Genomic DNA, 72089 nt, shown 5'->3' with positions numbered 1-72089 from the left:
AAGTTATTCAGCTGCACCATCGAGAGCAACCTGACTGGTTGCATCTCCACCTGGTATCGCAAATGCAAAGCCTCTGACCGCAAGGCGCTACAGAGGGTAATGCGTGCGGCTAGGTACATCACTGGGGCCAAGTTTCCTGCCATCCAGGACCTCTATACCAGATGGTGTTAGTAGAAGGCCCTAAAAATTGTCAAAGACTAGCCACCCTAGTCATAGCCTGTTCTCTCTGCTACTGCACAGCAAGTGGTACTGGAGAGCCATGTGTAGGTCAGAAAGGCTTCTTAACAGCTTCTAACCCCAAGCCATAAGACTGCTGAACACCTGATCAAATGGCTACCCAAACTATTTGCATTGCCCCTCTCCACCTTTTTTTTTACATTGCTGCTACTCGCTGTATATTATCTATTATCCATGCATAATCACTTTATCCTTACCTACATGTACATATTACCTCAATTTGTAACAGTTTTCTTGAGTCGAAGGAGAGGAGGACCAAAATGCAGCGTGGCTATTTAGATTCATGTTTAATGAAAAAAGACCACGAACAGTACAAAACCAATAAACATAACAAGAAAACCTAAACAGAACACCCACAAAACCCAACACCAAACAGGCTACCTAAATATGGTTCCCAATCAGAGACAATGCCTCTGATTGAGAACCATATCAGGCCAGACATAGAAATAGACAAACAAGACATCCAACATAGAATGCCCACTCATATCACACCCTGACCAAACAAAACATAGAAACATACAAAGCAAACTATGGTCAGGGTGTGATACAATTGCCTCGACAAACCTGTACCCCTGCACATTATATAGCCTCGTTATTGTTGCTCTTTTATTTTTTACTTTTGTTTATTTAGTAAATATTTTTCTTAACTCTTATTTTTCATAATTGCATTGTTGGTTAAGTCCTTGTAAGTAAGCATTTGACTATAACCTGTTCTATTCGGCCCATGTGACAAATAACATTTGATTTGTTTTGAGAACCTAATGAGAGAGCTGCTGAAGGAGCACCACACTGCTCGGTGCCCATACACAGGGGACTGTCCTGCTGCAGACAATCCCTTACGCCTCACTGCACGGCATTTTCTCTGCGAAGTTCCACACACCTCTGCTCAAGTCAGTCGCACACCGAGGCACTGCAAACTCTGCCTTTCTGGCACCAGGAAGCAGAGGAGGTTGACAATGTACTGTACATGTGTTTAGTTTGTGACACATCTCTGTGTTTCACCATGCTTTTGGGAGTACCATATGCACAAGCACTATTGAGCACATCTGCAGAAATTACTGACGGACTTGACAGGTGACGTACCATCATACTATACCTTTAGAGGTGGGGAGTGAAGATGCAGTTGTTGTTCAATCACTGCATGAATATGAAATATGGGTTATGCTGTTTCTTATTGCAGTTTTTTTCCTCTAGTATAACTAGTTTTTGTTGTTGTTTTTCAACCACCATCAATACTTCAATAAAATAGTTGGCTAGTACATATAGGCCTGTTTTCTTGCTGTGTTTTTATCCACTAAAACTTTTAACAAGGGTACGTTCAAACAGTATGTTGCTTTCATACCAAAGCTTGCCTCAATCTTCAGCTCGAAAGATGTCCAGTTCCAGTTATGATATTTGCAAATAATGTTCAATACAGGTTTCGGAAAGTACAGAAGAAAAGAGGAATTATTAGTAATTAGAATACAATATCAGGATATATGTCACACCCTAACCATAGTTTGCTTTGTATGTTTCTATGTTTTGTTTGGTCAGGGTGTGATATGAGTGGGCATTCTATGTTGGATGTCTTGTTTGTCTATTTCTATGTCTGGCCTGATATGGTTCCCAAACAGAGGCAGGTGTGAGTCATTGTCTCTGATTGGGAACCATATTTAGGTAGCCTGTTTGGTGTTGGGTTTTGTGGGTGATTGTTCCTGTTCCTGTCTTGTGTTAGTTTGCACCAGTTTAGGCTGGTTCGGTTTTCACGTTACATTTATTGTTTTTGTATTGATTCATGTTTCCTTTGTTTCATTAAACATGAATCTCAATAGCCACACCGCATTTTGGTCCGACTCTCCTTCACATGAAGAAAGCCGTTACAATATAGCAAAAAAAAAACAATATTACAAAGAAGTAACCATTTTTAAAAATTGCATTAAGAAAATCACACATGAGTTATATAACAGTAAGAAAGCTCCACAAGGGGGCAGGGCAGGGCAGAACAGAGCTATGCTAAATAGGCCAAATGAAAACAAACCATGGTCATAAGGCCAGAGTAGCTTCAAAAAACAACAAAAGCTAATATTTATCTGATGCAATTAGTATTGTTTTACAGAGCTAATAGAAGAATGTATCTAGCTACATAAGCACAATTGAGTGTAACACCATAAAGGTTATAAAATTAGTACCTTGCGTGTCAGCTGTTATAAGGAATATACACAAATATATTATGATCCATACATACAGTGCGCTACAGTAGAAATGACAGCACGAAAACAATTTATAATGTAATATGGGACTTGCTTTGATAGAAACACACACATTATTTACACGCAAAGTTATTATCATGTAGTATGGAAAACATCAATGAAGGCAATGCGGGCACCAGCCGGAAAATTGGAAAAAGTTTGTGCAGGTCCTGTTCTCACCTGTCTTTGTGCTTGCTCCACCCCCCTCCAGGTGTTGCCCACCTTCCCCATTATCCCTAGTGTATCTATACCTGTGTTCTCTGTTTGTCTGTTGCCAGTTTGTTTTGTTCGTCAAGCCTACCAGTGGTTTTCCCCTTGCTCCTGACTTTTTCTAGTTCTGATTTCCCAGTTATGACCATTCTGCTTGCCCTGACCATGAGCCTGCCTGCCGTTCTGTACGTTAGGGACTCTCATCTGGATTACTGACCTCTGCCTGCTTCCTGTTCTAGTAATAAACTTCGACTCTGTCTGCATCTGGGTCTTCTCCTGAAACTTGATAGTAAAAGCCTAAAAAATAAAATGCCTGTAAAATGAAATGGGCTACTTTTGTCATTTAATGAGGCGGAACACACCTCAATTCTAACTGTTGTTAGAAAATAAAACCTGTAAGAAAATCTTTTGAATTTGGCAAGTTGAAACAGCCTATAAATAAAAGCAGGAAGCGTGTCCTGGTTTGAGGGCAGCGAAGATTAACTGTCCTGTTGCGTAACAATCACATTTTGGAACAGTGAGTTCATTCTGACATCACGTGCACAAAAAACTCATGCTGGGGCGACCGTTAGAGATATTTAGAACTCACATGTGAAAAGGTTAATGAAATAGAACAGAGAGCTTTCTAAAGAGCAGCGTGATGCAAATCTCCCTAATCCAGATTACTGTGGATTTGCTAATCCTTCAAAAATAAACATGAAAAAAATATGTAGAGTATATATTTTTTATGTAGGGTACCAATCAAACGTTTGGACACACCTACTCATTCAAAGGTATTTCTATATTTTCACTATTTTCTACATTTTAGAATAATAGTGATGACATCAAAACTATGAAATAACACATATGGAATCATGTAGTAACCAAAAATGTGTGAAACAAGTGAAAATATATTATATATGAGATTCTTCAAAGTAGCAAGCCTTTGCCTTGATGACAGCTTCAAACACTTTTGACATTCTCTCAACCAGCTTCATGAGATAGTCACCTGGAATGCATTTCAATTAATTTCTTATGGGTAGGTAGCGTCCCACCTGGCCAATACCGGTGAAATTCTAGAGCGTGAAATTCAAACTACAGAATTACAAATATTAACTTTCATAAAATCACAAGTGTATAATACATCAAAATAAAGCTTAACTTATACTTAACTTATATCCGTTTTGTTTGCGCATTTTGTTCAGTAATCCAACGGCTCAAAGGCAGTCACAACAGGCAGACGAAAAATCTAAATACTATCATTAAATTCGTAGAAACATGACAAACAATGTTTATAATCAATATATCAATTTATAATCCAGATACATCACAAATGGTCATTTTGTTCAATATTGAAACCCAGTTTGCCTCCATCAAAATGCATACAAAATGAATCGAAAATGTTACCAATAAACTTTTCCAAACAAGTCAAGCAACGGTTATAATCAAACCTTAGGTACCCTAATATGTAAATAAATGATCAAATTTAAGGCGGAGAATCGTTATTGTCTTTACCGGAGAAAAATACGAAAGAACGCGCTTAGAAACACTACAGCCAAAATGGGAGCCACCTAGAAAAACTCAATTTCTGGCACATTTTTCCAAAACCCAGCATGAAACTCTTTCTAAAGACTGTTGACACCTAGTGGAAGCCCTAGGAACTGCAATCTGGGAGGACTTTGCCCATAATAAACATGAGGGCCATTGGAAAAAGTGGTAGGCTGACATTTTTTTTTTAGATGGATGGTTTGTCGTCGGGTTTTTGCCTGCCATATCAGTTCTATTATACTCACAGACATTATTTTAACAGTTTTAGAAACTTGAGTGTTTCCCATCCAAATTTACCAATTATATGCATAATATAGATTCTGAGCCTGAGTAACAGGCAGTTTACTTTGGGCATGCTTTTCATCCGGACGTGAAAATAAGAGAGGTTAACAGATTAATGTACTTATTAAAATTACATTTGTGGAATTTCTTTCCTTCTTGATGCGTCTGAGCCAATCAGTTTTGTTGTGACAAGGTAGGGGTGGTATACAGAAGATAGCCCTATTTGGCAAAAGACCAAGTCCATATTATGGCAAGAACAGCTCAAATAAGCAAAGAGAAATGACAGTCCGTCATTACTTTAAGACATGAAAGTCAGTCATACTGGGAACTGAAAGTTTCTTCAAGTGCAGTGCACCATCAAGCACTTTGATGAAACTAACTCTCACGAGGACCACTACAGAAAAGGAAGACCCAGAGTTACCTCTGCTGCCAAGGATACATTCATTAGTGTGAAGAGCACCTCAGATTTCAGCCCAAATAAATGCTTCACAGAGTTCAAGTAACAGACACATCTCAACATCAGCTGTTCAGAGGAGACTGCGAGAATCAGCCCTTCGTGGCCGAATTGCTGCAAAGAAACCACTACTAAAGGACACAAATAAGAAGATGAGAATTCCTTGGGCCAAGAAACACGAGCAATGGACTTTAGACCGATGGAAAACTGTCCGTTAAAAATGTAGAGATTTTTTGGGTCCAACCGCCGTGTCCTTGAGAGACGCGGAGTAGGTGAACAGATGATCTTCGCATGTGTGGTTCCCACCATAAAGCATGGAGGAGGAGGTATGATGGTGATTTACTGGGGACACTGTCAGTGATTTATTTAGAATTCAAGGCACACTTAAACAGCATGACTACCGCAACGTACTGCTGCGAAATCCCATCTGGTTTGCGCTTAGTGGGACTATCATTTGTTTTTCAACAGGACCCAACACACCTCCAGGCTGTATAAGAGCTATTTGACCAAGGAGAGGTGCTGAATCAGTGCTGAATCAGATGACCTGGCCTCCACAATCACCTGACCTTAACCCAATTGAGATGTTTTTTGATGGGTTGGACAGCAGAGCGAAGGAATAGCAGCCAACAAGTGCTCAGCATATGTGGGAACTCCTTGAGTTCTGGTTGAGATCATGTCAAGAGTGTGCAAAGCTGTCATTAACTATTAGTTATGGCTGGGGGCAGTATTGATTAGCTTGGATGAATGCGGTGCCCAGAGTACATTGCCTGCTACTCAGACCCAGTTGCTAATATATGCATATTATATTAGGATAGAAAACACCCCGAAGGTTCTAAAACTGTTTGAATGATGTCTGTGAGTATAACAGAACTCATATGGCAGGCAAAAACCTGAGAAAAAAAATCCAACCAGGAAGTGGGAAATCTGAGGTTGGTCGTTTTTCAACTCATTGCACTTCCTAAGGCTTCCACTAGATGCCAACCGTCTTTAGAAACTTGTTTGAGGCTTCCCCTTTGAATGGGAGCTGAATGATAGAGGGGAATGAGTCAGAAGTCTGCCAGCAGCCCCAAGCTGGTCACGCGCATTCACATGAGAGGTAGCTCCCGTTCCATTGCTTTTCTGAAGACAACGGAATTCTCCGGTTGGAACATTAAAGATTTATGTTAAAAACATTCTAAAGATTGATTCTATACATCGTTTGACATGTTTCTACGGACTGTAACGGAACTTTTTGACATTTCTTCTGCTCCTAGTGAACGCGCTTCGTGACTTTGGATTTGTTTACAAAACGCACTAACAAAGTAGCTATTTGGACATAAATGATGGACATTATCGAACAAATCAAACATTTATTGTGGAACTGGGTGTAACGGTTTTCTTGAGTTGAAGGAAAGGCGGACCAAAATGCAGCGTGGTTTCTATTCATGGTTCTTTAATAAAGACTGAACAAACTAACAAAACAAGAACCGTGAAAACTCAAAACAGCCCTATCTTGTGCAAACACAGAGTCAGGAGCAATCACCCACAAAACTCAACACCAAACAGGCTACCTAAATATGGTTCCCAATCAAAGACAATGACTAACACCTGCCTCTGATTGAGAACCATAATCAGGCCAAACATAGAAATAGACAAACTAGACATGTAACATAGAATGCCCACTCAGATCACACCCTGACCAAACAAAACATAGAAACATACAAAGCAAACTATGGTCAGGGTGTGACACTGGGAATCCTGAGTGTGCATTCTGATGAAGATCATCAAAGGTAAGTGAATATTTATAATGATATTTCTGACTTCTGTTGACTCCAACATGGCGGATATATGTATTTGTTGTCTGAGCGCCGTACTTAGATTATTGCATGGTTTGCTTTTTCCGTAAAGCTTTTTTGAAATCTGACACAGCAGTTGCATTAATAAGGAGACGTTTATCTATATTTCCATGTATAACACTTGTATTTTCATCAACATTTATAATGAGTATTTCTGTAAATTTGATGTGGCTCTCTGCAAAATCACCGAATGTTTTTGGAACTACTGAACATATGCGCCAATGTATGCTGAGAATTTTGATATAAATATGAACTTTATTGAACAAAACATACATGTACTGTGTAACATGAAATCCTATGAATGTCATCTGATGAAGATCAAAGGTTAGTGATTCATTCTCTATTTCTGATTTTTGTGACTCCACTCTTTGGCTGGAAAAATGGCTATGTGTGTTTTTGTGACTTGGCTCTGACCTAACAATCGTTTGTGGTGCTTTCGCTGTAAAGCCTATTTGAAATCGGACACGGTGGTGGGATTAACAACAAGATTAACTTTTTAATGGTATAAGATACTTGTATGTTTGAGGAATTTTAATTATGAGATTTGTTGTTTTGAATTTGGCGCCGTGCACTTTCACTGGCTATTGTCATATCAATCCCGTTAACGGGATTTCAGCCCTAAAACGTTTTACCAGATACATAAACATATGAAGACAATGGTCCCTCCTGTCCTCTTCCCTTTCTGATATTCAAAGTGGATACTTCAAAGTGGATACTCGCGATGGGTTATAGGTCTATGTTCCTGATCATTTGGCTCTGCGATGAAGTTGACAGTGTGTTGGGGATTATAAGACAATTTGAAAGAATAGTTTCAATAGAATGTGTTGTTATTCTATTTGACATATGTTTAGACATTTGTATTAAGAATAATTGGTAAAAGTAATAATTTATCATATAGTTAATGAACTGAACTAAACTGTTGTTCTGATCTGTTCTTTCGAGAACGTATCTTAATGCATGGAAGAGATAATTGGACCGAACAGTGTGTGTACCTCAACCCCCCCTCTAACTGGCTGAAGAAGAGTGACAAAGGTGTTGAATACGGCCCTGTCCACACCACTTCTACCGAGATTAACCGGTGTACAGTATCCGATCTAAGATATCAACTGCTTTTTCTCTCATGTTTCTCTCAGGAGTGTGAGAGGAGTATGTTGCTGGTATACTGGTTGACGAATGGACAAGACATAATGGTTGGTAAAGGTGATGACGTCTAAGGTGAGACATTGAAATTGGGACATTATCACGGCTATCCACTTTGAACTGCAAAGCTATCTGAAGAAGATGAAAAGGACACCAGAAGAATCAGTGCCCAAAACTACTATCAAAACCTGATGATAATGATAATTCCACTGTACTCCCTCAAATCATTAATTTTAATCTACATCAATGTATATGTATACTTAATTGAACATGCGCTACCCTTAGACACAATTATCCTGGTATCGTTACTTTCTAAATGTAATAATTTGTCCTCTGTTGCAAATGTAGTAAATATTACTAGTGTAGTGATATTTAATCCCAGGCATTTAATACAAATGTATTACGTGTTCTCCTATGTCTCAAAAAACATACATTCTTTAGGTGACCCATCCGTCCCGGAAGAAAGTATCCTACTCAAACACATCAGATAATACAATGTTTTTTTCAACACCTAAAATAAACAATAAACAGTAAACAATAAACAAACCCAGAACCCCTTTCCAGCAATCTAATCATTTCAACCTGTTGCATAAATTTAGTAAAACAAACCTGTTTTTTAACAAATCTAAAACCTTTAAAAAGGTGGTTCTCTCTCATCAGTGAAATAGTCAAAAGTAACTTTTCTCCACTCAAAGCTACAATGTTTGCATGCCCCAAAGGTCAATACTGTTCAGCTCGTACATTAATGATCTTCTTTCTGTCTGTACAGGGTCTGAAGTTTCCATGTATGCAGATGATAGTGATAAATGCATTCAAATAACAAGCTACCCAAGAACTCACTACTGTAATGGTTCAGATGACAAAGTTGCTCAGGGACTCATGTTTCAATAAAAAAAAAACACAGTCTGCAAAAATACAATCAAACTCCAACTGTAATCCACTGTCACGCCCTGGTTTTAGTATTTTGTGTTTTCTTTATTATTTTGGTCAGGCCAGGATGTGACATGGGTTATTTATTGTGGTGTGTCAGATAAGTTTTTTTTGTAGGTTATAGGATTGTGGTTAGTGGGGTTGTCTAGAAAAGTCTATGGTTGCCTGGAGTGGTTCTCAATCAGAGGCAGGTGTTTATCGTTGTCTCTGATTGGGAACCATATTTAGGCAGCCATATTCTTTGAGTGTTTCTTGGGTGATTGTTCCTGTCTTTGTGTTTGTTTGCACCAGATAGGGCTGTTTAGGTTTTTCACATTACGTTTATTGTTTTGTATTGTTCGTGTTTATCTTTTATTAAAGATGTATCGAAATAACCACGCTGCATTTTGGTCCTCCTCTCCTTCGACGGAAGAAAACCTTAACATCCACTTTAATGACCTGACATTGTTCTACGTAACGGGAACAGGTTATAATGTTAGAATACATTAACTTCCTGCTCAAATTTACTAGTTACTTAAACATTAAACCAAGCAACAATCGTCAGAAACTTATCACAAAACTTTCTTATTCACACCTGAATCCTTACAGCCCAACATAGCCCAGTGCGCATAACCAACTCTCCTATTCTTAACAGTAGTCAAAAATATGACCCCTACTCAAACAACATTCTGCCTTCCCTCTATCGTAAGATTAAAAACAAACTTTACAACTTTGTCTTCTCTTTCGGCTTCACACTTATGAAATGTCCAAGACTTAAAAAATAACATGTAAAGCGCCAAATGTCACGCCTGCTTCCGCTCTCCCTTACTGGTGCTCGATGGCGCCAGACTGCCTATCATTATGCACAACTTTCCCCTTCATTACGCACACCTGTGCCTCATTGGGACCCACCTGAACTCCATTATTTGATTGCCTCATCCCTGTGTCAGCATTGATGTCGTTACTTTGTCCGTAGTTTATTAAATGCTCTCTCTGTACCTGCTTCCTGTCTCCAGCGTCGATCCTCACACATCACAAAAGAAAGACAACATTAGTTTTCTATAGCTCATCACTGACCATTCTCCACATTTTTATGTTAGAAATATTGTTCCAGTTTTCAATTTTTGAATGTGTGGGTGAAAGGGGGTCTGGTTGAATTATTCATTACAAACCTGATCTGACCCATTTGGATCCTCACAGGACAGTCTTGACACTAAACACTGCCTATTTCTAACCTTCACCCTAACCACACTGCTGACATTATGCCTAACCTAATAATAAACCAAACAATAATGGACAATTGAAAAATGTATAAACATAAATCATAATCAAGATTATCAACCTAAAAAAAATCGCTGTTCAAATAAACCTACCATTAAAATTATAGATCATTTCTTTGTCAGTGGGCAAATATACAAAATCAGCAGGGGATCAAATAATCTTTTCCCACACTGTACTTAGTTGATACTATAGATACTCCAACTATCAACAAACTATCAACTGCGAGTCAAACAAGGCAGCATCATGTACACTTTATAAACAACACTCTCGCGGTAGCTTTCTGAAAATGAAGTGCATTCCAACCAAACCACAAAATGGTCTACAAATCAAATTGTATTTGTCACATGCTTCGTAAACAACAGGTTTAGACTAACAGTGAAATAATAATCTGCACAAATTGATCTGTAAAACGCAACTCACAAATATCTGAGACCACTCACAAATATGTGGAGCAACTCACAAATATGTGGAGCAACTCACAAATCTGAGGCAAGTCAAAAATGTAATGCAAGTCAGAAATATGTAAAATGCAGGTCACAAATGTAATGTGTAGTCACAAATGTGGTCACATTCAGAAAAACATATTTGCCAATTTGTGTTTGCAAAGCAATAAATATATTTGTAAATTATGCAGTGTAAATGAGCAAAAAACGAGTCTTGCATTTATTTGCCAATCATTTGTTTTTGTTAATGATGGCTCATTTGCTTTTGGATAATGAGATACATTTATGAAACTGTGTGGGCATATCGGCAGACTCTGTATTCTGTATTCACACAATACCTCTTCTGTTTGTGACTTACTACTTAGATTTATATCAAAATATTGTAAATACATATCTCCATATCTCAATAATTTGTTGAGCATGCAAATCCTAGAATCTCCACGTATGCCAGAATTTAGAGAGAAATGTATGCACGGTTGATAAGTGAGGCCCCTGGACATAGAACTGTTGAACAAGACTCCAGATACCATAATTATAGGCCTACACCCAACATTTTTACAATTGCAAAACAGATCATCTTAGTTTCTCCTGATTCAGTTATAACGCATTATACAACAGGTGGGTATAATCCTGGATGATGACTGGTTAAAACCACGTTCCAGCCGGTGTCCATTCCAGAAGTTATCACCGGCTATGAGGTTGAAATGCCTATTTGCTGTTCCATTTTTATTGCGGAATCCACTGTCTCATTAGCCCAACCAAGGAATTTATAAACTTGATTTCCTGTGTAGAAAAGCATCTAGACATTATTTTCCCTTTCTTTTAGACTAGCATCTGATTTTCAGCAGCAGAGATTCCTATAAACATTGCTGTGTGTCTCTCCGACCTTTGTTTCAGTATTGAAATGTTATGTTAAAATCTCCACGGTTGAGGAATAACGTGTCAGGACAAGACTGACAACTTTTCACAGCCAGTCAAAAAAATGAATCAGCATAATTTTTATGGATATACAATATACAAAGAAAAGTTGATAGACAAATTATTATAATGAAACCAAATGCAGCTACTTTGCTGTCTTTCCAGATTCAGTTTTAAATGATTATGTTAGCTCTGTAGTTGGCTCGCTCCTCTGAACAATGTCGTGCCGAGTGACCACAGTTGGTAGGGCATGGCGCTTGCAACGCCAGTGTCATGACTTGCGCCGATGTCGGTCCCTCTCGGGCAGTGTTCGGCGGTCAACGTCACCGACCTTCTAGCCATCACTGATCCATTTTTCATTTTCCATAGGTTTTGTCTCGTCTTCCTTCACACCTGCTCCAATCCCATCAATTACATGTTGTGTATTTAACCCTCTGTTTCCCCTGATTTGAAACAGTTATTTGGAAACACAGTTATTTCTCTCCTGCATCTGACTTTTCTGCCGCCAGTTGAATAACCCTTACAGACACTCCGACCTTGCTATGGAGTCAGCAGGAGACGGTACACCGGCCATAGGAGTGGAGGAGCACGTCCATGAGCATGCAGCAATACTACACCAACTTGGCACCACCATGGACCGCATTGTCCAGACAATGGACCGCTGGGAGAGACAGGGAGTTCTTCCAGCGCCTCCACCAGCACAGCCGGGGTCTACCCTGAGCCCCTCTTTCCCGCCTGAACCCAGTGGGATTCGTCTCTCCTTGCTCCAGGATTACGACGAGAGGGCTGCGAACTGCCAGGGGTTCCTGTTACAAGTAGACCTCTACCTGGAAACCGTCCACCCAGGTCCATCGGGTTGTGAGAGGGTGTCCGCCTTCGACTCGTGCCTCACGGGGAAAGCTCTGGAGTGGGCCAACGGCATGTGGAGAGAGAGAGATGCGGTTTTGGACCAGTTTGAGGAGTTCACATGCCGTTTCCGGGAAGTCTTCGTCCACCCGCCCGAGGTACGGTGAGTGAACGCCTCTTCCATCTGAGGCAGGAGACGAGGAGTGTCCAGGAGTTCGCCCTGGAGTTTAGGACCCTGGCTGCCGGCCCGGGTTGGAACAACAGGGCCCTGATCGACCATTACTGTTGAAGTTTGTGCGAGGATGTCCGTTGGGAGCTGGCCTGCAGAGACACCACCCTCACGTTCAACCAGCTGGTGGACCTGTCCATCCGGCTGGACAACCTGCTGCCTACTCGCGGACGTCCAGATCAGGGTCTGGTGGTCCCATCCTCCCGCACCCCCTCTGATACCCATGGAGCTGGGAGGGGCGGCGCGCAGGGAGACCGGAGGGGATTCCCACTCGTGCACCATCTGTGGCCGCAGAGGTCAGACTGCCGGTCGGTGCCCGGTTGGTTCCTCTGGGAATCGAGGCAGCAGGCAGGGCGTCTGGTGTCACCCCAGGTGAGCCGGCACCATACTCACCCAGAGCCCTCTGTTGCACATATGTTTGTGTCTGTCACTTTTCCTGAGATTTCCCTGCATTCCCAGCATAAGACACTCGTAGTTTCATGTGCGGCTGGGATTGTCATTGATAGAGCATTAGCTCATTGTTTAGTGACCCCCATTGATCCCATGGATGTGCCCTTCCCTGTTCACGCCTTAGATAGTCGACCATTAGGGTCAGGGTTGATTAGGGAGGTCACCGCGCCTTTGGGCATGGTGATGCAGCGGGGTCATACGGAGAGAATTAGTCTCTTCCTTATTGACTCTCCTGCATTTCCTGTGGCGCTGGGCCTACCCTGGTTAACTTGTCATAACCCCACTGTTTCTTGGCCACAGATGGCTCTCACAGGGTGGTCGCGAGGGTGCTCACGTAGGTGTTTAGGGGTTTCCATTGGTGCTACAACGGTGGAGAGTCCAGACCAGGTCTCCACCGTGCGCATTCACCCTGAATATGTCGATTTGGCTCTCGCCTTCTCCAAAAAGAAGTCGACTCAATTAGCACCTCATCGACGGGGCGATTGTGCGATAGACCTCCTGGTAGACGCTGCACTTCCCAGGAGTCATGTGCATTCCCTCTCACAGGCGTTTGTCTCCGAATCTCCGAAACATTTGTCTCCGAATCCCTACTAATCCCCACTTCACCCGCCTCCTCAAGTTTATTTTTTGTGAAGAAGAAGGAGGGTGTCTGTGCCCATGTATTGACTATCGAGGTCTGAATCAGATCATTGTGTGGTATAGTTAACCGGTGAGCATGTGTCCCTGGTGCGTGCTTGGTCGCCTGTTGGAGCATGACCTGTACGTCAAGGCTGAGAAATGGCTGTTCTTCCAACAGTCCGTCTCCATCCTAGGGTATCGCATTTCCACTTCAGGGGTGGAGATGGAGAGTGACCGCATTACAGCCGTGAATAATTGGCCGACTCCCACCACGGTAAACAAGGTGCAGCGGTTCTTAGGGTTTGCCAACTACTACCAGAGGTTTATCTGAGGTTTTGGTCAGGTTGCGGCTCCCATTACCTCACTGTTGAAGGGGGGCCCGGTACGCTTGCAGTGGTCAGCTGAGGCGGACAGGGCTTTTAGTCACCTGAGGGCTCTGTTTACCTCGGCTCCCGTGTTGGCCCACCCAGATCCCTCTTTGGCATTCATCGTGGGGGTGGACGCGTCCAAGGCTGGGATAGGACCGGTGCTCTCTCAGCGCTCGGGTATGCCACCAAAGTACATCCGGGCGGCGAGGAGACTGAACCCGCCCCTGTGCCTTCTTCTTGAAGAAGCTCAGCCCAGCAGAGTAAAACTATGATGTGGGGGACCGGGGGCTGTTGGCTGTAAGCTGTCGTCAATGCCTTGAAGGCTTGAGGGGGCTAATCACCCTTTTCTCATCTGGACTGACCACCGCAATCTGGAGAACATCCGGGCGGCGAGGAGACTGAACCCTCGCCAGGCAAGGCGAGCCATGTTTTTCACCCATTTTGTATTTACCCTTTCCTACAGACCAGGCTCTCAGAACGTTAAGTCGGATGCAATTTCCTGGCTGTATGACACAGAGGAGCGGCCCATGGATCCCACTCCCATACTCCTGGCCTCTTGCCTGGTGGCACTGGTGGTGTTGGAGCTGGACGCGGACATTGAGCAGGCATTGTGTACAGAGCCCGCTCCCCTTCAGTTTCCGGCTGGACGTCTGTACGTACCGTCTGCTGTCCGCGATCGGCTAATCTATTAGGCCCATACGTCACCCTCCTCTGGTCATCCTGGTATCGGTTGGATGGTGCGCTTTCTTAGTGGGAAGTACTGGTGGCCCACTTTAGCTAAGAATGTGAGGGTTTATGTTACCTCCTGCTCGGTGTGCGCCCAGTGCAAGGCTCCTAGACACCTGCCCAGAGGTAAGTTACAACCCTTACCCGTTCCACAACGGCTATGGTCGTACCTGTCGGTGGATTTCCTGACTGATCTTCCTCCTTCACAGGGTAACACCACAATGCTGGTCATTGTGGATCGTTTTTCTAAGCCCTGTCGTCTCCTCCCTTTGCCCGGTCTCCCTACAGACCTACAGACTGCAGAGGCTCTATTTACACACGTCTTCCGGCACTACAGGGTGCCTGAGGATATAGTGTCTGATCTGGGTTTCCAGTTCACGTCGAGGGTCTGGAGGGCATACTTGGAACGTCTGGGGTCTCGGTCAGCCTTACCTCAGGTTTTCACCCCGAGAGTAACGGGCAGGTGGGGAGAGTTAACCAGGGTGTGAGTAGGTTTCTGAGGTCTTATTGCCAGGACCCGCCGGGGAGTGGGTAGCGTTCGTGCCCTGGGCTCCGCCACTCCTCCACTAACCTTTCTCCCTTCCAGTGTGTATTGGGGCATCAGAGTCAGACCGAGGCTCCTGCGGTGGACGACTGTTCCGGCACGTGGAGGAGACATGGGACGCCGCCCATGTCCATCTTCAGCAGTGAGGCCCCGGTGTTCGCAGGGGGACAGGGTCTGGCTCTCGACCCGAAACCTGCACCTCCGCCTGCCCTGTCGGAAGCTGGGTCCGTGGTTTGTGGGGCCATTTAAAGTCTTGAGGAGAGTGAACGAGGTAGGTTACAGCTTCCCCCCGATTACCGCATTAACCCCTCGTTCCATGTGTCTCTCCTCAGGCCGGTGGTGGCTGGCCCACTCTAGGAGTCTGAGGTGCGGGAGGTTCCTTCGCCCCCTCTGGACACCGAGGGGGCCCCGGTGTACTCTGTTCGTTCCATACTGCATTTGAGACGTCGGGCGAGGGGCCTTCAGTACTTCATGGACAGGGAGGGGTATGGTTCGGTGGAGAGATGCTGGGTTCCGGTGGAGGACTTGTTGGATCCTTCTATGCTGTGAGATTTTCAGTCTCCAACCGGATTGCCCTGCGCCTCGCCCTCCGGGTCGTCCCCGAGGTCGGTGCCGACACTCAGCTAGAGCCGCGCGTCAGGGTGGGGTACTGTCATGACTTGCGCCGAAGTCAGTCCCTCTCCTTGTTCGGGTGGTGTTCGACGTCACTGACCTTCTAGCCATCACTGATCCATTTTTCATTTTCCATTGGTTTTGTCTTCCATCACACCTGGTTCCAATCCCATCAATTATATGTTGTGTATTTAACCCTCTGTTTCCCCGCATGTCCTTGTTGGAGATTGTTTATTGTAAGTGTTTGTGTACGTCTGTACTGGTGTGCGTCGGGTTATGTTAACCCATTGATTTTTAATATTATGTTTTCCGGTGTTTTTGTTTTTATAAACTGCTCTGTTGGAAACCCAGTTATTTCTCTCCTGCGTCTGACTTTTCTGCCGCCAGTTGAACACCCCTTACAGTCAGATTAGAGGCTTGACTCCCACTGGTGACCAGCATGAAAAATGTATGAACTCTGTTGTAAGTTGCTCTGGATAAGAGCTGCCGTTAAATGATGGAAATATCTATGCCAGGCAAAATCGCACATCACTAGTTCATTGTTATGGATGTAGGCTTATCAAAATAAATGTCACGTGCAAATGCAGCTACTTTTCTATTATTCTGGCTGTTTGACGTGACTGTGCCGAAAGCAAGCAAGGAATAAGAACTTTGGCAGCCAGCATGGTAAAGATACATTTTGAGCGAACGTTTGTAGATATAGAACAAAAACACTTCACGACAGGTTCACCTCTAGCAGCCTAACTGATATAATGAACGACCAGGCAGCTTGGGTAACAACGCTAGACTTGTATCGGGACTATATCTTGTGAAAGGATGAAATATGTTCCAATTTAAAATATGTCAAATATTATTTGACTTTGTTGGAAACCAGTTGTTTAAAAGTGATAATGCCCTCGAGGCCAGTGTTTGGAGGATATATTGGAACAACTTTATCTTAGGCTTAACAACACCTGTGGCAATATATCCTCCAAAAAACAGCTTAGAGGGCATTATCAATTAATTGTATTTTTTTAAATTTTATTTCACCTTTATTTAACCAGGTAGGCAAGTTGAGAACAAGTTCTCATTTACAATTGCGACCTGGCCAAGATAAAGCTAAGCAGTTCGACACATACAACGACACAGAGTTACACATGGAGTAAAACAAACATACAGTCAATAATACAGTATCAACAAGTCTATATACGATGTGAGCAAATGAGGTGAGATAGGGGAGGTAAAGGCAAAAAAAGGCCATGGTGGCAAAGTAAATACAATATAGCAAGTAAAACACTGGAATGGTAGATTTGCAATGGAAGAATGTGCAAAGTAGAAATAAAAATAATGGGGTGCAAAGGAGCAAAATAAATAAATAAAATTAAATACAGTAGGGAAAGAGGTAGTTGTTTGGGCCAAAATATAGGTGGGCTATGTACAGGTGCAGTAATCTGTGAGCTATTCTGACAGTTGGTGCTTAAAGCTAGTGAGGGAGATAAGTGTTTCCAGTTTCAGAGATTTTTGTAGTTCGTTCCAGTCATTGGCAGCAGAGAACTGGAAGGAGAGGCGGCCAAAGAAATAATTGGTTTTGGGGGTGACTAGAGAGATATACCTGCTGGAGCGTGTGCTACAGGTGGGAGATGCTATGGTGACCAGCGAGCTGAGATAAGGCGGGACTTTACCTAGCAGGGTCTTGTAGATGATATGGAGCCAGTGGGTTTGGCGACGAGTATGAAGCGAGGGCCAGCCAACGAGAGCGTACAGGTCGCAATGGTGGGTAGTATATGGGGCTTTGGTGACAAAACGGATTGCACTGTGATAGACTGCATCCAATTTGTTGAGTAGGGTATTGGAGGCTATTTTGTAAATGACATCGCCAAAGTCGAAGATTAGAAGGATTGTCAGTTTTACAAGGGTATGTTTGGCAGCATGAGTGAAGGATGCTTTGTTGCGAAATAGGAAGCCAATTCTAGATTTGACTTTGGATTGGAGATGTTTGATATGGGTCTGGAAGGAGAGTTTACAGTCTAACCAGACACCTAAGTATTTGTAGTTGTCCACGTATTCTAAGTCAGAGCCGTCCAGAGTAGTGATGTTGGACAGGCGGGCAGGTGCGGGTAGCGATCGGTTGAAGAGCATGCATTTAGTTTTACTTGTATTGGAGGCCACGGAAGGAGAGTTGTATGGCATTGAAGCTTGCCTGGAGGGTTGTTAACACAGTGTCCAAAGAAGGGCCAGAAGTATACAGAATGGTGTCGTCTGCATAGAGGTGGATCAGAGACTCACCAGCAGCAAGAGCGACCTCATTGATGTATATAGAGAAGAGAGTAGGTCCAAGACTTGAACCATGTGGCACCCCCATAGAGACAGCCAGAGGTCCGGACAGCAGACCCTCCAATTTGACACACTGAACTCTATCAGAGAAGTAGTTGGTGAACCAGGCGAGGCAATCATTTGAGAAACCAAGGCTGTCAAGTCTGCCGATGAGGATGTGGTGATTGACAGAGTCGAAAGCCTTGGCCAGATCAATGAACACGGCTGCACAGTAATGTTTCTTATCGATGGCGGTTATGATATCGTTTAGGACCTTGAGCGTGGCTGAGGTGCACCCATGACCAGCTCTGAAACCAGATTGCATAGCAGAGAAGGTATGGTGAGATTCGAAATGGTTGGTAATCTGTTTGTTGACTTGGCTTTCGAAGACCTTAGAAAGGCATGGTAGGATAGATATAGGTCTGTAGCAGTTTGGGTCAAGAGTGTCCCCCCCTTTGAAGAGGGGGATGACCGCAGCTGCTTTCCAATCTTTGGGAATCTCAGACGACACGAAAGAGAGGTTGAACAGGCTAGTAATAGGGGTGGCAACAATTTCGCAAGATAATTTTAGAAAGAAAGGGTCCAGATTGTCTAGCCCGGCTGATTTGTAGGGGTCCAGATTTTGCAACTCTTTCAGAACATCAGCTGAACGGATTTGGGGGAAGGAGAAATGGGGAAGGCTTGGGCGAGTTGCTGTGGGGGGTGCAGTGCTGTTGACCGGGGTAGGAGTAGCCAGGTGGAAAGCATGGCCAGCCATAGAAAAATGCTTATTGAAATTCTCAATTATGGTGGATTTATCAGTGGTGACAGAGTTTCCTATCTTCAGTGCAGTGGGCAGCTGGGAGGAGGTGTTCTTATTCTCCATGGACTTTACAGTGTCCCAGAACTTTTTGGAGTTAGTGTTGCAGGAAGCAAATTTCTGCTTGAAAAAGCTAGCCTTGGCTTTTCTAACTGCCTGTGTGATGGTTTCTAGCTTCCCTGAACAGCTGCATATCACGGGGGCTGTTCGATGCTAATGCAGAACGCCATAGGATGTTTTTGTGTTGGTTAAGGGCAGTCAGGTCTGGGGAGAACCAAGGGCTATATCTGTTCCTGGTTCTAAATTTCTTGAATGGGGCATGGACCTGTCATAAACACGTATAACCACCACGTATAAACACCATATAATGTCATCAAATAATAATCTTAACTAGAAAACACATTTTTTATCAGTTGAAACCCTGATAAAAAGATCATATTATAAGAAATTAGAAATGCTTATACATGCTTATAGTATGTTATAAAGCAGGCTTTAAGAAAAGTGTTACCACTGTATCAATAGAATCAACCTCATGATTTTTATTCTTTATTGTCGCTATTTGATCTCCCATACTATTTTATCTTTCCCATGAAAGTATTGTGTGCATTCTTACTTTTCCGAGCATCAACCATCATTAACGGTATATTGAATATATGATAATCAGTTTTGTTATACGTTTCTTAGACCTATTGTCCAACATGATCTTACATTGACACCTAAGTAACACTGAAAACTACTGTGCCATTTTACTACAGTATTCAGGTAATCATGTTGAAGAGGCAACACATATTAGAATTTTTTCTTAACTGACTTGCCTGGTTAAATAAAGGTTAAAAAAAAATCATGACACAAGGCGAGACCCAGATGCATACACAAGAGGCAGACTGTTGGAGTCCTACAATATTTAATAATCCAATAGGATAAGGCAAGAGAATGGTCGTGGACAGGCAAAAGGGTCAAAAACATTTCAGAGTTCAAAAAGTACCGAAGGGCAGGCAGGATGATCAGGCAGGTGGGAAAGTAGTCCAGTCAGGCAGGGGTCAAAACCCGGAAGACTATCAAAAGAGAATAGCAAATGGAGAATGGGAAAAATACACTGTTTGACTTGACAAAACATACAAGACGAACTGGCACAGAGAGACAGGAAACAAAGGGATAAATACACTGGAGAAAATAAGTGACACCTGGAGGGGGTGGAGACAATCACAAGGACAGGTGGAACAGATCAGGGCATGACAATGTGAACATAAAATACATCCCAATGTCACTCCACGTTAACCCCTGACTAAAATGTCACTTGCTTCTACACCTGCATTGCTTGCTGTTTGGGGTTTTAGGCTGAGTTTCTGTACAGCACTTTGAGATATCAGTTGATGTACGAAGGGCTATATAAATAAATTTGATTTGATTTGACTTGCACACAAACACACACAAATGCCATAAGGTGAAGTCCAGGTCCATTGACATGAATGAATCCACGACAACGTTCGTACCTGTTAGAAAACCACAAGGACAGTTTGTTTGGGGTGGTAGGTAGCCTAGTGGTTAGAGCGTTGGGCCAGCAACCGAAACGGTGCTAGATCAACTCCTCTGCCTGAACAAGGCAGTTAACCCACTGTTCCTAGGCCATCGTTGTAAATATGAATTTGTTCTTAACTGACTTGCCTAGTTAAATTAAAAAACATGTTTATGTGATTGTCGCATGCTTAGTTTATTTGGTCTTGTTGTCAATTTGAGGCTCTTCAATCTTTTCCCCAGTAAGGAACTGCCAGATGCCTCCTCTGTAGTTTTCATTGCCCAGGGCATATAGGAAAACGTTGAAGGTGGGAGAAGTCTTCGCCAGAATAGGAGCCAGCTACAAACACAAAGCCAAACAGAGCAATGTCAATGACTCAGTACTAGCAAGTTCAAAAAGGTGGTACACATTTGTGTCAAAGTACTGTACAGCAAGTTTGATAATATACAGATATATATAGAGGGCTTGATTGACTCAGTTGGTTGGAGTATGATATTTGGCACACCAGAGTTGTGAGCTTGATTCCTGCATGGGCCATTGCACTACACAAGTAGTGTAATGGCCCCTTTGGGGACCAAAGGACCATTAGTTAGATCATCAAGCAGTGCAATTAATGTTACACAGAAACCAAAAGTATTGTATTTGCTTTAGGGTGTTTGTGTATTTGGTAAATGGTGTCAAAGACTTTTGTCATAGACAAAGTAATATGACCTTGAGAAATCTATATGCGGTTTATTGTTAGATTAGATGTGTGTGTGTGGTGTGGGTGTGTACGCACACATGTGTGTGTGCACATGTGTGTGTGCACGCACATGTGTATTGTCCTCACCATCCTTATCTTGGGAGAGACCAGGTTGGCATTCTCAACAGCAGCGTAAAAGGCCAGAACTCCATAGGGTCCCCAGCAGAACAAAAATGTCTTCAGGGGTGTGGCAGTGTTGAACTGTAGAGAGAGGGGCAGTGTTATTACTTATTTTCATCACCATTGATTTAATATGTTTGCTTTGGTAATGTATGTGGTTACACTCTCCATTCAAATAATGCCATTTCAATTAATTAGAGAGAGAGAGAGGAGAGAGAGAACAGCATAAGGGGAGTAGAAGGAGAGGTAAGGGTTGAAAGAAAAGAGGAGAGGGAGGGAGAGAGAGAGAAAGGATTGTTACTATTCGACAATGAATATTGGAAGAAAGAGCGAAAAACGTCTTGGGTCATGGGGCTTACATGCATGTGACGGTCTGGTCACAAGCCTTGGATAACGGCTGGGATAAAAACACAATATCTTGCTTACCATCATTTCATAATCAACTCAACTCAGAGTTTTGCTTGTAAACAAAGACATAATGCACCAAAACAGGTACAGTAAAATGTTGTTCACTGACCATTCAGAGTAATTCCATGTTTCATACTCATACTACACTATACTTAGGGTTAACAGTTTTGTTAGTATGTGTTCTTTTTGAGTACAAATGACGCACAGACTGCAATGCCACTTAACATGTATACAACCTTTGTATCCATACAGGAATGTTAATGACGTGGTTGTTTACAGTGTTGTAGACCTTCCTAGCAGAAACCCAACACAGAGGCATCTGAGAGGAGAGGGAGCTTTGCATTCTGTGTTTTGTGTTTCCAAAGTGATAATGACGTGATTCGTGCATTTGAGTTATTGGACACTCTTTGAAAGTGCGTCCTTGTGTGTGTGTGTGTGTGTGTGTGTGTATGTATGAGAGAGAGCAAGAGAGCGAGAGACAGAGAGAGACAAAGAGAGAACATATATGTTTTCCCCTTTCTATAATCAGTATTACTGTTATTAATTTTTTACTGTTATTGTTGTCATTATCTAACTTTGCTTTAGCAACAGTGGCATTTATCATTCATGCTAATAAAGCTTATCTGAGAGAGCGAGAGCACGAGAGAGAGAGCATGTCTGTGTGTGTGATGCTATTTGAAGGTTACATAACAGTAACAGTGCTGCCTTAGTGAGAAGAGCTCATTGTTTCCTGCAGCATAGACGCCTTTGTGCTCCGGCTACCACAGTGTAAGTCCTAGCTACACCACCGCAAGTAATTGGCTTATGCAACATATAAAGGGAGAGGCAACCTGATTCAGTCCCTCCAGTCTCGTGGGACCTTGTGATGTTATGGTCACCGGGCAGTCATGATTCATGACTGCAGTCAAATTCAACGTGACCGTTTAGTCAAGCTCTGATGTCGCTGATGGTCATTAGTAGCCTACCATACTTGATAACTTCCTGGTACTCAGCATTCTATTGTCCCTCTAATCACTCTGACATCAATGCAAATGCATTCGAAAATCAAATTAAACACTCACGAGAGCCCATGAGCTCATGTTGCGCAACATTTCTATAGGATATGACATTGTGGCCTTTATTAAAAAGGAGGAGGATCCCATCAGGTTTCTATAATCTAGGCCTACTATGTTTATTCCTCAACTTTGCTAATATTAAGCAAATGGCTTCACTTTACAACAGGAGTATAGCCTACCTGGCTGGCATGAAAATGATTCATGGGAAAAGCGTCCTCCATTCGCTATTTAAGTACATAGATGACATGAATTTTTTCCCCTGACCCTGTTCAGAGACAGGTACATGATTATGGTCCATTCTAAAACTAATTTCACACATATAGTATTATTTAGTATATTTAAAGACAAACTTGAATTAAGAAAAGTCTGATGGGTGATAACATTAGCCTTTCACTTGTGAATTATGTATTATCACTGAATGATTCCCATCGTGTACACTGTCAAGTGTCTTCACTGACATTTTCAATCTCTCCCTGACCGAGTTTATAATACCTGCATGTTTCAAGACCACCATATCCCTGTGCCCAAGGAAGCGAAGGTAACCTGCCTAAATGATTTCCGCCCCATGCCACTCACGTCGGTAGCCATGAAGTGCTTTGAAAGGCTGGTCATCGCTCACATCAACAGCATCCTCCAGGACACCCTAGACCCACTCCAATTCGCATAACGCCCCAACAGATCCACAGAGAATGTTGTTCATTGACTACAGCTCAGCATTCAACACCATAGTGCCCACGAAGCTCATCACTAAGCTAAGGACTCTGGTACTAAACACCTCCCTCTGCAACTGGATCCTGGACTTCCTGACGGGCCGCCCCCAGGCGGTAAGAGTAGGCAACAACACGTCTGCCACGCTGACGCTTAACACTGGGACCCCTCAGGGGTGGTAGTTAGGCCCCTCCTGTACTCCCTGTTCACCCACGACTGCATGGCCAAACATGACTCCAACACCAAGCTTTGGTGACGACACAACAGTGGTCGGCCTGATCACCGACAACGATGAGACGGCCAATAGGGAGGAGGTCAGAGAACTGGTGTGGTGCCAGGACAACAACCTCTTCCTCAATGTGAGCAAGACAAAGGAGCTGATGGTGGACTACAGGAAAAGGCAGGCCCCCCCTCTCTTTTGTACACTGCTGCTACTTGCTGTTTATTATCTATGCATAGTCACTTCACACCCACCTACATGTACAAATTACCTCAACTAACCTGTACCACAGCACACTGACTCGGTACCGGTGCCCCCTGTATATAGCTCGTTATTGTAATTCTTATTGTGTTACAGTTTATTATTACTTTTTATTTTAGTGTACTTGGTAAAAAATTTCTTAACTCTTCCATGAACTGTACTGTTGGGTTAAGGGCTTGTAAGTAAGCATTTCATACCTTAAGGGAACATTTCGACATTTTCAGTATGGTTAGTGAGAAAGTCCATATTGCAAATGTACCGTCCCTTACTAGATGTCCGAAAACATTTGTAAAACTCGGGGACGGGCCGAGCGGCAGGGCCAGACCTACCGGGAAGTCATCAAATGAACTTTGTCGGACATTCGGTTTTCGTTTTATAAAATAATCAAATTTTGGTCATTTTTCCGCTATCCCGGAAAATCCCACAAGAGGGCATAAGCAATCAAATTGCAATTTGACAAAACATCACGAATCACGACAGGCCTTATCTCGAAAACTGAAAATATTTCGAAGCCGAAACTTGGTGAGCATAGGCTTGGCATAATGGGCAGTTGGCCCCGAACAAGATGGCGTATAGGCCTCAACGGTTTTTGAGTTATGGCCATTTTTCTGGGATTAAAGGTCCAAAATGAAAATAGAGAAATTATTTTTTCACTTCACGTCAAAGTCAAGGAGCCTCCGGTGTCAATAAAAAAAATCAACCATTTATCTATCGTCAATTAAGAGAAATCGCACAATGACAGATTGGTGATGTTCAAATATAGGTGGTTTTTTTTTCAACAGTTACAGATCCAGTTGCAGGGTGTTCATACGAATATTTTTAAAGTGTGCTGCGGAGCTCTGCGAGATTTCTGTGATTTTCTGAAATAACACACACTCACTAAACCCTCCGTAAATAACTCAGTTCTTAATGTAAAGACTTAAAACTCAGGATTCTGTAAAGGCATACCCCAATGAGGATATGAGTTTATTTATAGCTTCCTGTGCCAACAGGAAGTGCCTTAAATGGTGTCATAGTGGCTGTTTCCAAGGGTTAAAAAGGTCAGATCTTTTCAAAACTTCAAATGTGTGATTAGACAACCCTCCTGAACTGTAAAATCAGTCATTTCTCCCAACAGATGTCAAAGAAAAGCTCTCACACACACACAGCAAGGATGGAGTGACAAAGCGCGGTGCTTAAAGACACAGAGAGCAGGCAATGGCATAAACATAATCCCAAGGCCGTGCCGAGTTCAACGAGATATCCCGCTTGACCGTAGCTCGCTCGGTCTGAGAGCAGCGACCATTAGAAAAGTAGGCCCAAAATGAAGCCTGCACCACAATGTCATTTGCTTTTGGGTGACAGTGAGAGAACCGTTAGGGTGAGAAACACAATTCGACCTCAGGTACGTTCCTAAGGTCCCCCCGATCCATGCAAGCCTATCCTTGACCGTGTGGCATTAACCCTTCACAGTTAAAAGAAGGTGTTTACATCAAACAGTTTGCATTGACTTCTCTCCCCATATAAATACATTGCCTGCTCCTCTAAATTCAACCTGAGGCCTATGTGGGTTATGAATGCCTTATGAACCTGTCTTTGATGACAGTCAATCAGAACACTATGAGGTCTACCTGTGTCAATTCTAAGCTTCCTGGACCAACCGGAAGTGCTTAAAATCACCCTAAAAGTGTATATCCATACCCTGCCTGCAATTTGATAGACATAGTGCATTGAACCCTGTGTAAATCAGTCAATTCTTAACCTAAAGGCTTAAAACTCAGGATTCTGTAAAAGCATAGCCCAATGAGGATATGTGTTGACTTATAGCTTCCTGTGTCAACCAGAAGTGCCATAATTGGTGTCTCAGGGGCTGTTTCAAAGGGTTAAAAAAATCAGATCTGTCCAAAACTCCATATGTGTGATTAGGCAACCCCCATGAACTGTAAATCAGTCATTTTTCCCATAAAAATTCAAAGGAAAACTAAATCACACAGATACACAACTTGGATGGAGGGACGTATTGGGGTGCGTAGAGACTGACACTGCCTCCAATAGTTAGCTTTGTTCGAGCTAAAAAAGAACCGTCAGACCTAGAGTTCCGAAACTTTAGAAACCTGTTCTAGACCTCAGGTCGATAGTGCGTGGTGAGTTAGGTGGCTCTAGAAGGTTCTCGAACCGAGAAACAGCCTCGTACATTTGCAATGACTTCAATTCATTTTGACCATTACGAAAATGGCGACATTTAGTAAAGTCTCAGAGACACAAGACTAGGTGCATTGAAACCGGCTCGGCCCATAGAGACGGACCCCAACGTTTCTGTCAGATAGCTCATTCAAGGACCCCGTAGCAAGTCATGGAAAAAAAGTGGATTTTCAGCACCAATTAGGGTTTTACTCGGGCACCGAAGGACCTATCGAGCCGAAACTCGGGATTCGGGGTCGCCTCACATAGGACTACACATAATGTCCGAACTGGACCCGTAGCTAGAACGTAACTATGTGTTTTACGTTTTTATTATGTTTTATAATGAAGGCGCTTTGAATTATGGGCCTGCTCTGAAATATGTGATGGTTGGCTTCTAAATGAATCGGAAAAAGTGGGTTTGGTGTCAATTGGTATCAGTTTGGTGTCAGAATGACATCTAATTGACTGATGGACACTGACTTGCTAGTTGACTTTTGTACATTTGCAATATGTTTAAACGGAGAGGGACCATCACCAAAATGGCATTCTGAAATCAACACTAAAAATGGCATCACCATAGTCTCCAGACTGTGCCAAATTCAACGAGACGCCGAATTCAACGAGGGTTGGGCTCTGAGTGCAGCGACCTTGATAAAAAGTAGGCCCCAAATGTAAGCTCTCAATGTCATTTGCTTTTGGGTGACAGTGAGAGAACTTTTGCATTTCAATTTTGCATTTCTGCAGTATTTTTGAGCATTTCAAATTCGTGATGGTAAATGCCCATTGAAACATATTGCAAATGCACGTGCACTTGCAATATGATTCAACAGTGAAAAAACATCACCAAATGGACATAATGAAGTCAACACAACGAGCGATGGAAAGGAACAACTATCACTGCCCGGCCATCCTGTGTTCATCAGGTCAGTCAATTTTGCAATGTATGCCAAATTCTGCATGCCAAATTCGTGATGGTAAATGCCCATTGAAACATATTGCAAATGCACGTGCATTTCAATGCCTTATATGCCTTATGCACAAGTAAAAAAAATATATATGATAATAAAAGTTGACAAAAGTATATTCTACAGTTCTTACGCATGATTAATTGACAAAAACTGAAAGAATTTCAAAAAACGGTCCAGAAAGTACTTTTTTAAGGGGGTGATACGTTTTGGAAAAAAGTTCACATTTTCGACTTTAGACTTCCTATGAAATCATATTGCAAATGGAAAAAACCTTAAATGCACAAGTACATTTAAAAAAAATGATGATAATAAAATATGACTAAAGTATGTTGATACAATTCTTAGACGTGTGTAATTGACACCCCAAAAAAATTCACGGTGTGTGAAGTTTTTTCAAAAAAGTTGCTATTTTTGACTTTTCTTCCTATGAAATCATATTGCAAATGGAGAAAACATATGCCTATGCACAAGCAAAAAAAATGATAATAAAATATGACTAAAGTATGTTGATACAGTTCTTATACATGTGTAATTGTCACAAAAATCTAAAGAATTTTGAAAAACGGTCCAGAAAACACTTTTTTAAAGGGGTTGCTAGGGTTTTTAATTTTTTTGACTTGTGTTGCATTTGCAATATGAAAAACCACGGTGGAGCGCACTCGCCACCTGTTGGATTTTTAAAGTGTTACACCTGGCATTTGCAATCAACTTTGAACAAAACAAAAATTGAGTGGTATTGGACACTGTGTATATGGTTTGTCCAGTGCCAATGACTTCCCATTCATTTTTGTCCATTTCAGGGGGGTGTTCCCATACATGCATAATCACATTTGTGGTCAACTTTGAGAATGGTGTTTTCCCACTATTGATTGCATTTTAGAACATTCGCGCTTATAGCCTACTGCCGTGTGTGTATTGATGCGCTTATAATGTGAAGAGATAGCCTAAGAGTTTATCAACATTTTAAGTTCTGATCTGTTGCATCAGCCTTATTGCTTTTAAAAGTTTTTTTGATGCGAGTGGTTGCATTCATTTGGGATCTATCGCATCCCACAACTGTCTCAGAGTATGTTTGGAACATTTAGTCGCATCATGCAGCCTTAGAATGTTTTAAAAATCAAAACAAATAGTCTAACATTTGTATCACAACTAATGTTACATAAATAACTCAAAATTAAGCATAGAGGAGGACCTGTTTCTTCGTTAACTGCTCAACACAGAATAGCCGCATGTGCCCACACTCTCGGAAATCATTTGGAGAAAATATCCTTTTTATTTTATTCATATATGTTCAACTGTATTCTTCATACTGTAAAATAAAATAATATAAAATAATGACAAGGAATTTTAAGCAAATCTTGTCTGCTAAATGAACTAGTGTAGCCCAAAGCCATATGGCATAGTCAGATCAGGACCTAACAAAAGGACAACAGTTTGCTATTCTATTCTTCTGAAATAGACTACATTTTCTTCATATCATGTTTCTTTAGATCTGTCTAAATTAAATAATGGATTTATTGTGATGGTGTAAGCTATATTAAATAGATTTATTAGACTTTTTAAAATGTAGATGTTCCAAATGTCTGCATTGGTGGCTTGTAGGCTATGCCGTGGAAGCCAGAAGATGTAAATTTACCAGTCAATTACCGTGAGACCGGCAGTTATTTGCTTGACAATCACCGGCTGACAACATTTCTTGACCGCCAATGCCCTAGTGGGACCTACAGTACAATCTACTAGTCTACTGTGACTATTCAACAGTACAATGGATTCATTTAAGTCACAGTGGCTGCATTCCAAACCTTGGGGCTTTCATGGTCTACACCAGGGTTGGGCAACTCCAGTCGAGGGCCTAATTGGTGTCACACTTTTTCTCCATCCCTAGCAAACACAGCTGATTAATCAAATTTCATTCTAAACTGAAGATCATGATTAGGTGATTATTGGAGTCAGGTGTGTTAGCTGGGACTGCTGCAAAACTGTGACACCAATCAGGCCCTCGAGGACTGGAATTTCCCACCCCTGGTCTACACATTGCAGGGCTGAAAAAACTAAATAGATTAACATTAGCACTATGGGGATTGTTTCTCCTCCCTAGAACTCAAATAAGCAGTGGTCAGTCATCGATAGACAGGGGGAACATTTTGGAACTGAGTGGATACTTTTTAAATGCAGCAATCTTTGAAGGTATCACTGAAATGATGTGAAATTTGGAAATATAATCAATGGATCACTTGCATTCACCTATCGAGTCATGTTAGAGCAGTGATTCCGTCAAGGTAGCAGGGAGGGAAGTGTGCATTTTGACAGTATCAGATCAGGGCCATAATAGTGGACATGCTTCTTGAACCTGTTAAGGCTCGGGACAATACTGCCCCCTTTGGATGAATTACGTGCCCATAGTAAACTGGAAAAAAATCTGTCCAAAATTGCTAATATATGCATATAATAATTATTATTGAATAGAAAACACTCTAAAGCTTCTAAAACCGTTTGAATTAAGTCTGTACGTACAGCAGAACTCACAGGGTGTCATGCATAGGTGTAATAGGTGGCAGGGAAGTCAGGCGCAGGAGAGTCAAATGGAGTGTAAAAATTGAGTATTTTAATAAAGTCCCCGTAGTATGCTCCATAACACTAAAAGTACATAACAAACAAACATGGGTACAAGGACCCGACGCGCACCTATACAACAAACACACTACACTGACAATAAAACAATCTCTGACAAAGACATGAGGGGAAACAGAGGGTTATATACACAACAGGTAATGAATGGGATTGAAAACAGGTGTGTGGGAAGACAAGACAAAACCAATGGAAAATGAAAAAAGGATCAATGATGGCTAGAAGACCGGTGACGTCGAACGCCGAGCACCGCCCGAACAAGGAGAGGCAACGACTTCAGCAGAAGTCGTGACAGTACCCCCCCTGATGCGCGTCGACACCGGCCTCGGGGACGACCCGGAGGGCGAGGTGCAGGGCGATCCGGATAGAGACGGTGGAATTCTGATAACATGGAAGGATCTAACACGTCCTCCACCGGAACCCAGCATCTCTCCTCCGGACCGTACCCCTCCCAGTGCACGAGGTACTGAAGGCCCCTCGCCCGAAGTCTCGAATCCAAAATGGATCGAACAGAGTACGCCGGAAACCCCTCGATGTCTAGAGGAGGCGGAGGAACATCACGCACTTCAGCCTCCTGGAGCGTGCCAGCCACCATCGGCCTGAGGAGAGACACATGGAACGAGGGTTAATACGGTAATGAGTGGGTAGTTGTAACCTATAGTTGTAACCTCGTTCACTCTCCTCAGGACTTTAAACGGCCCCACAAACCGTGGACCCAGCTTCCGGCAGAGCAGGCGAAGGGGCAGGTTTCGGGTCAAGAGCCAGACCCTGTCCCCTGGAGCCTCACTGCGGCGACGGTCTGCACCAATTTTCTGGCGGCTTATGCCGAAACCAATTTTCAACCGCAGGGGCCTCGGTCTGGCTCTGATGCCAAGGAGCCAGAACCGGCTGATACCCTAATACACATTGAAAGGGAGTAAGGTTAGTGGAGGAGTGACGTAGCGAGTTCTGAGCCATCTCTGCCCAGGGCATGAACTTCGCCCACTCCCCCGGCCGATCCTGGCAATAAGACCGCAGAAACCTACCCACATCCTGGTTAACTCTCTCCACCTGCCCATTACTCTCAGGGTGAAAACCTGATGTAAGACTAACCGAGATCCCCAGACGCTCCATGAACGCCTTCCAGACCCTTGATGTGAACTGGGGATCCCGATCAGACACTATATCCTCAGGCACCCCTTAGTGCCGGAAAACGTGTGTAAACAGGGCCTCTGCAGTTTGTAAGGCCGTAGGGAGACCGGGCAAAGGGAGGAGACGACAGGACTTAGAAAACCGATCCACAACGACCAGGATCGTGGTGTAACCCTGTGAAAGTGGAAGATCAGTCAAAAAATCCACCGACAGGTGCGACCACGGCCGTTGAGGAACGGGTAGAGGTTGTAGCTTACCTCTGGGCAGGTGTCTAGGAGCCTTGCACTGGGCGCACACCGAGCAGGAAGAAACATAAATCCTCACGTCCTTAGCTAAAGTGGGCCACCAGTATCTCCCGTCAAGACAGCGCATCGTCTGACCTATCCCAGGATGACCAGAGGAGGGTGACGTGTGAGCCCAATATATCAATCGGTCGCGGACAGCAGACGGAACGTACAGACGACCAGCTGGACACTCAGGGGAGAAGGCTCTGCACGTGACGCCCGCTCAATGTCCGCGTCCAGCTCCCACACTACAGGCGCCACCAGACACGAAGCTGGGAGTATGGGAGTGGGATCCATGGACCGCTCCTCTGTGTCATACAGCCGAGACAATGCGTCTGCCTTAACGTTCTGGGAGCCTGGTCTGTAAGAAAGAGTAAACACAAAACGAGTGAAAAACATGGCCCACCTTACCTGGCGAGGATTCAATCTCTTCGCCTGCCGGATATGCTCCAGATTGCGGTGATCAGTCCAGGTGAGAAAAGGGTGTTTAGCCCCCTCAAGCCAATGCCTCCACACCTTCAAAGCTTCTACGACAGCTAACAGCTCTCGGTTCCCCACATCATAGTTTTCTTTGAAAAGAAAGCACAAGGGCGAAGCTTCAGTGGCGTACCCGAACGCTGAGAGAGCACTGCTCCTATCCCAGCTTCGGATGCGTCCACCTCCACTATGAATGGCAAAGAGGGATCCGGATGAGCCAGCACAGGCACCGAGGTAAACAGAGTCTTCGGGTGCTCAAAAGCCCTGTTCGCCTCAGCCGACCACTGCAAGCGCACCAGGCCCCCCTTTAGCAGTGAGGTAATGGGAGCTGCCACCTGAACAAAACCCCGGATAAACCTTCGGTAGTAATTGGAAAACCCCAAAAAACGCTGCAACTCCTTTACCGTGGTTGGAGTCGGCCAATTACGCATGGCTGTAATGCGGTCGCTCTCCATCTCTACTCCTGAAGTGGAAATCCGATGCCCTAGGAAGGAGATGGATTGTTGGAAAAACAAGCATTTCTCAGCCTTGACATATAGATCATGCTCCAACAGGCGACCAAGCACCCTGCGCACCAGGGACACATGCTTGGCGCGTGTAGCAGAGTATATCAGAATATCATCGATATACACCACTACACCCTGCACGTGCAGGTCCCTGAAGATCTCATCTACAAATGATTGGAAAACTGATGGAGCATTCATCAACCCATATGGCATGACCAGGTACTCATAATGACCTGAGGTGGTGCTAAATGCCGTCTTCCACTCATCACCCTTCTTAATACGCACCAGATTGTACGCACTCCTGAGATCCAATTTTGTGAAAAAACGTGCCCCGTGCATTAACTCAATAATTGTATTGATCAGAGGTAGCGGGTAACTATATTTCACTGTGATTTTATTAAGACCTCGATAATCAATGCACGGGCGTAAACCGCCATCCTTTTTTTTCACAAAAAAGAAACTCGAAGAGACGGGTGAAATGGATGGCTGAATGAACCCCTGGTGCAGGGATTCAGAGACATATGTCTCCATAGTCTCCGTCTCCGCTTGCGACAGGGGATACACGTGACTCTTGGGATATACAGCGTCTACCAGGAGATCTATCGCACAATCCCCCCGTCGATGGGGTGGTAATTGAGTCGCCTTCTTTTTACAGAAGGCGAGCGCCAAATCGGCATATTTGGGGGGAATGCGCACGGTGGAGACCTGGTCTGGACTTTCCACCGTAGTAGCACCAACGGAAACCCCTAAACACCTACCTGAGCATTCTCGCGACCACCCCGTGAGAGCCCTCTGTGGCCAAGAAACAGTGGGGTTATGACAAACTAACCAGGGTAGGCCCAGCGCCACAGAATACGCAGGAGAATCAATAAGGAAAAGACTAATCTTCTCCTTGTGACCCTCCCGCGTTATCATACACAAAGGTGCGGTTACATCCCTGATAAACCCTGACCCTAATGGTCGACTATCTAAGGCATGAATAGGGAAAGGCATATCCACAGGAACAATAGGGATCCCTAAACTATGAGCTAGACTTTTATTAATGAAATTCCCAGCCGCACCTGAATCTACTAGCGCCTTATACTGGGAATGCAGTGAAAAATCAGGAAAAGAGACAGACAAACATTAGTGCAGCAGAGGGCTCTGGATGAGAATGGTGCCTACTCACCTGGGGGTAACAACAGAATACCCTGCCTGCCCTCTCTATTCCCAGAGGAACCAACCCGGCACCGACCAGCAGTGTGCTCTCTGCGACCTTGAATGGTGCTCGAGCGGGAACCCCCTCCGTTCTCCCTGCGCACCATCCCTCCCAATTCCATAGGTTCGGAAGAGATGGTGCGGGAGGATGGAACAACCAGACCCCGATCTAGACGTCCACGAGTAGCCAGCATGTTGTCCAGCTTGATGGACATGTCCACCAGCTGGTCGAAGGTGAGGGTGGTGTCTCTACAGGCCAGCTCCCGACGGACGTCCTCGCGTAGACTACACCGGTAATGGTCGATCAGGGCCCTGTCGCTCCATCCAGCGCCGGCAGCCAAGGTCCTAAACTCCAAAGCAAAATCCTGTGCACTCCTCGTCTCCTGCCTCAGATGACAGAGAAGCTCACCCGCTGCTTTGCCTTCAGGTGGGTGATCGAATACTATCCGGAAGTGGCGGGTGAACTCCTCAAAATGGTCCAGCGCCTCATCCTCCCTACTACACACAGCGCTGGCCCATTCCAGGGCTTTCCCGGTGAGGCATGAGACGAGGGCGTAACTCTTCTCACGGTCAGATGGTACTGGGGAGGCCGTGGCTAGATACAAGTTCAGTTTAAGGAGGAAACCCTGGCAGCCGGCAGTATCTCCGTTGTATCCCGTAGGTAGAGATAAATGGATCTTTGATTCCGGAGAGGAAAAAACATTGACGGGAGATTCCGGTTGTGGTGGTGGTGGCGCTGGAGAAACTCCCTGTCTCTCCCAGCGATCCATTTTCATGACAATGTGATCCATGACGGAGCTGATAACGTCAAGCTCCCTCGCTTGTTCTTGAACGCGTTCCTCCAGGTCCATGGGCATAGTGTCCTCTCCTGCTGACTTCATACATGGTCAGAGATTCTGTCATGCATAGGTATAATAGGTGGCAGGGAAGTCAGGCGCAGGAGAGTCAAATGGAGTGTAAAAATTGAGTATTTTAATAAAGTCCCCGTAGTATGCTCCATAACACTAAAAGTACATAACAAACAAACATGGGTACAAGGACCCGACGCGCACCTATACAACAAACACACTACACTGACAATAAAACAATCTCTGACAAAGACATGAGGGGAAACAGAGGGTTATATACACAACAGGTAATGAATGGGATTGAAAACAGGTGTGTGGGAAGACAAGACAAAACCAATGGAAAATGAAAAAAGGATCAATGATGGCTAGAAGACCGGTGACGTCGAACGCCGAGCACCGCCCGAACAAGGAGAGGCAACGACTTCGGCAGAAGTCGTGACACAGGGCAGCCAATCTCCCAAACTATTTTTCTCATCAGGAAAGTTGGGCCAACTTTGACATCATCGCCCCCACCCTTCCCAACCAGCTATGGATCTGGGATCAGTTTCTATGTCTTCCGCGAGATGTCTTCTATCAGTAGAGCGTTTAATTGTGCAAATCCCGCGAGCTTTGACCCTTTGGCAGGCAAAATACTGGGTGTCGCGAGAAAATAGATGCGCGTTCTGGCGCGAATTGTACACAGTCATGCCTTTGTTCCAGATTGTCTGAGAGGAGTTGCTTTTGTCCGGTCGAATCGCCAATTGTTTTGTACGTTAATAACATCCTAAAGCTTGATTCTGCACTTAGTTTGACCAGTTTAGTCGACACATAATATGTAATTTTGAAGTTTTGATGCGCAACCCCTCGAGACCAGAAGTAATTTTAGATGCATTTCAGCTGGAATTTGTCGCATTTGCTAACACAAAGACACACGACTTGAAACCAAACGCTGTTTTGGGTAAGTATGACTCCTTCCACTACATTCTGATCGAAGACCATCAAAGGTAAGGGAATATTTCTGTTGTAATTTTGTGTTTCTGTTGACTCCAACATAGCGGAGAAATATTGCTTACGTCTGAGCGCCGTCTCAGATTATTGAATAGCTAACGATTTCTGTAACGTTAAAAATAAATGTGACAAAGCGATTGCATTAAGAAGCAGCGTATCTTTCTAACTATATGTAGAACATGTATATTTAGTCAAAGTTTATGATATGTATCTGCCGTTATCTGGCGGAGTTATCTATAATTTCTCCTGACATTTTTTTTAGCATTTTCTGAACATGGCGTCAATGTAAACGGAGATTTATGGATATAAATTGCATATTATTGAAAAAAACATAAATGTACTGTGTAACATGTCCTATTACTGTCATCTGATGAAGATTTTCAAAAGGTTAGTGAATTATTTTTCTTTTAATCCTGCGTTTGTGATTGCATCTTTTGTTCGACAAAATGGCTACATATCGTCTGTGTCTTTGTGGTGGTTTGATATACATATGTGCTATGTTTTCGCCGTAAAACATTTTAGAAATCTGACTCGCTGGGGAGATGAACAAGGTGTTTATCTTTTATTTGAGCTATTGGACTTGTTAACCTCTCTGGCCCACCCGGGACGCAACCGCACCCCCTGCCAACAATAAATGCAAATGCGCTATGCCAAATGCTAATAGCACTCTTTAAAACTCAAACGTTCATTAAAATTCACATGCAGGGTACTCAATTCAAGCTACACTCATTGTGAATCCAGCCAACGAGTCAGATTTGTAAAATGCTTTTCGGCGACACCCCGAAATAACAGAAGGGGACGTAAACAAAGGAATTAGCGTAGCCAGCGCTACACAAAACGCAGAAATAAAATATAAAACATTCATTAACTTTGACGAGATTCTTTGTTGGCACTCCTATATGTCCCATAAACGTCACAATTGGGTCTTTTTTTTCGATTAAATCGGTCCTTGTGTACCCAAAATGTCCATTTATGAAGACCATCAGATCCAGGAAAAACACATTTTTTAAACGCAACGTTATTTTTTTAAATTAAAAAAGTTGCCAATAAACTTTGACAAAACACTTCAAACTACTTCTGTAATCCAACTTTAGGTATTACTAAACGTTAATAAACGATCAAATTGATCACGAAGCGATCTGTATTCAATAGGCACAAGTTTGGGAAACGTAGCCAACTTTTCCGGTTCCATTGTTTACAGCTGTGGACTTGACAACCGGATGTGGCTATTACTCAGATGACCAACGATTTAGTTGAATCGAAATCACAACACTGGCGACATCGTGTGGAAGCTATAGGAACTGTATTCTCAGCCTTAAGTATTTTTCCTTCCAATAGACAAATCATGGACTGGCAGATTGATTTTTTCTCCGTCGATTGAGTGACCAGGTTTTCTGGCGATTTTGACCACGGAACTCGTTCTGTTATAGTCACAGACACCATTGAACCAGTTCTAGAAACTTCAGAGTGTTTTCTATGCACACATACTAATCATATGCATATACTATATTCCTGGCATGAGTAGCAGGACGTTGAAATGTTGCGCGATTTTTAACAGAATGTTGAAAAAAGTAGCCCGATCTCTAAGAGGTTTTAATGTGTGGAGGTTCAATATTTCTAAGAATATTTTTGCATTCTGTGCCCCACTTTTTGAGTTGAGGGGGTGGGGGGGTGCCCTTGGGGAACGTGTAGCGTGAACACGTTAAATTCATGACTTAAATATCCCTATATTTATGTTATTACGGGGCTATAAATCTGTTATTAGTGCACCTGCGCAGGAGTCTCGTTGCTCATGAACCTGGCCTGAGTGCAATGGCAACCATGTAGTGTGCTAATAAGGTTTAGTAAAAATTGTTCAACTGGAACCTTGTCGTTGTGTCATTTCGAGTTAACATTGGTAGCAGAAGATGGCTAATAACGACAATGTGCCACCTCGGTTCGATGAGAAGAGGTTGTATGAAAGTTGGAAAAATGAGCTTGGGATCTGGACACGGGTCACTAATCTGGACGATAAAAAGCAAGCACTTGCGGTGGTATTATCGCTCTTGGGTGTAATATTTGTGTTGTGGAGAAATGACCAGGCAGGAGACAGTTAGGAGTACAGTTAGTTTTCGTTTAGTGAAAAACCCCTCGTGCTCTACAGTTCCCGGCACCCTAGTGCGCATGTGCATTTCCTATTAGGTGTAGTAATGTAACACCGCCGTGATACATTACTGCTTAGTAACAGCATAGTAACTAATATGCTGGGGCGGCAGTGTAGACTAGTGGTTAGAGCATTGGACTAGTAACCGAAAGGTTGCAAGTTCAAATCCCCGAGCTGACAAGGTACACAATCTGTCGTTCTGCCCCTGAACAGGCAGTTAACCCACTGTTCTAGGCCGTCATTGAAAATAAGAATTTGTTCTTAACCGACTTGCCTAGTAAAATAAAGGTTAAAAAATAAAAATAAAAAAAATAAACAGATGTAGATCCCAGATACTACACACCACCCCCATAGTGTTTAACTCCCAGAGAACAAGGTAAATATGATAGGGAACTACTAATGCAATATCTGAACAATGCATTCTTAAACAGACTTTTCAGAGCCCAGCCCAAATCCAGGGAATTATTCTGCCCCAAAGATGGAGTTTGTGTCCTAATAACTAACCCAGGTAATGTCATTTTTCTTTCCTTTTATCAAGAACATATTACAGTGTTTGTTTGTTTTACTGTCTGTTACCTCCTTAACCAGCTCAACTCACAGGTCAAGGTCAAGCTTTTGAGGTGCCCTTCGCTGTCGAATAGGATATCTCCGCTCCTCCTGGGCTTCCGGTGGTAGGCCAGGTTCAGGTGGAAGGTCAGGCTCTGTCTCTCCCGTACGTCCAGAGTCAGGAGAATAGTCCTGGGGTCGTTATTGTTCTTGTTCTCTCGGCATGTCTCTGCTGGGGCGTTGGACCATAGCAGATGATCCACATGAACGTTGACCTGGCAATGACGAATTTGGACTTGGTAAGTCAAAGGTCCTCTGCATTGCAAGATCACACCTGAGTTCCACAGGCGCTTGGGGTGTCTGAAATTACGTATCATCACCCTCTCTCCCTCTGTGAATTCTCTGACAGTCATTGAGTGTCTGTCATGAGCTTTCTTCTGCTGTAGCTGGTGCTTTGCCACAGTGCTTGACAAGTCTGGTTTCAACAATGTCAGGCGGGTACGTGGTTGGCATTTCAGAAACAGTTCAGCTGGTGTACATTCCGTTACTGTGTGTGGTGTGTTACAGTAAGAAAACAGGAACAGGGGAAGCCTTTGGTGGTTGGGGACAGACTGAACTTTGAGTCTAGTCCAGGCCTTCTTAAAGGTTTTGCACGTCTCTCTCTGCTGCTCCGTTTGATGCCGGATGGTAAGGTGGTGACAGGATGTGCCTTACTCTGTTGCTCTTAAGAAACATTTCAAAATCGTTTGACGTGAAAGGAGGGCCATTGTCTGATACGGGCTCCTTGACTAGTCCAAAGGATGCGAACAGGTTTCTGAGACGATTGATGGTCTTCTCAGCTGTGGTCAGTTGAGTAGGGAACACTTCAATCCACTTGGAATGTACATCGATGTACATCGGCGTAATCCACATGGATGCGTTCCCAAGGTGTAGCAGCCCAGGACCATGGATGAAGAGGTGCAGCAGCAGGCTTGTTGCGATCAGCTTCACAAGGTGAGCAGTGGCCTACATGCTGTTGAATACTGATCCAGTCCAGGCCACCACAGATAACTTCGAGCGAGTGCTTTCATTCGAGTGATCCTTGGATGTCCCTCATGCAGGTCAGATAGCAGTCTCCTCTGGAATTTGTGAGGTACCACCACCCTTGATCCGCACAGAACACATCCTTGATCAGTGGACAACTGGTCTTTCTTGTCGATGAATGGACAAAGGTTATCGTCATTTATGAAGGTTGGCTAAATGCTACTCAAAATGCTAAGCTAGCTTAGCATACTCTTACACAAATTAGTGATTTGCTATGGTTCAAAAGCATATTTTGAAAATCTGAGATGACAGTGTTGTTAAGAAAAGGCTAAGCTTGAGAGCAGGCGCATTATTTTCATTTTATTTGCGATTTTCAGAAATCGTTAACGTTGCGATATGCTAATGAGCCTGAGGCTTTATTCACGATCCCGGATACGGGATGGGGAGTATCAAGTCTATGGGTTGCTAGACAGAGCAGACCTGATGTAATGTTCGATGGCTGCAACTCGGCATCCAACACAAAACACGCAACTGTACAAGCCATTCATGAGGCAAACAAAGTTGTTCGCAAAACTGAAATCACAACAAGTTTCAGCATGTTGGAAAAGATGACTCTGAAATGAATTGTCTTCAGTGATGGTTCCTTAGGGAACCTTTCAAGTGGAGGCACACAAGGTGGACATCTAATCGTATTAATGGGTGAAGGAGGAAGATTCTCACCTATCTGTTGGCAGTCAAAAAGGATCAGAAGGGTTGTCTGAAGCACACTTGTGGAGAAACACTTTCTCTTGTGGATGTAAATGGTGAGACAGTTTGTGTCACTGACAACTACTCCTTAGTTGATGCTGTGAAGTCAACCAAGTCTGTCACAGAAAATACTTAATCTTGAGATTAGTAGCATCAAAGAACTTATTCAAGCACAGAGAATCCATAAGATTTGGTGGTCGACCACAAAGGAACAGTTTGCTGACTGCCAGACTAACAAGGGAGCATCCGGTCTTGTGCTCCCACAGGCTCTCAGTAATGGAAAGTGGCAGAATGAGGAATACAAATAAAAACTTTGTCACACAACCCATTTGTAATGGGGGACTTGAATAATACTTGGACATTTAATTATGTTGTTGATGTTTTATTTGCCTTTAAAGAAAAGTGGGAGGATGTTAAGTTTTAAGTATCCCTATTTTTCTGTTATTACAGGCTATCACTCTGTTATTAGTGGGCCTGAGCAGCAGTCTCGTTATTGATGAAGAGGCCTGAGTGCAATGGCAACCATGTCGTGTGCTAATACGGTTTAGCAAACGTTGTTAAACTGGAACCTTGTCGTTGTGTTATTTCGAGTTACCACTTCTTACCCTGGGGTTTCCGGTCTTCTTGAATTTCTGGCCGATGGACTTGTAGGAGGAAATGACAACAAAGGTCTGGACGGCCATGTTGAAAATGGCCATGGGGATGAGGTAGGACACATAGTTCCTGTTTAGGAGAAGAAAGAACAGAGGATGTTATGAAAGAAGTGCATTTGGGGAGCCAATATGGATGTTTTACACTACAGAAAGAGACAATACTTGGCAGAGTTGCAAAGAAAAAGCCATATCTCAGACTGGCCAATAAAAAATAAAAAAATTAAGATGGGCAAAAGAACAAAGACACTGGACAGAGGAACTCTGCCTAGAAGGCCAGCATCCCGTGGTTGCCTCTTCACTGTTGACGTTGAGACTGGTGTTTTGTGGGTACTATTTAATGAAGCTGCCAGTTGGGGACTTGTGAGCTGTCTGTTTCTCAAACAAAACATTTGTCCTCTTTCTCAGTTGTGCACCGGGGCCTCCCACTCCTCTTTCTATTCTGGTTAAAGACAGTTTGCACTGTTCTGTGAAGGGAGTAGTACACAGTGTTGTACGAGATCTTCAGTTTCTTGGCAAGTTCTCGCATGTAATTGCCTTCATTTCACAGAACAAGAATAGTCTGACGAGTTTCAGAAGAAAGGTATTTGATTCTGGCCATTTTGAGCCTGTAATCAAACCCACAAATGCTGATGCTCCAGATACTCAACTAGTCTAAAGAAGAGTTGTATTGCTTCTTTAAGCAAAACAACAGGTTTCATCTGTGCTAACATAATTGCTAAAGGGCTTTTGAATTATCAATTAGCCTTTTAAAATTATGAACTTGGATTAGCTAACACAACGTTCCATTGGAACACAGGAGTGATAGATGCTGATAATGGGCCTCTGTATGCCTATTTATTTATTTTATTTTTTATTTCACCTTTATTTAACCAGGTAGGCTAGTTGAGAACAAGTTCTCACTTGCAACTGCGACCTGGCCAAGATAAAGCAAAGCAGTTCGACACATACAACAACATAGTGTTACACATGGAATAAACAAACATACAATCAATAATACAGTAGAAAAATCTATATACAGCATCTGCAAATGAGGTAGGATAAGAGAGGTAAGGCAGTGAATAGGCCATGGTGGCAAAGTAATTACAATATTGCAATTAAACACAGGAATGGTAGGATGTGCAGACGATGAATGTGCAAGTTGAGATATTTGGGTGCAAAGGAGCAAAATAAATAAATGAATACAGTATGGGATGAGGTAGATTGGATGGGCTATTTACAGATGATCTATGCAGTGATCTGTGAGATGCTCTGACAGCTGGTGCTTAAAGCTAGTGAGGGAGGTAAGAGTCTCCAGCTTCAAACATTTTTGCAGTTCGTTCCAGTCATTGGAAGCAGAGAACTGGAAGGAAGAATTGGCTTTGGGGGTGACCTGTGAGATATACCTGCTGGAGCGTGTGCCTATGTAGATATTCCATAACAAAATCAGCCATTTCCAGCTACAATAGTCATTTACAACATTAACGATGTCTACACTGTATTTCTGATCAATTTGATGTTATTTTAATGGACAGAAAATGTGTTTTTCTTTCAGAAACAAGGACATTTCTAAGTGACCCCAAATTTTTGAAGAGTAACGAATTTCGGATTTGTATGTGAGTATGACCTGTCTCCCTTGTTGTAGGCCATGTTTTTGTGTATTTGTGTGTGTGTGTGTGTATTTGTCTGTCTGCCCATCAATCTGTCGTTTTGCTATTTGTGAAGATGTGTGTGTGTTATCTGTCTCCCTTGCTGTAGTTCATGTGTGTGTGCAGGTATGTGGGTATGTTCGTTACCTGTCTCCTTTGCTGTAGTCCAGAGTACAGCAGGTTCTGAGGGGTTCGTAGTCATACTCTCCCCAGCCGATGAGAGGCATGGCGGACCAGAAGGCGGTGAACAGCCAGATGAAGATAGTCAGAGTGATGGCACTGCTCCACTGTAGCTTTGTCCCTGATGAGAAGCACAACCATAGAAATACAATGATTAGAATAGATTCTATTTCAATAATGTATATTTTCCATTGGAATGGAGAGAGAGAGTAAAGGCGTGTACTGTGCTCTGAGAAATAAACTCTTATTATTGTATTTCTATGAGCACAACACACACCGTTACTCTCCACCATTCCAATGTAAATATGAAATATCCCCTCACCCCCATTGCTTTCCAGAACCAGACAGATATACAACACATTCATAAAATAAACAAATGTCATGTCACATTTTACATGTATGTAATCTGTAATACCAACATGCTTCAAGCAGACCATCATAGTCCCTGTCCCCAAGAACACAAAGGCAACCTGCCTAAATGACTACAGACCCGTGGTACTCCGTAGCCATGAAGTGCTTTGAAAGGCTGGTAAATGGCTCATATCAACACAATTATCCCAGAAACCCTAGACCCACTCCAATTTGCCTCCCGCCAAACAGATCCACATATGATGCAATCTCTATTGCACTCCACACTGCCCTTTCCCACCTGGACAAAAGGAACACCTACAGTGAGGGAAAAAAGTATTTGATCCCCGACTGATTTTGTACGTTTGCCCACTGACAAAGAAATCATCAGTCTATAATTTTAATGGTAGGTTTATTTGAACAGTGAGAGACAGAATAACAACAACAAAAATCCAGAAAAGCGCATGTCAAAAAATGTTAAAAATTGATTTTCATTTTAATGAGGGAAATAAGTATTTGAACCCTCTGCAAAACATGACTTAGTACTTGGTGGCAAAACCCTTGTTGGCAATCACAGAGGTCAGACATTTCTTGTAGTTGGCCACCAGGTTTGCACACCTCTCATGAGGGATTTTGTCCCTCTCCTCTTTGCAGATCTTCTCCAAGTTATTAAGGTTTCGAGGCTAACGTTTGAGATGTCGAACCTTCAGCTCCCTCCACAGATTTTCTATGTAATTAAGGTCTGGAGACTGGCTCGGCCACTCCAGGACCAACCTCTTGCAGCTCCCCCCCTACTTGGTGCAATTTCCACCTGAAGACATACCCAAATCTATCAGCCTGTAGCTCAGGCACAGAACCAAAGATATGAATATTCTTGGTACCATTTGAAAGAAAACACTCTGAAGTTTGTGTAAATGTGAATTGAATGTAGGAGAATAACACACAATAGGTCTGGTTTAGATAAAACATATGAAACATATGTTTCTTTTTCTTTTTGTATCAACATCTTTTAAATGAACAAGATAAAAACAAACATTCAGATAGGATGATTGGGATAATTTCAGTGAAAAATATAAGACGGCAACAGTACTTGTGCAAAGTTTCAGAATGATAACTTCCAAAATGAGTGTGCTACATGACATTTATCCTGAAGTCACCCAGGTGTCCCACACAAGTAGCCCAAATGTACCCAAGTGGCCAAATTGGTGAAGGTATACATTTTGAAACAAATAACTATATACAAAATGCCAAAATGGTATTTCAACACCCCCCCCCAAAAAAATAGAGAAAAATGAATAAAATAAATAAATGGAAAAAATAATAATTATTGATTAAAAAAACATGAAAAAAAAAATATATACATTTACAAAATAACATGGGTAACTATTTAGTCCTCTATCAAATCAAATATATTTATATAGCCCCAGCCTAAAACCCCAAACAGCAAGCAAGGCAGGTGTAGAAGCACGGTGGCTAGGAAAAACTCCCTAGAGAGGCAAAAACCTAGGAAGAATCCTAGAGAGGAACCAGGCTATGAGGGGTGTCCAGTCCTCTTCTGGCTGTGCCGGGTGGAGATCACATTGGTTGTAGAGGGTGCAACAGGACAGCACCTCAAGAGTAAAAATGAACAGTTTAGGGTTCCATAGCCGCAGGCTAACTGGAACAGCGGCAAGGCCAGGTGGACTGGGGACAGCATGGAGTCATCATGCCAGGTAGTCCTGACGCATGGTCCTAGGGCTCAGGTCCTCCGAGAGAGAGAAAGGGAGAATTAGAGAGAGCATACTTAAATTCACACAGGGCACCGGATAAGACTCCCATTCGGAGTCAGTGTCACTGTGAAAGAAAATGTTCAGTTAGAATAGTTTCTCATATGAGCCATGTATCAACAGGTTTAATAAACAGATATATATAGAGAGTTGAAGGTTGAATATATTATTATATTATTAGTACCTGCTAGATCTACGGTCTCTTTTATACAGTGCCTTGCGAAAGTATTCGGATATAAAACTGTATTTTTTTGTGAAGAATCAACAACAAGTGGGACACAATCATGAAGTGGAACGACATTTATTGGATATTTCAACCTTTTTTAACAAATCAAAAACTGAAAAATTGGGCGTGCAAAATTATTCAGCCACCTTTTGCTGCGATTACAGCTGTAAGTCGCTTGGGGTATGTCTCTATCAGTTTTGCACATCGAGAGACTGAACTTTTTTCCCATTCCTCCTTGCAAAACAGCTCGAGCTCAGTGAGGTTGGATGGAGAGCATTTGTGAACAGCAGTTTTCAGTTCTTTCCACAGATTCTCGATTGGATTCAGGTCTGGACTTTGACTTGGCCATTCTAACACCTGGATATGTTTATTTTAGAACCATTCCATTGTAGATTTTGCTTTATGTTTTGGATCATTGTCTTGTTGGAAGACAAATCTCCGTCCCAGTCTCAGGTCTTTTGCAGACTCCATCAGGTTTTCTTCCAGAATGGTCCTGTATTTGGCTCCATCCATCTTCCCATCAATTTTAACCATCTTCCCTGTCCCTGCTGAAGAAAAGCAGGCCCAAACCATTATGCTGCCACCACCATGTTTGACAGTGGAGATGGTGTGTTCAGGGTGATGAGCTGTGTTGCTTTTACGCCAAACATAACGTTTTGCATTGTTGCCAAAAAGTTCAATTTTGGTTTCATCTGACCAGAGCACCTTCTTCCACATGTTTGGTGTGTCTCCCAGGTGGCTTGTGGCAAACTTTAAACGACACTTTTTATGGATATCTTTAAGAAATGGCTTTCTTCTTGCCACTCTTCCATAAAGGCCAGATTTGTGCAATATACGACTGATTGTTGTCCTATGGACAGAGTCTCCCACCTCAGCTGTAGATCTCTGCAGTTCATCCAGAGTGATCATGGGCCTCTTGGTTGCATCTCTGATCAGTCTTCTCCTTGTATGAGCTGAAAGTTTAGAGAGACGGCCAGGTCTTGGTAGATTTGCAGTGGTCTGATACTCCTTCCATTTCAATATTATCGCTTGCACAGTGCTCCTTGGGATGTTTAAAGCTTGGGAAATCTTTTTGTATCCAAATCCGGCTTTAAACTTCTTCACAACAGTATCTCGGACCTGCCTGGTGTGTTCCTTGTTCTTCATGATGCTCTCTGCGCTTTTAACGGACCTCTGAGACTATCACTGTGCAGGTGCATTTATGCGGAGACTTGATTACACACAGGTGGATTGTATTTATCATCATTAGTCATTTAGGTCAACATTGGATCATTCAGAGATCCTCACTGAACTTCTGGAGAGAGTTTGCTGCACTGAAGGTAAAGGGGCTGAATAATTTTGCACGCCCAATTTGTCAGTTTTTGATTTGTTAAAAAAGTTTGAAATATCCAATAAATGTTGTTCCACTTTATGATTGTGTCCCACTTGTTGTTGATTCTTCACAAAATATACAGTTTTATATCTTTATGTTTGAAGCCTGAAATGTGGCAAAAGGTCGCAAAGTTCAAGGGGGCCGAATACTTTCGCAAGGCACTGTATTATGACATGTCAGCTAGATCTACTGTCTCTATTATATTATGACAGACCAGCTAGATCTACTGTCTTATTATATTACTGTCTTTATTATATTACAACAGACCAGCTGTATCTACTGCCTCCATTTCACTTTGGCCATTGATGTGGTCCTGCCCTCTCCTCAACAGCCTCAAATAGGCTATTTCATGTGGGTTGGGGTGGGGAGGCAGACACACGCATCTCACGTTTCATGACATTAAATGTTTATATATTGCTTCTAAAATAAATTTAAAAATCACAAATAATATTTTATATTATTAATTTCAAACAAGGACATTAGCATGATAAGAACTTACCAGTCCATAAAGATGTCCTCTCCCATTCAAAAAATATTCCTCCACAATCGCTAAATGAAACATCCTACAACAATCTCTGTCTCACCTTCCCAATCAATTTATTCTAAAGTTGTTTGTACATCTGTATATCTAGACTTAGATTTAGCTTTCCCTGACTTAGTCACCATAATGATTGATATATTATCAGCTGAATCTGCGCATTCACCAAACAATGCAGTGCGTAATATGCGTAGCTTCTTCCGTTATGAAAATTCAATAGCGCATGACTCTCTTTACGCTGGAGCTTACTACATGGGTTGGTCTTGCAACACATAAAAATGGCGTATTGCCGTTTAGCTCAGCTCATTGGCTATCTACCCAGCTAGATTTCAAGACGATCAGTGGTCATTGGGTTAAAAGACAGTCAATCAACGAAACAGCGGGCAAATCATTGGTGCACAATGATGTCATTACTTGTTGTCTTCAAATCAGTTTCTTTCAGTCAATACGTCCCGCGAAATGGCCCATCAGGTTTGATTGTGTTACAAACAAACCAGTTGATTGCAGTGAAACCAAACATGACTGGAAAAGTCACGTTTTGTGTGAGTGATTTACCTGGAATGTGTCGTCAAAAATGGAATGAGACGGAACTCACTACACAAGCGGTTCACAAAATGTTTCGTGTTAGGTTATAAGAACGGATTTTATCAAACAAAAGATCATTCATTGTGTAACAATGAGCATTGGAATTGCAAACAGATGAAGATCGTCAAAGGTAAACAATTTTTTTTAATGCAGTTTGGGATTGTTACCCCTGTGCTGGTTAAAAAAAAATTATGGGGCTCTATGCTCAGATAAACGCATTGCATTCTTTCGCAGTAAATCCTTTTTTAAATCTGACAACGCAGTTGGATTTGCAAGATTCTAGGCTTTCGATACATGTGAGACACTTGTATTTTCATGAATGTTTAATATGGTTACTGGCTGTCTCTGGGTTCATTTTGTTGGCTCTGTGTTTCTGTCAGGACCCGGTTACAAACTCGGGTCTCTGGTGTGAGAAAAAGTCACTTAGTAAACTGAGCCACGAATAGTCGGCAGAACCCAGAAGATGAGGCAGACACAGCAGTACCAGAGACAGTGATTTAATAAAGAAAAAAGGAAAAGATCTTCAGGCAAAAATATAAATCCACAACGTCAAAAGTAATTCCAAGAGAAAAAATGTATATCCTCCAAGACACAAGGAAAATTCACAGTGGTAAGAACAGCAGGGAAAAAACAAACCTCAAAAGAATAATCAAAAATAAACAAGAACAAAACCAGAGTACCTCAAGAAAATTCAACTAGAGAAACAAAAGTTCATAGCATTGGTGGGTGCTAACATACAGACACAGAGCAAAGAACTGAGGAACACTAAAGGTTTAAATACATTCAAGGGAAATGAGGCACAGGTGCAACTAATAACTAGAACAAGGGAAAAACAAAAGGGTCAAAAAAGCACAATGGGGCATCTAGTGACCAAAACCTGAACAATCCTGGCCAAATCCTGACAGGGTGGTTGAAAACCTTCCTCATCTCCTCTGTGAATCATCTATAAGAGAAGCAAATTGGGTGACTGTCTCTCCCACACAGCAGCGGCCCAGGAAAGCGCTGCTCCACAGAGGCAACCAATAAAAAGAAATCATGGCCTGTTCATTAGCAGAAGCGTAGGGCTGTTGCTCAAATACTAGTGAACATTGTACCAAAAAGGCACTGCAGGTTCTGAGATTACCATTGTAGCGTTCTGGAGTTGAACAAACAACTCCCGTGCGGAGAGGAGGAACTTGGGACAGGTTGTGAGCGTTGGGCGAAGGTTTGACTCTGTAGGACAGACAGGTTCTATGAAAACTCATTGATAGTCTCCAGAAGGGTTTATAAGAGCTTGGTCATGTTGACTGAGCAGGGCACCTTGACCAATGAACATTTGGTGGAGAGTATCCAAGTCTGCTGGGTTCATATCTTGGCCACATCGTACTGTTAAGCGGAGCAGCACAGGGGAACCCAAGCGCAGACTCAGACGAGGAAACAGAAATTAATGAACAAAGGTATTTATTGTAACACAGGGAGATATGGATTGCAGATCCAGTGAAGCTTGGATGAGTTGAAGGAAACCAGATGTGGAGGCTGAAGTTGGAGTGTGCTGGGTTGGGACAGGGTCCGGTGGTGAGTCCGGAACAGGGTAGCAGGGTGGTGAGATGTGGAACAGGAGACAGGAGCCAAAGTCAGAGCAGCAGTGAGAGGATAAACAGCAGGCAACATTTTCACAAAAACAAGAAAAGCATTCAAATAAAATCATTTACCTTTGAAGAACTTCAGATGTTTTCAATGAGGAGACTCTCAGTTAGATAGCAAATGTTCAGTTTTTCCAAAAATATTATTTGTGTAGGAGAAATCGCTCTGTTTTGTTCATCACGTTTGGCTCAGAAAACCCACGAAAATTCAGTCATTACAACGCCAAACTTTATTCCAAATTAACTCCATAATATCGACAGAAACGTTGTTTAGAATCAATCCTCAAGGTGTTTTTCACATATCTATTCGATGATAAATCATTTGTTGCAGTTGCCTTTCTCCTCTGAACCTAATGGAAAAGTGGACGCAGCTGGAGATTGCGAAATAATTTCGACGGAGGACACCAAGCGGACACCTGGTAAATGTAGTCTCTTATGGTCAATCTTCCAATGATATGCCTACAAATACGTCACAATGCTGCAGACACCTTGGGGAAACGACAGAAAGTGAAGGCTCATTCCTGGCGCATTCACAGCCACATTGGAACACAGTGCCTTCAAAATCTGGGGCATTTCTTGTATAAAATTTCATCTTGGTATCGCCTGTAGCATTCGTTCTGGGGCACTCACAGACAATATCTTTGCAGTTTTGGAAACGTCAGAGTGTTTTCTTTCCAAAGCTGTCAATTATATGCATAGTCGAGCATCTTTTTGTGACAAAATATCTTGTTTAAAACGGGACCGTTTTTTTATCCAAAAATTAAAAGAGCGCCCCCTATATCGAAGAAGTTAAAGCTACACTTGTTGTGAATCCAGCCTACATGTCAGATTTAAAAAAATACTTTTCGGCAAAAGCATAAGAAGCTATTATCTGATAGCCAGCAGTGAACAAAGGAGCTAGCATATTACAACCCTGCAGGCGCTACACAAAACGCTGAAATAAAATATAACACATGCATTACAAGCTTCTTTTGTTGACACTCCAATATGTCCCATAAACATCACAATTGGTCCTTTTGTTCGATTAATTCCATCCATATTTATCCAAAATGTCCATTTATGAAGCACATTTGATCCTGAAAAAAACGGCTTCCAAAATGCGCAACGTCACTACAAAATATTTCAAAAGTTGCCTATAAACTTTGCCAAAATATTTCAAACTACTTTTGTAATGCAACTTTAGGTATTTTTAAACGTTAATAATTTATCCAATTGTAGACGGGTCTATCTGTGTTCAATACAGGAAGACAACAAGTCTTGCACAACTCTCAACAACTCTCAACAGTGTTACGCAGTTCCTAGTTGGCCCTACTTCTTCATTGCACAAATGAATAACCTCAAATGAATAACCTCAACCAAATTCCAAAGACTGGTGACATCCAGTGGAAGTGGTAGGAACTGAAAACAAGTTCCTAAGAAATATTGTTTGCCAATGAGACCTCAGTGAACAGACAGAGACCTAAAAAAAAAATCGGAACAGTTAGTCCTGAACGGTTGCCTGCTACATAAGTTATGTTATACTCACAGACATGATCCAAATCTACTAATAAAATGCATATCTTATATTCTAGGCATGAGTAGCAGGAAGTTTAAATTGGCATGCTATTTATCCAAGAGTGAAAATGCTGCCCCCTATACCTTAAGAAGTTATTAACAAACAACAGTTTTGGAAAGCTGGTTAGGAGATCTACTGTGTGCAAGACAAGTAATGTTGCCACAATTGTTTACAGGCATATTATTTCACTTATAATTCACTCTATCACAATTCCAGTGGGTCAGACGTTTACATACACTAAGTTGACTGTGCCTTTAAACAACTTGGAAAATTCCAGAAAATTATGTAATTGCTTTGGAATCTTCTGATAGGCTAATCATTTGAGTAAATTGGAGGTGTACCTGTGGATGTATTTCAAGGCCCAACTTCAAACCCAACTTCAACTTTGCTTGACATCATGAGAAAATCAAAAGAAATCAGCCAAGACCTCAGAAAAAAAATTGTAGACCTCCACAATTCTGGTTCATCCTTGCGAGCAATTTCCAAACGCTTGAAGGTACCACGTTCATCTGTACAAACAATAGTACGCAAGTCATACCGCTCAGGAAGGAGACGCGTTCTGTCTCCTTCGAGATTAACATATTTTTGGTGCAAAAAGTGCAAATCAATCCCAGAACAACAGCAAAGGACCTTGTGAAGATGCTGGAGGAAACAGGTACAAAGTATCTATAACCACAGTAAAACAAGTCCTATATCAACATAACCTGAAAGGCCGCTCAGCAAGGACGAAGCCATTGCTCCAAAACCGCCATAAAAAAAGCCAGAATACGGATTGCAAATGCACATGGGAACAAAGATTGTACTTTTTGGAGAAATGTCCTCTGGTTTGATGAAACAAAAATAGAACTGTTTGGTCATAATGACCATCGTTATGTTTGGAGGAAAAAGGGGAAGGCTTGCAAGCCAAAGAACACCATCCCAACTGTGAAACACGTGGGTGGCAGCATCATGTTCTGGGGGTGCTTTGCTGCAGTAGGGACTTGTGCACTTCACAAAATAGATGGCATTATGAAGGAATATTATGTGGATATATTGAAGCAACATCTCAAGACATCAGTCAAGAAGTTAAAGCTTGGTCGCAAATGGGTCTTCCAAATGGACAATGACCCCAAGCATACTTCCAAAGTTATGGCAAAATGGCTTAAGGACAACAAAGTCAAGGTATTGGAGTGGGCATCACAAAGCCCTGACCTCAATCCTATAGAAAATATGTGGGCAGAACTGAAAAAGCGTGTGCAAGCAAGGAGGCCTACAAACCTGACTCAGTTACACCAGCTCTGTGAGGAGGAATGGAGGAGGAATTTATTGTGGGAAGTTTGTGGAAGGCTACACAAAATGTTTGACCCAAGTTAAACAATTTAAAGGCAATGCTACCAAATGCTAATTGAGTGTATGTAAACTTCTGACCTACTGGGAATGTGATAAAAGAAATAAAAGCTGAAATAAATCATTCTCTCTACTATTATTCTGACATTTCATATTCTTAAAATAAAGTGCTAATCCTAACTGACCTAAGACAGGGAATTTTTACTAGGATTAAATGTCAGGAAAAACTCAGTTTAAATGTATTAGGCTAATGTAAACTTTTGACTATTTGACTAGACATTCTCACATAAGTGTTCCTTTTGTCCAGGTGGGAAAGGGCAGTGTAGAGTGCAATGGAGATTGCATCATCTGTGGATCTGATGGGGTGGTATGTAAATTGGAGTGGGTCTAGGGTTTCTGAGATGATGGTGTTGATTTGACCCATGACCAGCCTTTCAAGGCACTTCATGGCTACAGACGTGAGTGCTACGGATCGGTAGTTATTTAGCAAGGTTACCTTAGTATTCTTAGGGACAGGTACTATGTTGGTGTGCTTAAAACATGTTGGTATTACAGACTCGGAGAGGGAGAGGTTGAAAATGTCAGTGAAGACACTTCCCAGTTGGTCAGCGCATGCTCGCAGTACACGTCTCGGTAAGTCGTCTGGCCCTGCAGCCTTGTGAATGCTGACCTGCTTAAAGGTTGGCTCACATTGGCTGTGGACAGCGTGATCACACAGTCGTCCGGAACAGCTGGTGCTCTTATGCATGTTTCAGTGTTTTTGCCTCGAAGCGAGCATAGAAGTAGTTTAGCTCGTCTGGTAGACTCGTGTCACTGGGCAGCTCTCGGCTGTAGTCTGGTTTGCAAGCCCTGACACATCTGATGAGCATCAGAGCCAGTGTAGGTCGATTTGATCTTAGTCCTGTATTGATGCATTGCCTGGTGATAGTTCGTCAGAGGCCATAGCGGGATTTCTTATATGCTTCCGAGTTGAGTCCCACACCTTGAAAGCGGCAGCCCGAGCTTTAAGCTCAGTGCAGATACTGTCTGTAATCCACGGCTTTTGGTTGGGGTATGTACGTACGTTGCCCGAGCTTTAAGCTCAGTGCAGATGCTGTCTGTAATCCACGGCTTTTGGTTGGGGTATGTACGTACGTTCACTGTGGGGCGATGTTATCGATGAACTTATTGAAGAAGCCAATGACTGATGTGGTGTACTCCTCAATGCCATCGGAGGTATTCCAGAACATATTCCAGTCTCTGCTAGCAAAACAGTCCTGTAGCTTAGCATCTGCTTCATCAGACCACTTTATTGATCTAGTGACTGGTGCTTCCTGCTTTAATTTTAGCTTGTAAGAGGGAATCAGGATATAATTATGGTCAGATTTGCCAAATGGAAAGCGAGGGAGAGCTTTGTATGCGTCTCTGTGTGTGGATTATAGGTGGTCCAGAGTTATTTTTCTTCTGGTTGCACATTTAACATGCTTATAGAAATTTGGTAAAAACAGATTTAAGTTTCCCTGCATTAAAGTCTCTGGCTACTAGGAGCGCCACCTCTGGGTGAGCGGAATACAGCTCATTCAATGATGTCTAGTGCCAGCCTCTGACTGTGGTGGTATGTAAACAGCTACAAAGAATACAGATGAAAACTCTCAGTAGGTAGTGTGGTCTACAGCTTATCATGAGAAACTCTACTTCAGGCGAGCAATAGCTCAAGACTTCCTTAGATATCGTGCCCCAGCTGTCGTTTACAAAAAAAACTAGACAGCCACCCCTTGTCTTACCAGACGCCTCTGTTCTATCCTGCGGGTACATCGTATAAGCAGCCATGTTGATGTTGTCGTCATTCAGCCATGACTCTGCGAAGCATAAGATGTTACAGTTTTTAATGTCCCGTTGGTAGCTTAATCTTCTGCGTAACTTGTCGATTTTATTGTCCAAAGATTGCACTTTGATAGCAGAATGGAGGGAAGTGGGGGTTTATTCGCCTGCGAACTCTAAGAAGGAAGCCGGACCTTCGGCCCCTCTTTCTCCCCTTCCTCTTCACGCAGATCGGGGCCTGCTCCGTCGGGCTCGTCAGGGTCGTGAAAGGGAAAAAAAGGATTCTGCTAGTCCGTTGTGAGTAATCTCAGTCCTGTTATTTTCGGTCATAAGAGACGGTAACGGCAAGATTATATACAAAATACGATACAACCTTGGCAAATAAGCGAACAAAAAACACAATCAGCTGGGGGCATGCAAAACGTCTGCCATCTTCTCCGGCGCCATCTTATATGGGGTGGCAGGGTAGCCTTGTGGTTAGAGCATTGGACTAGTAGGCGGAATGTTGGAAGTTCAAACCCCCGAGCTGACAAGGTACAAATCTGTCATTCTGCCCCCAAACAGGCAGATAACCCACTGTTCCTAGTCATTGAAAAGAAGAATTTGTTCTTAACTGACTTGCCTAGTTAAATAAAGGTATAAAAAATATCCTGCATGTAAGTATGCTCCCTCAATTCTCTCTCCCTCTCCCGTCCGGGAGAACTTGAGCACCAGGATCATGTCTCAGGACTACCTGGCCTGATGACTCCTGGCGTTCCCCAATCCGCCTGGTTGTGCTGCTGCTCCAGTTTCAACTGCAATCCACCTGGTTGTGCTGCTGCTCCAGTTTCAACTGGTCTGACCTGTTCACCGGATGTGCTAACTTGTCCCAAACCTGATATCTCTACCTCTGAATGCTTGGCTATGAAAATCCAACTGATATTTACTCCTGAGGTACTGTTGCACATTCTACAACCACTGTGAGTATTATTTGACCCTGCTATGAACGTTTGAACATCTTGAAGAACAATCTGGCCTTAAATGGCCATGTACTCATGTTCTCCACTTGGAACAGCCAGAAGAGGACTGGCCACCCGTCAGAGCCTGGTTCCTCTCTAGGCTTCTTACAAGGGAGTTTTTCCTAGTCACCATGCTTCTATATCTGCATTACTTGCTGTTTGGGGTTTTAGGCTGAGTTTCTGTATAGCACTTTGTGACATCTGCTGATGTAAAAAGGGCTTTATAAATCAATTTGATTGATATAAAGTGTAGTATCTGATATAGCCTATGCCTACTCTACACTATATGCGCTCAGCCATGCATTGAAGTATTTTTTGCAAACAGTGATTGAGTTATATTATTTGCCTAAATGATGACTATTTCATTCTAGACAAGTAGACAAAAACATTTAAAAGCCACAGGGCCTATTTCAATCTGGACCTGGCCACATAATGTAGCTCTCTCTGACAGAAGTCTGGTTACTTCTGGTTGTTGTGGTACTGTATCTCTCTTATTGCTCTATGATATATAGTTTGACAGAATCATGACACACAATAGAAAGTGTGTCAGTGTTAGTGTAATCTGCAGATTATGTATCTGTGAGAGGTCATTAAAGCCATGCATATGAGTGACAACCTAACAGATGAATAGACTCCTAGGCGGATGGCCAGATGGCCTCTTGGGATGCTGTGAGGCCAAAAGAACAGTTTCACCCAAAGACTAGTTTATGGGCTCCTGAGTGGCGCAGCAGTCTAAGGCATGGCATCTCAGTGCAAGAGGCGTCACTACAGTCTCTGGTTCGAATCCAGGCTGTATCACATCCGGCCGTGATTGGGAGTCCCATAGGGTGGAGCACAATTGGCCCAGCTTCGTCTGGCTTTGGCCGGGGTAGGCTGTTATTATAAATAAGAATTTGTTCTTAACTGACTTGCCTCCTTAAATAAAATTGTACTATCTAGAATGCATTTGTTGTTGGGGATGAGTGTATGTGGATATGTATGAGATTTAAGAGACCTATGAAACTCATTCCACTCACTTGTGCAGTACTGGTGGTATCTGTCCCATGCGATGGCAGCAATGAAGTGGATGCTGGCGAGAGCCGTCACGAAACCCTGGAAGCCATGAGTCTGGCAGCCATCAGAGCCATAGGGCCAGTACCTGGAGAAGGACATAGTAAAGAGGAGGAAAGACAATACATTAGGCCTTAACATAGTCTATTTGTCAGCTGGTTGTGAATGACTTTTACAATGCTCAACAACCAATGGTTACTGGTAGAGCATAGAACTAGACTGTAGGGTCTTGTTTCTGATCTTTTGCATTGACCTCGGTCATCCATTAATAACCATTTTGAATGTGAAGTGAATCCGGTGCCTGTTTTCATCCTAAATCACCTAGACGGCAACGTCATCGTTCCTCCCCCTGATTACAGTGTTCTAAATCCTCCGCCTTTACACAGCACAGTCCCCGGGAGGTCTGTTACATGTACTGTATGCCCTAAACCCTGTTGGTCTTTGCCCCGGCCTTATCGATCTACTACACTAACACTACGCAGAGATATTGATGAACCAATTGACTGGAATATGTCAGAGAGTGCGAGAGAGAGCGACAACCTCCTTTGCGTTGCTCCACTATAGACTATTGTAGGAATAGTATAGAACAGGGATCATCAACTAGATTCAGCCGCGGGCCAAGTTTTTATTGAGCGGATAGTCAGGGGGCCAGAACATAATTCAAATACTTTGTAGACTGCAAACTGACCGCAAGAAGCCAAAGCAGATATATTGTTTGACTAAAACATAACAATTTCAAACCTTGCTTACATTTGTAAATGATCAAGTGTCTCTCTATTATGCGTGGGCTTACTTGGGAACAGATTTCTTAAATAAAAATCACTTGGAGTTAAATTCCTGGTGTTTTTAAGTCTATGTCCAACAATTAACTCTAGTGGTGTGGGGGCTGTGCTTTGGCAAAGTGGGTGGGGTTATATCCTGACTGTTTGGCCCTGTCCAGGGGTATTGTCGGACGGGCCAAAATGTCTCCCGACCCCTCCTGTCTCAGCCTCCAGTATTTATGCTGCAGTAGTATATGTGTCTGGGGGGCTTGGGTCAGTCTGTTATATCTGGAGTATTTCTTCTGTCTTATCTGGTGTCCTGTGTGAATGTAAGTATGCTCCCTGAAATTCTCTCTCTCTCTCTTTTTCTCTCTTTCTCTCTCTCAGAGGACCTGAGCCCTAGGGCCATGCCTCAGGACTACCCGGCCTAATGACTTCTTGCCGTCCCCAGTCCACCTGGCCGTCCTGCTGCTCCAGTTTCAACTGTTCTGCCTGCGGCTATGGAACCCTGACCTGTTCACCGGATGTGCTACCTGTTCCAGGCCTGCTGTTTCAACTCTCTAGAGACAGCAGGAGCGGTAGAGAATCCCTGAATGATCGGCTATGAAAAGCCAACTGACATTTACTCCTGAGGTGCTGACCCGATGAACCCTCGACAACCACTGTGATTATTATTATTTGACCCTGCTGGTCATCTATGAACATTTTAATATCTTGGCCATGTTCTGTTACAATCTCCACCTGGCACAGCCAGAAGTGGACTGGCCACCCCTCATAGCCTGGTTCCTCTCTAGGATTCTTCCTAGGTTCTGGCCTTTCTAGGGAGCTTTTCCTAGCCACCGTGCTTGCTGTTTGGGGTTTTAGGCTGGGTTTCTGTACAGCAATTTGTGACATCACCTGATGTAAGAAGGGCTTTATAAATAAATGTGATTGATTGATTGAATTAATACAAATTGGGAGGGGGGAATAAAACCACTTGTGAGCCAAATTTGTCCTGCGGGCCAGTTTTTATTTTACTAGGCAAATCAGTTAAGAACAAATTCTTATTTTCAATGACGGCCTAGGAGCAGTGGGTTAACTGCCTGTTCAGGGGCAGAACAACAGATTTGTACCTTGTCAGCTCGGGGATTTGAACTTCCTGCCTCCCCAGTTGGAGAACCCTGGTAAATAATATTCCATAATCCATTCAATTCATGGTATTTCACAGTGGAAAATGTTGCAACAATGAGTCAGTGTGAGTAGAAAGTAAATTTGGTGATGGAAAGGATTAGTAGGTTATTCTACGTCACTCACCTCAGAAAGCTGGAGAAAGCGGCAATGGTTGCATTCGCGGAGATGCCCATATCAGCCAACGCCAAGCTAAAGACTAGGAAATTGCTGGGGGTTCTCAGTTCTCTTATTTTTATGAAAGCAGCGACTGTCACAGCATTCAGGAAGAATCCCAGGAGACCTTTAGGGAACATATATCAGAAAAGGCTATAAACACAGTGGCAGTGCGCATAGCAAAGTACTCCAAAATGATTTCACCCACGGAGTTGAGAGCAGACTTTTAATACTTAAACCCTTAAGTTTGTCCTCTGTAGCGTGTCTTTGTTTGCTGAAATCCATACGTTTTAATAAAATGTTAATCAAATACAACCATCAACTGTTTCCTTGTTGAGATTCAATTGGCACATGTGGATTTGTGCTGAGTTGCCATCTTAGAGCAACAGCAATGAGGAAACAGTCGGCAGTTGTATTTGTGAACTACCGGCTCAATTAGGTCTTCTGTATCAATTTTTGAAATTGTGTTTCATTCAGTACGAGTCAAAAGTTTGGACACACCTACTCATTCAAGGGTTTTTCTTTATCTTTACTATTTTCTACATTGTAGAACAATAGTGTAGACATCACAACTATGAAATAACACCAAAATCTAAATATATTTTCTACTTGCGATTCAAATAGCCACCCTTTGTCCTGATGACAGCTTTGCATACTCTTGGCATTCTCTCAACCAGCTTCATGAGGTAGTCACCTGGAATGCATTTAAATGAACATGTGTGCCTGGTTAAAAGTTAATTTATGGCAATCAGTTGTGTTGTGACAGAGTAGAGGTGGTATACAGAAGATGGCCCTATTTGGTAAAAGACCAAGTCCATCTTATTGCAAGAACAGCTCAAATAAGCAAAGAGAAACGACAGTCCATTATTTTAAAACATGAAGGTCAGTCAATACGGGAACATCTTCAAGTGCAGTCGCAAAAACCATCAAGTGCTATGATGAAACTGGCTCTCATGAGGACCGCCACAGGAATGGAAGACCCATAGTTCATTCTGCTGCAGAGGATAAGTTCATTAGGGTTACCAGCCTCAGAAATTGCAGCACAAATAAATGCTTCAGAGTTCAAGTATTTCTCTCACATCTCAACATCAACTGTTCAGAGGAGACTGCATGAATCAGGCCTTCATGGTCAAATTGCTGCAAAGAAACCACTACTAAAGGACACCAATCTATCCTTGTTCGGATGAGTCCAAATTTGAGATTATTGGTTTCAACCACGATGTCTTTGTGAGACGAAGAGAAGGTGAACGGATAATCTCTGCATGTGTGGTTCCCACCGTGAAGCATGAAGGAGGAGGTGTGATGGCGCTTTGCTGGTGACACCATCTGTGATTAATTTAGAATTCAAGGCACACTTCACCAGCATGGCTGCCACAGCATTCTGCAGTGATACACCATCCCATATGGTTTTGGCTTAGTGGGACTGTCATTTGTTTTTCAACAGGACAATGACCCAACACACCTCCAGGCAGTGTAAGGGCTATTTGACCAAGAAGGAGAGTGATGGAGTGCTTCATCAGATGAACTGGCCTCTACAATCACCCGACCACAACCCAATTGAGATGGATTGGGATGATTTGGACCCCAGAATGAAGGAAAAGCAGCCAACAGGTGCTCTGCTCAGCATATGTCGGAACTCCTTCAAGACTGTTGGAAAAGCATTCCAGATGAAGCTGGTTGAGAGAATGCCAAGAGTGCGCAAAGCTGTCATCAAGGCAAAGGGTGGCTACATTGAAATAAATAAAATATATGTTTTTATCCTACATGATTTCATATGTGTTATTTCATAGTTGTGATGTCTTCTGTATTATTCTACAATGTAGAACATAGTAAAAATAAAGAACAACCCTTGAATGAGTAGCTGTTAACTTTTGACTGGTACTGTGCATTGGATAAAAGTAGAGTCCATGTTCCCTCTAATGTTTTTTTTTTTACAGTGAACACTGAGGCTGTACTGTTACAGTTTTAGGCAGTAGCCAATGGGCTATTGTGGCTTTTTGAGCATAATGTAGACCTACTAACAAAACCAATGGAGTAAATCCAAAAACATTTTCACATGGAAATAGCTTTTGATTTCTAGGAGATAGGCTTTATGAGGTGTTCATTGCATGAGACTTTTAAAAACATTTTTACATAAAAAAAATGTTTTACTTGGTCTGTAACACCATGAGCCAAATAGGTGACTGTAAATTGCATTGTATTGTGCTGTATGATGCAAGAAACCCCTTTACAAAATAAAAGTAATTATTACCATACAGAGAATTAGACGATGTAGGCTACCCCTCTGCCTATTGGCTTATTTGCATATGCAAAAGCCTGTCTCAAAATACAACACTGGCCCTTTAACTAAGACTAAGCTTTTTACCTGACTGGCTTTTCAATGAGCTTGAAATGTAGCCTACACGATTTGTGCTCTTGTAGGCAGCCATAACTTGCTAACTTGCAAAGAATTTCAACAAATGTGCACACGCTCGGGTGGCTCTGCGCTCTGAACTGATCTGAAAAGCACATTCATTCGTGGGTGATTGAAACACCGCTCATGGGCTACCACCTCCAATAGAATTGTACTCTGTTGTGCTCTAGCTCTGCCTCCAACAAAATCACACTCAATCTCGCAAAGTTAGATTTGTTTTGGTTTGTTGCATGGATAAGGGTCTGATATATAACGTTGATTCGATCACAGAAAAAACATTGATCTATATAGTGCAAACTCATGAAGTTCAATCTCTTGCTTCTCTGCAAGGTCTGGCATTTCTTCAGCGAGGCAGTCCTAGAGGAGGTGCACGACCAAGCACACACACAGCTTAGTGGGAACATTGGTAGGGACTCAGTGCTAGCAAATGGTATATCATACACTAGAGTTGAGGAACAATGGGAAAGTAATTCTGTTTTGAAAGTTGATACAATTTTGAGAAAATGGCCCTTGCATGTTTTGGTACACCTACTGGAGAGCTATTCTTTGTCTACACTCATTCAGCATCGTTCACATCCTCTTAAGTCTTAGCCCCACCCATCTCTTTAAGGATTCACATGTGAGGCCATGTGCGAAACAGAGTGAGAATAATAGTGTACTAAACAACCAAAGATTTTGAGACTAAAGGCTGGTTTATACTACGTCTATCGACATGTCTGTAGATGGTTGTCGCAATAACATCATGAACATTCTATTGCTGTCCGACATTAAACTTGACATTTTCGTTATTAAAAAGTATTAACGCAAAAACTACAGGCTGCATGACATCAGCAGCCTGATGGTCCAAAATAGCATAGCTGGTGTATTTTTACACCAATAAACCCATCCGTTTAGAAATTAATTTAGTATATGTCAATCTAGCAAACCAGGCAACTAAAAGCAACTTTTCTAAACAATGTTTTGTATGTTTCTAGCTTGTTAGCTTACTAGCTAACGTTAAATTAGCTGGCTAGCCAGTTCAAACAATGATCATATAGCTGACAACGTCTTCACTTTAGCTTATTTGTATTCACTATTACAGGAAAATAAACTCACAACAAGATCATTATTTACAAATTAATGGGAATATAATTACAAAATATTGTTCACGGCTGTGAGTGTGACAAAATAAAATAAAATTAGAAACATATCTGAAAATGTACACTACCATTCAAAAGTTTGGGTTAACTTAGAAATGTCCTTGTTTTTGAAAGAAAAGCACATTTTTTTGTCCATTTAAATAACATCAAATTGATCAAAAATACAGTGTAGACATTGTTAATGTTATAAATGACTATTGTAGCTGGAAACAGCAGCTTTTTAATGGAATATCTACATACGCATACACAGGCCCATTATCAGCAACCATCACGTTGTGTTAGCTAATCCAAGTTTATCATTTTAAAAGGCTAATTGGTCATTAGAAAACCTATTTGCAATTATGTTAGCCCAGCTGAAAACTGTTCTGATTAGAGAAGCAAGAAAGTGTGTTGTGTAATCTGGAGCATCAGCATTTGTGGGTTCGATTACAGGCTCCAAATGGCCAGAAACAAATAACTTTCTTCTGAAACTCGTCAGCCTATTCTTGTTCTGAGAATGAAGGCTGTTCCATGTGAGAAAAACACATTTTGATAAAACTAAAAAAAAGGTTTACTTTCAATTGCCTCTGCTGTGTTGTAGTGACATAAGCCATCTTTCCTGAAACAAGTCACATTTGGATAATGTTTGATTAAAACGTATGGCAACAACAGAGGACAAACATAGGTACACAGTAACACCATACCGAAACCAGGCATGCGCAAATTGATTTTGTCCCCCCACACTAAATGCGATCACGACACGCACGTTGAAATATCAAAACATACTCTCTACCAATTATATTAATTTGGGTACAGGTTAAAAGCATTAAACATTTATGGAAATTTAGCTAGCTAGTTTATTTGTTCTATTTAGCTAACTTGCTGTTGCTAGCTAATTTGGCCTGGGATATAAACGTTGAGTTGTTATTTTACCTGAAATGCACAAGGTCCTCTACTCGACTATTAATCCACATATAAAACAGTCAACCAAATCATTTCTAGTCATCTCTCCCCCTTCCAGTTTTGTTCTTCTTTGGACTTTATAAAAAGACTGGAAGGAGAGATGACTAGAAACTATTTGGTTGACCATTTTATGTGTGGATTAATTGTCAGAATAGAGGACCTTGTGCATTTCAGGTAAAATAACAACTCAATGTTTTATATCCCATGACAAATTAAGTTATCTAGCAACAGCAAATTAGCTAAATACGACAAATTAGCTAGCAACTGCAAGCTAGCTAGCTAAATTGCCATAAATATTTAATGCTTTTTGACCTGTCCCCAAATTAATATAATTGGTAGAGTGTTTGTTTTGCTATTCCAAACTGCTTGTCAAGATCGCATTTGGTGTGGCGGAACAAAATCAATTTGCACACAAGCGCATCCATTTCGGGTGGTGTTAATAACTTCTTTGGGATAGGGGGCGGTAATTTTGACCGCCGGATGAAACGCTGGCCCAAATTAAACTGCCTGCTACTCAGGCCCAGAAGCTAGGATATGCATATATTGGTAGATTTGGATAGAAAACACTCTAAAGTCTCTATAACCGTTAAAATAATGTCTGTGAGTATAACAGAACAGAAATGGCCCCGAGGACAAAGCATTATTTATTTATTTTAATTCAGCATACCACTGATTTCAATGCCTGGCACTTTTATAATAGGGCAAAATCATCCCCGATTGCAATTCCTAGGGCTTCCACTACATGTCAACCGTCTTTAAAAAGAGTTTTAGGCTGGTTTTTGGAAAAATGAGGGAGAAGTTGTAATTTTTCTAAGTGGCTCCCATTTTGGCTGTAGTTTCCAAGCGCATGGCCGAGTCAGCGCATTCTTTTTGTTTATCTCCGGGTAAACACAATAACGATTCTCCGTCTTAAATTGTATTGTTTATTTGCATGTTAGGGTACCAAATTATTGATTTTAAATGTTGATTGACTTGTTTGGATAAGTTTATTGGTACCGTTTGGGATTCATTTCGTATGCATTTTGAAAGAGGGAAACCGAGTGGATTATTGACTGAAGCGCGCCAGCTAAACTGAGTTTTTATGGATATAAAAAGGACTTTATCAAACAAAAGGACCATTTGTAATGTAACTGGGACATTTTGGAGTGCCAACAGAATAAGATCTTCAAAGGTAAGGCATTTATAATATGGCAAATTCTGACTTTCGTGTCGCAACTCCCTGAATGAAAATGATTTGTTATGCATTTGTGTGCTGGACGGTGTCCTCAGATAATCACAAGGTTTGCTTTCGCCATAAAGCCTTTTTGAAATCTGACACATCGGCTGGATTAACAAGAAGTTAAGCTATATTTTGATGTATTGCACTTGTGATTTTATGAAAGTTTTATATTTATAGTAATTTAATTTCAATTTCGCGCTCTGCAATTTCACTTGATGTTGGCCAGGCGGGATGCTAATGTCCCACCTATCACAAATAAGTTTTTAAGCAACTTCTATTTTGCGCCTGGCAAACTCAGACGCTTGTAGGCGCGCGAGCAGTGTGGGTGCAATGATTGAATAACTTGTGTGTATATTTATTTTTGCAAAGCTCGTGTTGGTGTGGTCAGCATGTAAGGGTTTAATAATTTACATGATTAAGTATTCACTGCAGTGACTGGAAGGAGAAGGAGGCTAATTTAAAACAACTTCAGTCTGTGCTCAAATCCTCAACTCCGTGGATGAAATTATACAGTGCGCAAAACCAAGCCGCAAATTCCCTGAAAAATGAAAGCAGGCACGTTTTCTTTTTAAGTGCTTCCAAACAATAATGTTGTGTTATTCCCAACTATTGAAGGTGACATTCTAGGATATATCATGTGATTTCCTGGCCAGCACTTCATCTATATTGTATCAAGTCACATAACACTGCCGGCACCGTTTAAGAGAATAACATGCCACCACCTCCTGACCAAGGAGCATCAGATCTAACATAGCATACTGTAGTTACCGCATTTATGACAGAATTCCATCAGAAAATGTGACACTCACCCTCAACGAGTAGACAAGATCCTAAAGAGAACACATCAATTTCCGAGAAGCCATTCGGTAAAGGGTGGGAAGACACCATCTTGAATGCGATTTTTCATACGAATAAAGTGCAAATATCCCTGACCTACTTACTCGTTACTGTCCGCTCGCTTAAAGATGTGCCTCTAACCTAACGGAACTCGCTTCTAACGGAGCATTTCACGTGAAAAAGCATGCACGTAATTATGTAAAAGCTCTCTCTCTCTCTTGCACCAATCCGCATAAGAATATCTTACTGAACATAACACTAACCGCTGCCCCCTAACACGTATTTACACACCGCTACTCTAAAGCGCTGAATTAGTTGTACACAACAAGCCTTTGTGTCTGTGTGCGACCACCGTCTGGAGAAGGATGCCTGTGATGTCAAATGCACGCGTTTGATGTAAACTACAGTTCTACAGTCAACAGGTGTCCAGCTCATTGAAAGGATGTACAGCACCGAGCCATATAGCCTACATCCATTAATTCATGCTTATTGTAGGCTAATGAAGAGCTTGCATGGCAGTAATATATTATAGAGCACCATTTACAGCCCTATAGGCTACATTACATGTATAGGCCTATAAACAGTATAACATGAAGGCCTGTAGAACATCTACAATATCAGCTGCTGTCAGTTTGCCTCCTTCAAAGTCAGCCAGTGATAAAAGAGTACAATTTTCATTGGATGAGTATCTTCTTAGCTATAAACATAATAAAAAAACACACATATTCTCGAGTGGTGCAGCAGTCGTGGGCATTGCATCTCAGTGTTAGAGCATCACAACAAACACCCTGGTTCATATCCAGGCTGTATCACAACTGGCTGTGATTGGGAGTCCCATAGGGTGGTGCACAATTGGCCCAACATTGGCCGGGTTTGGCCGGTGTAGGCTGTCATTGTAAATAAGAATTTGTTCTTAACTGACTTGCCTAGTTAAATAAAGGATAAATACAAAATTACATAATTCAAGTTGTGAGATCTATATTAATAACTATAATGAGTAAACAAATCTAATTGCATGTCAACCCTGTAAACATTGCTATAGTTCCGTAATACAAAAAGATGTTCTGTTGAACAATCATAAAGACTAGAGGGTTTCTGACAAAGTCGTGAGAGATACAAAAGCCAACACTTGGCATAAATTATACTATCTATACTTTAGTGGAGCATGCTATAATTGCAACATCCCAATTGGCAACTTTTCGTACCATAGAGTTAGAGGGGTGAATGAGAGTCATATTGCCTGGCTACAAATCTGGATTATCAGATTGGGAAACCATGGGAAATGTAATTGAAAACATGACTTTTTTTTTAAATGTGCAAATTCATGACGATGCAAATCATCATTACTAAATGAGGTCATTGGGGATTCTGTAATGTTTTGCGTATTGCATATTTTAATAAACAGATTCAGATACGTGTGCTTTCAGTTTCTGTTTTGGTCTGTGACCAAAATAAATACATGTTTCAACACATGTTTATGCAGATCTGAGGCTATGAAATATTTGTCTTTTTAATGTGATAAAAACTAGGCTATGTATTTTAGTTATCTGTCCTGTATGAGTCTCTAACATGACTCGTCTGATACAGATTTGTGTCATTATAAACTGACCTGTTTATAACATAGCTCTTAGTTGTCTCTGATATGAAGCCAAGCACACACATCTGTCTGTCCTTGGCTGACCTCAATACGACTGGCTTTAGGGGACAGGGGAATTGTCATCTGTACATGGGCTTTTTGGCCTTCAAGAAAAACATATTTCTCACTAAAAATAAATACAAAATACAAATATTTTTTCAGTAATTATATCTGACCCACACAGTACAATTTATTTCCAACATTTTACTTTGTCAATATCTCTAATTTCAATATTTTTTACCTATGCAAGTTTGTTGGGGAAACGTGTTGATAACCTTTCAATATTTTCAATTTCTTAAAAAAGTATATGCCAAATGTCTCTGGACTGTAAATTGTATCTGCCAAAAATATGCCCCATGAGACTATAATTTAAGATGATTTGAGAGGGTTTAGTCAGTCAATGAAGGTTAAAAACTGTATATTTAGAGAGAACATTTAGAGAGCACACACATGTACACACAGACTACAGCCAGGGAGACAGGTAACACACAACTTCACACAGACTCACTCACTCGGTGGCAGGGTAGCCTAGTGGTTAGAGTGTTGGACTAGTATCCGGAAGGTTCTAAGTTCAAACCCCCGAGCCGACAAGGTACAAGTCTTTTGTTCTGCCCCTGAACAGGCAGTTAGCCCACTGTTCCTAGGCCGTCATTGAAAATAAGAATTTGTTCGTAACTGACTTGCCTGGTTAAAAAATAAACTCACACACGATAGAAAGACAGGCTGACACACAGCCTTTTAAGTTTATGTCTTTGTCATCCAACACCAAAAAATGTAAGATCAGAATAGCTGTAGAACAGCAATGACACCCATGGCCTAGAGTATATATCACCATGGCAATGCTGATTGAAATGGTGATTGTACGTGTCTTTTTCCATGATTTGATGCTTCTCATTCATACATACAGTAGCAATAGTTGTGGCCCATAGGTGCAGGAGTAGCCTGTCACTCTTGATAGACTTTCTACACAAATGCATTTTACAGATATTACAGGCTCTCGTATAACACCCTACCCACTGGGTATAAACTGGTTGAGTCAATGTTGTTTCAATGTTATTTGTCAACGTATTGTGGAACGTGGAATCTACATGTAAAGATATTAGATATGCAAATCCAATCTCCTTTGTACCTAGTTTAACAATGTCAGAACTTCAACGTTATGTTTTTTATTTTATCTTTATTTAACTAGGCAAGTCAATTAAGAACAAATTCTTATATTCAATGACGGCCTAGGAACAGTGGGTTAATTGCCTGTTCAGCAACAGAACGACAGATTCGTACCTTGACACACTCATGGATTTGAACTTGCAACCTTTCGGTTACTAGTCCAACACTCTAACCACTAGGCTGGAAAGGCAGGAAGGCAGGAAATACTATAGGCTGGACAGCACCTCCTACTGGCAAGTTGATCTCCTGTAGGTTAGTTGGTTGAGCATGGTACTTAGTGGGTTCGATTCCTGGGACCACCCGCATGTACAATGTATGAACGCATGACTGTAAGTCGCGATGGATAAAAGTGTCTGCTAAATGGCATATCAAATCTATCTACAGCGATCCAATTCCGGGTCCCATGCAGGGTTTTGACCAAGCATTTATCACTGATTATTACCAATGGGCTATTGTAAGATTGTTGATTGTTGAGGGATCTCCACTTTAAAACTAAATAGTATTTTTCATAAGTCGTTCCAAAGGGTAGTTTTAATAGAGCTAATGAAATGCATTCAAACATTATCAATGTAATCAAATTTCATCAATAATACTATCTAGGCCTGTTGCATTTTTCGAAAAATCAGCAGCAGCTGTTGGTTCAATTTATCCCAGGATTCAACTAAAAAAAGACAGTAGATATAAGCCTACATTCTTAGAAAAAATGGTTCCAAAGGGGTTCTTCGGATGTTCCCATAGGAGCACCCTTTTTGGTTCCATGTAGAACCCTTTTGGGTTGCATCTCTGTGGAGAACTCCCTACTGTACATGGAACTTAAAAGGGCTCTTCAAAGGATTCTCTTATGGGGACAGCCGAAGAACAATTTTAGGTTTTAGGTTTTAGAAAAAAGGGGCTAGTGTTGTAGGATTTCAAGCTTTGATTGATTTCACATTTGATTCCAGTTTGTTGACAAGTTAATAATTGATCATTTGGGATTGGTGTCCCATCCACGGGATGGTTGCACAAACGTAGGCTAATGCGATTAGCATGAGGTTGTAAGTAATAAGAACATTTCCCAGGACATAGACATATCTGACATAGCTTAAATTCTTGTTAATCTAACTGCACTGTCCAATTTACAGTAGCTCTTACAGTGAAAGAATACCATGCTATTGTTTGAGGAGAGTGCACAGTTTTGAACATGAAAAGTTATTAATAAACAATAAACCGGACCCTAGGGTGCAAACACATACATTCTAAGTGATTTTAATGGGTCTTTCTCCATTCTAATTGTTTAATACTGTTCAATTCAACTTCAACCCCAAAAAAGTCATCATTTTCATAAGTGTCTGCATTTGAGATCATTTCCACACCGCCACATAGGGCTGCATGATCTGGGCAAGTAATTTGGGCCATATTTTTAACCAAATGTTGCAATTTGACTTGCGTTAACACTTGAGTTAACTGTTGGAATCATGGGAATAGAATGTATATTCTAATTATATAGTTAGAATATAATAGTGGGCACTTTTAATACAGTGTTTGAAATGACAACAAATTAAAATGCCAAGGAGTAGTTATTGTGACAGTGTAGGAACTAATGTGTTGATAGGTGTTTCCTAGGGGACCCTAAAATCTTTGGCTACATTGAATGTTTTCTCTTAGCTACTTCATGTAGCTAAAATATTCTTGCTTTGCGTTTACCTCTTTAATTAAGAAGACACTGTTGGACAAACAACATGCTGATTTAGGTCTACACAATCACTAATTACGCTTGCTCTTACTCAGTACATTTATTAGCTAGCTAGCGATTAGCATTAGTGTCTAACAAGATTTAGGAACAACTTGCTAAGAAAATACAAACTAGCTGTTTGAAGATGTAAGAAACACGAGCTGATAGTGTAATTATAGAATGCTAGTAGATTTACATTAAGAAGCAAAGTGACAACTGCATTGTCAGTGTTGCATCTGCTACGTTGACCATACAGACTGAACGCAAGTGTCTCGTGGTTGAGGAACATCAAATGCGCTCCCTGAGTGACAGGGAGCGTGGCTAGGTCTGTTTGGAAAGTGGCATAGAGAGAGTGGAGAGAGATGACTCCAGTGTCACATTTAGCAAACCAAACATTAAAATATCGGTATAGATGGTAAAGTAAAAAACCAAACCGGTCTGTGCATCAATACCGGTATATCACAAAACACGGTATACTGACCAGCCCTAATTGGACATGATTTGGACACCTGTATATATACGGTCCCACAGTTGACAGTATGTCAGAACAAAAACCAAGCCATGAGGTCGAAGGAATTGTCCATTGAGCTCCGGGGGAGAAGGTCAGGGAGATGACCAAGAACCCGATGGTCACTCTGACAGAGCTCCAGTTCCTCTTTCGGGATGGGAGAACCTTCCAGAAAGACAACCATCTCTGAAGCACTCTACCAATCAGGCCTTTATGGTAGAGTGGCCACTCCATCAGTAAAAGGCACTTGACAGCCCGCTTGGAGTTTGCCAACAGCCACCTAAAGACTCTCAGACCATGAGAAACAAGATTCTCTGGTCTGATGAAACAAAGATTTATCTCTTTGGCCTCCAGTGTCAAGTCTGGAGGAAACCTGCCATCATCCCTACGGTGAAGCATGGTGGTGGCAGCATCTTACTTTGGATGTTTTTCAGCAGACAACGACAGGAGAATGACCCTAATTACATAGCCAAGACAACACAGGAGTGGCTTCGGGACAGGTCTCTGAATGTCCTTGAGTGGTCCAGGCAGATCCCGGTCAAACATCTCTGGAGAGACCTGAAAATAGCTGTGCAGCGACACTCCCCATTCAACCTGACAGTGCTTAAGAGGATCTGCAGAGAAAATTGGGAGAAACTCCGCAAATACTTGTGTGCCAAGCTTGTAGCGTCATACCCAAAAAGACTCAAGGCTGTAATCACTGCCAAAGGTTCTTCAACAAAGCACTGAGTAACGGGTCTGAATAATTATATAAATATCATATACGTTTTATTTTTTAATAAATGTGCAAACATTTTGGCTTTGTCATTATGGGGTATTGTGTGTAGATTGTTGATGGGGGAAAAATACATTCTAAAATAAGGCTGTAAAGTAACAACATTTGAAAAAAGTCAAGGGGTCTGAATACTATACGAATGCACTGTCCAGCTTTTTTTATGTAGATTTTTGGCTGTGGAGAAGACCAAACACAATTAAAATGAGTAAAACAGCCATGGCCACATTTTGGTGTACTGTAACTATACATTCTTGTATGTAATCATAGAAAATGTGCATTTTGAAGGTCACAGGTTTGTAGAGATCTTCACAATTGCTTTAATAATCTGTGCAGAATCTTGATCAGCATTGATCATTTGCACCATGTACTTTTTTATTTAATACAATCTTAACGGCAATTCAAGTCATTTGGTTGTGCAATTAGATAGTGAAAATGAAAAGCCTATTGCAAGGATCTGAGTGGGTCATCATAAATACTATATCCAAGCTCCGACAGGAAACATCTGGTGGGGAGTGGGTCGCCAACCTGAGAATTGCTGACATCAGTGTCCCAGTCACCAATATTCTGCCATTGTGCCCTTGAACAAGTAATTTAACCGCTAAACTGCTCCAGGGGTGCTGCACTGTATAGATATTTGCTTTCTCAAATTCAAAATCCACTTAAAGTATTCTCAGATTCTCTTTTCTTCCATTCATTCCAAGCAATGTTACTTTAACCCACATATAAACATTGCATGCTTAAGCTTTTAGTATAACACTGTTCATTTAAATTACTCTGATTGAAATACTGAATTGGTAATTGAGTATGTATTCACATACCAAAGGACATTTCCTGAATGCACATGTGAAAATGAATGCATTGAATCTCTGGAGCTCAAAGCTGACAAAACAGTCCCGTTGGATCCGGCATTTGTGCTGTATTTGGGCCACCTTGTGGCAAAACCAACGCAGCCCTACAACAGATTAGCAGTCACGGCAGGGCTTAAATGAACACACTGTTTTTGTGGGGGAGAAAAAAAATAAACATCAGTGGATTATGACAAATTCTGAAGTATTTTCGGTGATAATAAATAGGGACATCTCTGCGGATTCCGGGATGCAATACGCATCCAGATGAAAAGAACTACAGTCCTTTCGCTAATCCTTGTCTATCCTTTTTATCTTGGGACTCATAGCAGTCTGATCACTATGGGACAGCGAAGCGGTGGGACAAAGCCCACCAAAGGATGATATTCCGGTAAATTAGATATTCAGATCTCTTTGGCTTCGGTGGGCGGATAAATGCGGGCCAAAATGTTCCTTGTGTTCCTGGGACTCTACCTGGTGGCAGGTGCGTTTCTCTCCTCGGTGAGTGCGTGCCCGTCACAGTGCAGCTGTTTTTTTCACAACCTAAGTGATGGATCTAAGGCCAGGTGAGTAGAAGAAATGAATGACAACACCAAACAGATGATCGCTTTATGCTCATGATGTATTTGTTTGCGCACTCATGTGCACATGCATTCTCTCTAATTGAAGATACTTTTCTCCCGCGATCACATATGTTTTCCGCAAACTGTGCCATCAGCACGTGGACAAATTCAATTAGGGGAGTGCATGATGTCCAATTGTATTTAATGTAGGATTATCTTGCGATGGCAGGTCGACCAACTCTCCATCTCTGACAATCTCTCGGAGTTGAGTTGTTCGTGAGAGTTTTATTGATTGACTATAATTATGATGCAAATAATTATAATATTAATGGACATATAGCCAATATAAATTAATTTATGAATTTCGCATAAATAATTCACAGCAATTTTTTCTTATTTTTTTAAAACAAAATTACAGGTCAAATAATAATCACATTGTTTCTTTCCTCACACATTTTGATTGAAATAATATAAGCCTAAATTAAACACATCCCGTTATGTTTCCTCAGGAGTGTCATTTGCAACGACCCTGAGATCTCCCTTGTGCCTGCCAATTTCCCCGTGGACACGTCCAAGCTGCGTATCGAGAAAACAGCCATCCAACGGATCCCAAGTGAAGCCTTCAACTACCTCCGAAATCTGGAGTTCCTTTGGATGTCCTTTAACGTGCTGTCCGCTCTCAACTCGGACAGTTTCCGTGGGCTGCTAGATCTGGAGGAGTTGAGACTGGATGGGAATGCCCTCACTTCGTTCCCCTGGGAGTCTCTTATGGATATGTCCAGCCTCAGGCTGCTGGACTTGCACAACAACCGGTTGACCTCAGTTCCCGCAGACGCCACAATGTATATAAAAAACCTGACCTACCTGGATCTGTCCAGCAACAACCTTCTGACTGTCCCGGCCGAGGTGCTAGCCACTTGGCTAACAGTTAAATCTTCGCATGGCCCAGATAGCTCCAAAACGATACTTGGTAAGGCAAA

At 42.2% G+C, this 72089-nt stretch overlaps 2 protein-coding genes across 2 annotated transcripts in view; one reads left to right on the top strand and one right to left on the bottom strand.

Moving 5' to 3' along the window:
- Positions 1–19833: 19833 nt before the first annotated feature.
- Positions 19834–64238, bottom strand: LOC135510762 (RPE-retinal G protein-coupled receptor-like). The gene is made up of 7 exons (XM_064931952.1): positions 63877–64238; positions 57325–57481; positions 55237–55358; positions 42052–42205; positions 40232–40349; positions 21294–21407; positions 19834–20803 (listed from the first exon to the last, which is right to left on the bottom strand). The coding sequence occupies exons 1-7, from the start codon at positions 63953–63955 to the stop codon at positions 20660–20662; spliced, it is 888 nt and encodes a 295-aa protein (XP_064788024.1). The 5' UTR covers positions 63956–64238; the 3' UTR covers positions 19834–20659.
- A 6755-nt stretch (positions 64239–70993) lies between these two features.
- LOC135509963 (leucine-rich repeat, immunoglobulin-like domain and transmembrane domain-containing protein 1) overlaps positions 70994–72089 on the top strand; it is a 5334-nt gene continuing 4238 nt past the window's right edge. Inside the window, exons 1-2 of the mRNA XM_064930782.1 lie at positions 70994–71112; positions 71619–72079. Coding sequence (XP_064786854.1) covers positions 70994–71112; positions 71619–72079 — 580 coding nt within the window. The remainder of the gene's footprint in view (positions 71113–71618; positions 72080–72089) is intronic.

This window comes from Oncorhynchus masou, chromosome 23 (genome assembly GCF_036934945.1).
Source record: "Oncorhynchus masou masou isolate Uvic2021 chromosome 23, UVic_Omas_1.1, whole genome shotgun sequence".
In the NCBI taxonomy this organism is placed as follows: domain Eukaryota; kingdom Metazoa; phylum Chordata; class Actinopteri; order Salmoniformes; family Salmonidae; genus Oncorhynchus; species Oncorhynchus masou.
Note: the sequence above shows the minus strand (reverse complement) of the source record. Positions and strands in the feature narration are given on the sequence as shown.

What these genes read in the sequence shown, in the direction of transcription:
- LOC135510762 (XM_064931952.1), bottom strand. Translation starts at nt 63,955, where the DNA reads ATGGTGTCTTCCCACCCTTTACCGAATGGCTTCTCGGAAATTGATGTG. An exon ending in ATACCACCAGTACTGCACAA is followed by an intron (nt 42,206 to 55,236) that starts GTGAGTGGAATG and finishes GCTTCTCATCAG; the next exon opens with GGACAAAGCTACAGTGGAGC. An exon ending in AGAAGACCGGAAACCCCAGG is followed by an intron (nt 21,408 to 40,231) that starts GTAAGAAGTGGT and finishes CTCTCTCTACAG; the next exon opens with TTCAACACTGCCACACCCCT.